We start from the raw sequence: 72,089 nt of genomic DNA on the forward strand, positions 1-72,089 counted from the left end.
TTGGAGACTTCAACACCACCTTATCACCTCTGGATAGATCAACAAGAATAAAACTCAGCAAGGAAACACTGACTTTGAAGGAAGAAATAGAAGAGAGAGAGGGCTAATACCTTTATACAGGGCTTTACATCACCAAAAGGAAGAATACACATTTTTTTTCAGAGCCCACGTAACATTTTCCTAAATAGACCACGTGCTGGGTCACAAAACATATCTCAATAGAATTAGGAATATAGAAATTGTATCAAATATCTTTTCAGACGGCGATGCACTGAAGATAGAAGTAAATCACACACAGATGCGGAGAACCAAATCAAACACCTGGAAATTAAACAACTCAATGTTGAACAACGAGTGGGTCAGGAAGGAAATCATGGAAGAAATCAAAAGATACCTGGAAACAAATGAGAATGAAGACACAAGCTACCAGAACCTATGGGACGCAGCTAAAGCCATATTAAGGGAAAATTTATAGCTCTGCAAGCATTTCTCAAGAAGGAAGAAAGGGCCTATGTAAATAATTTTAATTCACATCTCAAGATCTTAGAAAAGGACCAATTTAAGGAGCCCAAACCAGGCCGAAGGGAAGAAATAATAAAACTTAGAACAGAAATTAATGACATGAAAACCCAAAAAACAATCAGAAAGATCAATGAAACCAAGAGCTGGTTTTTTGGAAAAAGAAACAAGATTGAACTGTAAAAAAATAAAAAAAAAAAAAGAAACAAGATTGATAAGCCACTAGCAAGACTCACAAAAAGAGAGAGAGAGAGAATCCTAATAAACCAAATCAGAAATGAAAAGAGAGACATCACAACAGACTCCAAAGAAATTCAAAAGATCATCTGAGATTACTTTGAAAGTCTATACACCAGGAAACAAAAGTACTTAGCAGAAATGGATCAATTCCTGGATTCCTATAACCTACCGAGGTTGAGCCAAGAAGATCTGGTATACATGATAGACATATTACCATCAAGGAAATTGAAACGCAATTAAAAATCTTCCCAAAAACAAAAGCCCAGGTTCAGATGGATTCACTAGTGAATTCTTCCAAACATTTAAAGAGGTCCTATTGCCAGTCCTTTTCGAGCTTTTCCAGGAAATCGAAGAAAGAGAAACTCTCCCGAACAGTTTCTATGAGGCACATATCACCCTAAAACCAAAAGCAAACAGAGATGCCACCAAAAAAAGAAAATTACAGGCTGATATCCGTGATGAACATGGATGCAAAGATCCTCAATATTAAATATTATTTAATATTGATTGTATTTGCTAATTAAAATATTACCAAATAGAATCCAGAAATTCATTAAAAACATCATACACCACGACCAAGTGGGATTCATCCCGGAGATGCAAGGATGGTTTAACATTCGGAAATCAATAAACATAATCCATCATATCAAAAAAAGAAAAGATAAAAACTATATGATCATATCAATAGATGCAGAGAAAGCCTTTGAAAAGAATCCAGCACCAGTTTATGATGAAAACTCTCACAAAAATGGATATTGATGGAACTTTTCTCAAAATAGTCAAAGCCATCTACCACAAGCCTATGGCAAGCATTATCCTCAATATGGAAAAATTAAGAGCCCTCCCTCTAAGATCAAGGACAAGACAAGGATGACCACTCTCACCATTTCTGTTCAATATAGTACTGGAAGTACTTGCAATAGCGGTTAGGCAAGAAAAAATATATTAAGGGCATCCAGATAGGAAAGGAAGAAATCAAGCTCTCACTATATGCAGATGATATGATACTATATTCAGAGAACCCTAAAGACTCTACCAAGAAAGTCGTAGAAACAATGGACTTGTATAGTAAAGTTGCAGACTATAAGATCAATACCCCAAAGTCCATGGCTTTCCTATACACAAATAATGAGAGAGGAGAAAGTGACATAAAAAAGCAATCCCATTCACAAACATGCCTCAGAAATTCAAGTACCTCAGAATCAGCTTAACTAAGGAGGTAAAGGACCTGTATAAAGAAAACTACAAAATTACTACGCTACTTCACGAAATAAAAGAAGACACGAGGAAATGGAAATATATCCCCTGCTCATGGATTGGGAGAATTAACATTGTCAAAATGGCAATACTCCCCAATGCATTATAAAGATTCAATGAGATGCCTATAAGGATACTTTGAAGAATACTTCAAAGAAATGGATCAAACACCCATGAAATTTATATGGAACAACAAGTCCCCAAATAGCTAAAGCAATTCTTTGGAAAAAGAAGTGGGGAGTCATCACCTTCACCAACCTCAAACTCTACCACAAAGTTTTAATAATTAAAACGGCATGATACTGGAACAAAGACAAAGCCACAGAGCAACTGAACAGGGTTGAATACCCTTACACACACCCTCAAATATATGATCATCTAATCTTTGATAGTCACTGTCCTCCCGTTGTTCATCGATTATGTTTGAGCGGGCCCAGTAACATCTCCATTGGAGACTTTGTTGTTACTGTGTTTGGCATATCGAATACATCACGGGTAGCTTGCCAGGCTCTGCTGTGTGGGCAAGATTCTCTCGGTAGCTTGCCGGGCTCTCCGAGAGGGGCGGAGGAATCGAACTCAGGTTGGCCATGTTGGCTGCGTGCAAGGCAAACACCCTACCACTGTGCTAATCTTTGATAAGGGAGCAAGAAATATGAACTGGAGCAAGGAAAACTTCTTTAACAAATGGTGCTGGCTGGAGCCATAGCACAGCAGTAGGGCGTTTGCCTTGTGTGCGGCCGGCCCGGCAGAGAGCAGTGTTCGATTCCTCCGCCCCTCTCAGAGAGCCTGGCAAGCTACCGAGAGTATCTCGCCCACACAGCAAAGTCTGGCGAGCTACCCATGACGTATTCGTTATGCCAAACACAGTAACAACAAGTCTCACAGTAGAGACGGTACTGGGCCTGCTCAAGCAAATCGATGAACAGGAGGACAGTGCTACAGTACTACAGTGCTGGCAAAACTGGACAGCTACATGCAAAAAAATTGGCTCAGACCTCTACCTAACACCATGCACAAAAGTCAGATCAAAATGGATTTAAGACCTCAACATAAGACCAGAATCCATAAGGTACATTGAAGACTGTCCTCCCATTGTTCATCGATTTGCTCAAGCAGACCCAGTAACGTCTCCATTATGAGACTTCTTGTTACTGTGTTTGGCATATTGAATACTCTTGGTAGCTTGCCAGGCTGTCCGAGAGGGGAGGAGGAATCGAACCTGGCTCGGCCGGGCTGGCTGCACGCAAGGCAAACGCCCTACCGTTGTGCTATCATTTGGCAAAACCCTCCATGACACTGAAGCTAAATTTATCTTCAAAGATAACATGCCACTGACCAAGGAAGTGGAAACAGAGACAAACAAATGGGACTATCTTAAACTAAGAAGCTTCTGTACCTCAAAAGAAACAGTGACCAGAATAGAAAGACAATCTACAGAACGGGAAAGGATATTCACCCAATACCCATCTGATAAGGGGTTGATATCAAAGATATACAAGGCACTGGATGAACTCTACAAGAAGAAAACATCCAATCTCATCAGAAATTGGGCGATGAAATGAATAGAAACTTTCTCAAAGAAGAAATCCGAATGGCCAAAAGGCACATGAAAAAAATGTTCTTGATCACTAATCATCAGGGAGATGCAGATCAAAACAACAATGAGATACCATCTCATACTACAGAGACTGGCTCACATCCAAAAGAACAAAAGCAACCGGTGTTGGCCTGGATGTGGGGAGAAAGGGACTCTCCTTCACGGCTGGTGGGAATGCCGACTGGTTCAGCACTTTTGGAAAACTGTATGGATGTTTCTCAAAAAACTAGAAATTGAGCTTCCATTTGACCCAGCAATACCACTTCTGGGAATATGCACCGGAGATGCAAAAAAAGTATAGTAGAAATAACATCTGCACTTATATGTTCATTGCAACACTGTTTACAATAGCCAGGATCTGGAAAAAACCCAAGTGCCCGAGAATAGATGACTGGCTAAAGAAACTTTGGTACATCTACACAATGGAATAGTATGCAGATGCTAGAAAAGATGAAGTCGGATCTGCGCGGGACGGGCACGGAGGCACAGCTCTGGCCAACAGAGCTGAACGGCTCCAATTCCAAACAGGTACAGCCCGCCCCCAAGGGCGTGGGACCCTCTCTGGGCATGCGCAGCTAGATCCAGCTCCTAGAAAGCCGGTTTTCTCCCCTGATCTGCGCGGGACGGGCACGGAGGCCCAGCTCTGGGCAACAGAGCTGAACGGCTCCAATTCCAAACAGTTACAGCCTGCCCCCAAGGGCCTGGGACCCTCTCTGGGCATGCACAGCTAGATCCAGCTCCTAGAAAGCCGGTTTTCTCCCCTGATCTGCGCGGGACGGGCACGGAGGCCCAGCTCTGGGCAACAGAGCTGAACGGCTCCAATTCCAAACAGGTACAGCCCACCCCCAAGGGCCTGGGACCCTCTCTGGGCATGCACAGCTAGCTCCATCTCTTAGAGAGCCGGTTTTCTACCCTGACCTGCCCGGGACGGACACAGAGGCCCAGCTCTGGGCAATCAAGCTGAACGACTCCTATTCCAACCAGGTACAGACCGCCCCCAGGGGCCTGGGACCCTCTGTGTGCATGCACAGCTAGCTCCACCTCCTAGAATACCGGTTCTCTCCCCTGATCTGCACGGGACGGGCACAGAGTCCCAGCTTAACGGCTCTTATTCCAACCACGTACAGCCTGCCCCCAAGGGCCTGGGACCCTCTCTGCGCATGCACAGCTAGCTCCATCTCCTAGAAAGGCGGTTTTCTCCCCTGATCTGCGCGGGACCGGCACGGAGGCCCAGCTCTGGGCCACCAAGCTGAACGGCTCGTATTCCAACCAGGTACAGCCCACCCCCAAGGTCCTGGGACCCTCTCTGCTCATGCACAGCTAGCTCCATCTCCTAGAAAGACGGTTTTCTCCCCTGATCTGTGCTGGATGGGCACGGAGGCCCAGCTCTGGGCAACCAAGCTGAACGGCTCCTATTCCAACCAGGTACAGCCCGCCTCCAAAAGCCTGGGACCCTCTCTGTGCATGCAGAGCTAGCTCCATCTCCTAGAAAGCCGGTTTTCTCCCCTGATCTGCGCGGGACGGGCACGGAGGCCCAGCTCTGGGCAACAGAGCTGAACGGCTCCAATTCCAAACAGGTACAGCCCGCCTCCAAGGGCCTGGGACCCTCTCTGGGCATGCGCAGCTAGATACAGCTACTAGAAAGCCGGTTTTCTCCCCTGATCTGCGCGGGACGGGCACGGAGGCCCAGCTCTCTGGGCAACAGAGCTGAACGGCTCCAATTCCAAACAGGTACAGCCCACCCCCAAGGGCCTGGGACCCTCTCTGGGCATGCGCAGCTAGATACAGCTACTAGAAAGCCGGTTTTCTCCCCTGATCTGCGCGGGACGGGCACGGAGGCCCAGCTCTCTGGGCAACAGAGCTGAACGGCTCCAATTCCAAACAGGTACAGCCCGCCTCCAAGGGCCTGGGACCCTCTCTGGGCATGCGCAGCTAGATACAGCTACTAGAAAGCCGGTTTTCTCCCCTGATCTGCGCGGGACGGGCACGGAGGCCCAGCTCTCTGGGCAACAGAGCTGAACGACTCCAATTCCAAACAGGTACAGCCCACCCCCAAGGGCCTGGGACCCTCTCTGGGCATGTGCAGCTAGATACAGCTACTAGAAAGCCGGTTTTCTCCCCTGATCTGCGCGGGACGGGCACGGAGGCCCAGCTCTGGGCAACAGAGCTGAACGACTCCAATTCCAAACAGGTACAGCACACCCCCAAGGGCATGGGACCCTCTCTGGGCATGCGCAGCTAGATACAGCTACTAGAAAGCCGGTTTTCTCCCCTGATCTGCGCGGGACGGGCACGGAGGCCCAGCTCTGGGCAACAGAGCTGAACGGCTCCAATTCCAAACAGGTACAGCCCGCCTCCAAGGGCCTGGGACCCTCTCTGGGCATGCGCAGCTAGATACAGCTACTAGAAAGCCGGTTTTCTCCCCTGATCTGCGCGGGACGGGTACGGAGGCCCAGCTCTGGGCAAAAGAGCTGAACGGCTCCAATTCCAAACAGGTACAGCCCACCCCCAAGGACCTGGGACCCTCTCTGGGCATGAGCAGCTAGATACAGCTCCTAGAAAGCCGGTTTTCTCCCCTGATCTGCGCGGGACGGGCACGGAGGCCCAGCTCTGGGCAACAGAGCTGAGCGGCTCCAATTCCAAACAGGTACAGCCCGCCCCCAAGGGCCTGGGACCCTCTCTGGGCATGCGCAGCTAGAGCCAGCTCCTAGAAAGCTGGTTTTCTCCCCTGATCTGCGCGGGACGGGCACGGAGGCCCAGCTCTGGCCAACAAAGCTGAACGGCTCCAATTCCAAACAGGTACAGCCCACCCCCAAGGGCGTGGGACCCTCTCTGGGCATGCGCAACTATATCCAGCTCCTAGAAAGCCGGTTTTCTCCCCTGATCTGCGCGGGACGGGCACGGAGGCCCAGCTCTGGGCAACCAAGCTGAATGGCTCCAAATCCAAGCAGGAAACGTTCCCAACTCCTCGACCAGTGCCAGGAACTCTCTCACATCTGACAAGGGGCTGATATCAAGGATATACAAAGTACTGGTTGAACTCCACGGGAAGAAAACATCCAACCCCATCAAAAAATGGGGCAATGAAATGAACAAAAATTTTCTCAAAGAAGAAATCCGAATGGCAAAAAAGCACATGAGAAAATGCTCTACATCATTAATCATCAGGGAGATGCAGATCAAAACCACAATGAGATACCATCTCACACCTCAGAGACTGGCCCACATTCAAAAGAACAAAAGCAACCGATGCTGTTGCGGATGTGGTGAGAAAGGGACACTCCTTCACTGTTGGTGGGAATGCCGACTAGTTCAGCCCTTTTGGAAAACAGTACGGACATTTCTCAAAAAATTAGAAATTGAGCTCCCATTTGACCCAGCGATACCACTCCTGGGAATATACCCCAGAGAGGCAAAAATGTGTAGTCGAAGTGGCATCTGCACTTGTTTGTTCATTGCAGCACTCTTTACAATAGCCAGAAACTGGAAGAAACCTGAGTGCCCAAGAACAGATGACTTGTTAAAGAAACTTTGGTACATCTACACAATGGAGTACTATGTAGCTCTTAGAAAAGATGAAGTTATGAAATTTACATACAAGTGGTACAATATGGAAAGTATCATGCTAAGCGAAATGAGTCAGAAAGAGAGGGATAGACATAGAAAGATTGCATTCATCTGGGGGATATAAAGTAACAAAGTATGCGATTAATACCCAAGAATAGCTGAGATCAGCACCAGGAGGATTACTCCATAACTTAGAGGCCAGCCGGGTATCCTAGAGGAAAGGGCAGTTCAGATAGAGAAGGGAGCACCAAATAAAGGGTGTTTGGAGGATCCTCCCAGGAGGGGAGATGCATGTCGAAAGTAGACTATGGACTGAACATGTTTGCCACTCAATGCCTCTTTTGCAGACCACAACACCCAAAAGGAGAGAGAGAACACAGGGGATTGCCCTGCCACAGAGACAGGGGGGATGGGGGGATGGGGGTGGGAGGGATATTATCCATGGTGGTGGAAGATGGGCACTGGTGGAGGGATGGGTATCTGATCATTGTATGATTGAAACCAAAGCACAAAAAATTGTAAATCTACAACTTTAAAAAAAATAAAATAAAATAAAGGGGAAAAAATACCCAAGAATAGCTGAGATGAACACCAGGAGCATTACTCCATAACTTAGAGGCCAGCCGGGTATCCTAGAGGATAGGGCAGTTCAGATAGAGAAGGGAGCACCAAATAAAGGGTGTTTGGAGGATCCTCCCAAGAGGGGAGATGCATGTCGAAAGTAGACTATGGACTGAACATGTTTGCCACTCAATGCCTCTTTTGCAGACCACAACACCCAAAAGGAGAGAGAGAACACAGGGGATTGCCCTGCCACAGAGGCAGGGGGAGATGGGGGGATGGGGGTGGGGGGGATATTATCCATGGTGGTGGAAAATGGGCACTGGTGGAGGGATGGGTATCTGATCATTGTATAATCGAAACACAAGCACAAAAATTTGTAAATCTACAACTGTACCTCATGGTGTTTCACTAATAAAAAAAAAAAGATGAAGTCATGAAATTTGCATATAAGTGGATCAACATGGAGAGTACCATACTAAGTGAAATGAGTCAGAAAGAGAGGGACAGACATAGAAGGACTGTACTCATTTGAGGACTCGCTAGGGATGCGAGACTGAAAGTAGACTATAGACCGAACACGATGGTCACTCAAAACCTCTATTGCAAACTACAACACCCTAAAGGAAAGAGTAAGCAAAAGGGAATGCCCTGCCACAGAGGTTGGGAGGGCTACTAGGATCATTGGTGGTGGAGAATGGGCACTGGTGGAGGGATGGATACTCGATCATTGTATAACTGAAACCCAAGCACAAAAGTTTGTAAGTCTAAAACTGTACCTCGTGGTGTTTTACTAATAAAAAATAAAATAAAATAAAATAGAAAAATAAAATAACAGAATGGGAGACTAACAGCCAAGGATAGTAGAGATAAGAACCAGAAAGATTGCACCATGGCTTAGAAGCCGGGCTTACATGCTGAGGGAAAAGGCAGCTGAGATAGAGAAGGGACCACCAGGTAAATGGTGCTTGGAGGGCCCACTCGGGATGGGAGATATGCGCTGAAAGTAAACTATAGACCAAGTATGATGGCCATTTAATACCTGCACTGCAAACCACAACACGCTAAAGGAGAGAAAGAGTAAAAGGGAATTTGCCTGCCACAAAGGTGGGGAGATGGGGCGGGTTTGGGGTGGTGGGGTGGAAGTGGTGGGAGAGATACTGAGAACATTGGTGGTAGAGAATGGACACTGGTGGAGGAATGGGTACTCGATCATTGTATGACTGAAACGTAAGCACAAAAGTTTGTAAGTCTGTAACTGTACCTCATGGTGTTTCATTAAAAACTTTTTTAAAAGGGGGGGGGGGCTGAAGCCATAGTATAGTGGGTAGGGCATTTGCCTTGCATGCGGCTAACCCGGGTTTGATTCCCAGCATTCCATATGGTTCCCTGAGCACTGCCAGTAGTCATTCCTGAGTGCATGAGCCAGGAGTAACCCCTATGCACTGCCAGGTGTGACCCAAAAAGTAAAACAACAACAAGAACAACAAAAATTTTAAAAATTAAAGATGCATCTAACAGTAGTTAAAAATGTATATTAATCCACTCCTGTGGACATGGCTATCGAAGAGATTTGAGTAGAAGTCATGGATAATCTTCTCCATTGCCGTTCTGGAGGATGTGATGGATCCATCAGGACGTCGGAGGGCAGTCATCTTGGTCTTATAGTTGGCGAAGGACAGGCGGGCGTTACGAATACTTTTCCCGGCTTCTGCCGCATCTACCAGTACTTCTGCTCTTCTCTCTTTGAGGTCTTCCTTGATCGCATCTCTGCACTGCTTTGCAAGCTCGGACGTTAGCTTGCGGTTGCCTGAGGCATGCGCCAAACCACGCTGGCGAATTAGCTCAAGAGTTTTCGAAGATAGGCGACTTTTTGTGGCTATCTCTCTCTTGGCGTTCCTCGCACATTCATGGAGGTGCTGAACCAGTCGATCGTATTCCTCGTCAATGTTGTCAACAATGGCATCTTCCCATGTTGCCGCAATAGTACCAAAGAGTTCCCAGTTGGTGGTCGTTCTGGGAGTTCTCTTTTTGAACTTTGCAGCTCTTTCTCCCCGCTCTGTGAAGTAGAATTTTGCACGAAGGAGACGGTGGTCCGATCCTGTTCGAAATTTTGGGACAACAGCGACATCAGTCAGGCAAAACCGTCGATTGAATATGATGTGGTCTATTTCGTTGTGGAATCGTCCACCGGGAGACTCCCATGTCCATCGTTTAGATTCTGCCTTCTGGAACTGTGAGTTACCATGAATGGTCTTGGTCGACATGATGAACTCAGACAGTCTCTCACCCTGTTCGTTCCATTCTAGGCCATGGGTTCCGATGTGAAGTTCTTCAGCTGATCTTCTCGGTCCTATCTTGGCATTAAAATCACCCACAATGATCTTGTAGAAGGTGTGGTCTTCTTTATAGAATTTCTCTAGCTCCATGTAGAACTTCTCGATTTCTCTTTCATCATAATGAGATGTTGGTGCGTAGACAACGAAGATAGAAACTGCAGGCAGTGAGCCACATCTATTCAAATGTAAACATCCGATTCGGGTTGTTAGGCATTTGAATGAATCAATGCTCTTGGCCAAGTTTGTGTTGATAAGGACACCGACGCCTCCAACACCTCTTTTATCGCATGTTCCGAGGAACAATTCTTCTCCAGTGTCGAAAACGGCATGGTGAGATTCGTGTCTTCTTGTCTCGGTCAGACCAATGATGTCGTACTTGATCATTCGCGCTTGTACCATCAGGTCCTCGATGGATGCATCTGATGCTAGCGTACGTGCATTGAAAGTACAGACGATCATTTTTGTCTTCCTTCGTTGTGGCAGCCTAGGTCGGCCTTGAGATTTTGTCGGCCTCTCCTTTCTCATCCTTCTCAGTGCTGCCATGTCGGTGAAGCCTTCAGGGTCAGGTGAATGAGACCAGTTGTAGTTACTGGTTTTGGCATATCGAATACACAGCGGATAGCTTGCCAGGCTCTTCCGTGCGGGCGGAATACTCTCGGTAGCTTGCCAGTCTTTCCGAGAGGTATAGAGGCTTTTGGGGTGACCTCTAATCACCCTTGTAGGTGTTACCATATTTGAACCCTATCAAATATGGTACGACAATTCCAGAAGACGGGTATTTAGTGTCTTATGATGTGTCGCGCGGCCGCTTGCGGCCGCGCGGGTCCGGAAAGCGTCCTGGAGTGTGGCGACGGCTGGGTAGTGGAAGTAGTGTCGAGAGTGGAAGTCTGCCAGTGGGGTTTTTATCTGGGTAGGGTGGGTCTCCTGTGCACAATTCGATCCCTGGGTGGTTGATGGAAGCAGACAGGGCAGGGTAGGGTGGGGCTCCTGATTAGAATCCCTTTGTCACCTGTGGTGGTGGGAGCAAGCAGAGAAGCTCTGTCCCTGGGTCCGCCGAGCCTGGAGTCCAAGGTCTCAGAGAGTTCCGCTTACCTTGTTCTGTGGGTCTTCAGTTGTGCGTGGGTCTCGGCCGGAGCTGCCGCGCGGGTCCGGAAAGCGTCCTGGAGTGTGGCGACGGCTGGGTAGTGGAAGTAGTGTCGAGAGTGGAAGTCTGCCAGTGGGGTATTTATCTGGGTAGGGTGGGTCTCCTGTGCACAATTCGATCCCTGGGTGGTTGATGGAAGCAGACAGGGCAGGGTAGGGTGGGGCTCCTGATTAGAATCCCTTTGTCACCTGTGGTGGTGGGAGCAAGCAGAGAAGCTCTGTCCCTGGGTCCGCCGAGCCTGGAGTCCAAGGTCTCAGAGAGTTCCGCTTACCTTGTTCTGTGGGTCTTCAGTTGTGCGTGGGTCTCGGCCGGAGCTGCCGCGCGGGTCCGGAAAGCGTCCTGGAGTGTGGCGACGGCTGGGTAGTGGAAGTAGTGTCGAGAGTGGAAGTCTGCCAGTGGGGTATTTATCTGGGTAGGGTGGGTCTCCTGTGCACAATTCGATCCCTGGGTGGTTGATGGAAGCAGACAGGGCAGGGTAGGGTGGGGCTCCTGATTAGAATCCCTTTGTCACCTGTGGTGGTGGGAGCAAGCAGAGAAGCTCTGTCCCTGGGTCCGCCGAGCCTGGAGTCCAAGGTCTCAGAGAGTTCCGCTTACCTTGTTCTGTGGGTCTTCAGTTGTGCGTGGGTCTCGGCCGGAGCTGCCGCGCGGGTCCGGAAAGCGTCCTGGAGTGTGGCGACGGCTGGGTAGTGGAAGTAGTGTCGAGAGTGGAAGTCTGCCAGTGGGGTATTTATCTGGGTAGGGTGGGTCTCCTGTGCACAATTCGATCCCTTGTTCTGTGGGTCTTCAGTTGTGCGTGGGTCTCGGCCGGAGCTGCTGCGCGGGTCCGGAAAGCGTCCTGGAGTGTGGCGACGGCTGGGTAGTGGAAGTAGTGTCCACTTGCCGACATACCAAATTCCACAGGATGGGTATGTCGTCCCCAACGTTCTCCCTTCCGAAATCCGACACGCCATTTCGTCAGTAAAGAAGCAAACAGCACCCGGCCCAGACAAGGTCAGACCTGAACACCTGAAGAACCTGCCGTCAGTACTCATCAATACACTGGCTCGGCTCTTCACTCGCTACCTGCTGAATGCAAGGTTCCATCTCAATGGAAAACCAGCAGGACCGTACTACTGTTCAAGAAGGGAGACATCCATGACATTGGCAACTATCGCCCGATCTGCCTATTGTCTGTCATCTACAAGTTGTTCACTCGAGTCATCCTGAATAGGATTGGCAGAACACTAGATGAAGGACAACCATGTGAGCAAGCAGGGTTCCGCAAAGGATTCAGCACCATCGACCATATCCACACGATAACCAAACTCATTGAGGTTTCTCGGGAGTTCAAGATGCCGCTCTGCTTAACGTTCATTGATTTAAAGAAGGCCTTTGATTCTGTTGAGACGGAAGCGGTCATTGAAGCCCTAGCCAATCAGGGCATTCAAGCCCAATACATCAGGATCCTCCGTGAGCTGTATTGCGGATTCACTACCAGGATCTCACCATTCTACAAAGAAGTGATCGTTGATGTCAAGAGAGGGGTGCGGCAGGGTGATACCATTTCACCAAAACTCTTCAGTGCCACCCTCGAGAACATCATGCGACGACTGGAATGGGAAGGAATGGGAGTGAAGATAGATGGTCGGCAACTACACCACCTCCGCTTTGCTGATGACATTGTTTTAATAACACCAAACATCAGCCAAGCGGCACAAATGCTGGCCGACTTTGACCGTGAGTGTGGAAAGGTAGGACTACAGCTGAATCTTACGAAGACAATGTTTATGAGAAACAGCCTTGTTCCTGACGCCCCATTCGCTCTCAATGGAACGACCATCTCCGAATGCAACAGCTATGTGTACCTAGGTCGAGAGGTCAACATGACAAATGACCTGGCACCCGAGCTGCGCAGGAGGAAGAGAGCGGCTTGGAACGCCTTCAAGAACGTCGAAGAAATAGCTAAGAGGACGAAGAACCTCCGGCTCCGGGCACATCTCTTTGATTCCACTGTTCTTCCTGCATTAACATATGCCTCAGAGACCTGGGCCCTACGCAAACAAGATGAGAACGCCATTCAGGTCTCCCAAAGAAGAATAGAAAGAGCTATGCTTGGAATATCACGTTTCACTCAAATGAGAGAACGAATCCAGAGTTCTGACATCCGTCGACGATCAAGGATCAGGGACGCTGTCTCATTTGCCAAGGTGTCGAAAATCAGATGGGCTGGTCACGTAATGAGATTTAAAGACGACCGTTGGACTAGAGCTGTTACTGATTGGATTCCACGGGATGTCAAGAGACCGCGTGGCCGCCCACCTACCAGATGGTCAGACTTCTTTGTCAAGGTCATGAACGATCGGTTTGAGGCCCTCCATGTTCCCGGAGCGAAGAGATGCCATTGGGCTACACTAGCACGTGACAGGGACAAATGGAGACGTTACTGGCGCCCGCTCGAGCAAATCGACGACTAACGGGAAGTTAAGTGATTAAGTGATTAAGTGAATCCACTCCTGGGAATATATCCTGGAGAGGCAAAAAAGTACAGTCGAAGTGACATCTGCACTTCTATGTTCATTGCTACACTGTTCACAGTCGCCAAAATCTGGAAAAAACCCGAGTGCCCAAGAACAGATGACTGGTTAAAGAAACTTTGGTACATCTATACAATGGAGTACTATGCAGCTGTTAGAAAAGACAAAGTCATGAAATTTACATACAAATGGTACTACATGGAAAGTATCATGCTAAGTGAAATAAGTCAGAAAGAGAGGGACAGACATAGTAAGATTGCATTCATCTGGGGAATATAAAGTAACAAAATAGGAGACTAACACCCATGTATAGCCGAGATAAGTACCAGGAGTTTCACTCCATGGCTTGGAGGCCAGCTGCACATGCTATGGGAAAGGGCAGCTCAGACAGAGAAGGGAACACCAAGTAAAGGGTGTTTGGAGGATACTCCCAGGATGGGAGATGCATCCTTAAAGTAGATTATGGACCAAACATGATTGCCACTCAATACCTCTTTTGCAAACCTTAGCAACCAAAAGGAGAAAAAGAGAAGAAAAGGGAATGCCCTGCCACAGAGGCGGGATGGGATGGGGGTATGGAAGGAGTGGGAGGATTACTGGGATCATTGGTGGTGGAGTATGGTGGTGGAGAATGGGCACTGGTGGAGGGATGGGTACTCAATCATTGTATGACAGAAACCCAAATACAAAAGCTTGTAAGGTCAACAACTGTACCACATGGTGTTTCACTAATAAAAAATTTTTTAAATGTGTATTAATAACCACATAATAGATGAAGGCACAAGTAGTGACAATAACAACAATAAAGAGAGAATATATATATATATACAAAATTAAGGAGATTTTTTTGCATATTAAAAGTGAGTTTTAATTTATACTAGATGATTATAAATCTAAGCTGTTATTTGTAGGCTCAGTGGTATAAAGCATCTGCATTGAGAGTCTAATGTCCTGGATTCAGTTCCTTGTCACTTATATGTTGTGTACAGTATTGACAGCTCTGCTGTTTGTCTGCTAGCTCTTCTATTAAGCCCAGTTCCACAAATGATTTCAACTTATTATTAAAATAAGTTTTAAAACAATTGTGTTTATTTTGATTTGGGGATACAAGCAGCTTTTCAGTAGGGATGAAAAGTCTCCTGGCAGACTTGGGGCTCCATTTGGGGTACTAGGGATTAAATCTGATTCAGCCATGTGTAAGGCAAGTGCCATATCCTTTGTACTATCTTTCCAGCCCTAATTTTTTATTATCATAATTATTATTTGGGGGGAGGGCACACTCAGCAATAGTCAGGGCTTACTCCTGGATCTACGCTAAGGAATTACATGTCGGGTGCTTGGGGGAACATATGGAAAGTCAGATTAAACCCAGGTTAGTTGTGTGCAAGGAAAGCACCATACATGCTATTACTCATTCTCCAGCACCCCTCACAAATGATTTCTAAACACACAGCAGCCAGCTCTTGTGTGTGAGCACTGCAAACTAAAATGTTTTCAAGCTTCAGTGAAGCACTGCACATAAAAACAGATGTGTGAGCATCCTGGCTTAAAAGCACAACTAATGTCAAGTACATGTATAAGTACCACAGTGATTCTTGGTGAGCATTAGCTGAACATAAGCAAGTGCCTCAACTGGAAAAAAAAAGAGTGAAACTCCCAATGAGTACCACAAATAAAATAATGTGAGGGGTGGAGAAATTCTACAAAAGTTCTCAAGTGCACATGAAGCACTATTCAGGAATGAGTTAAATATTAAGCCACAGTAAGTCTCTTCTCTAACAAAATTAGAATAAAATGTAAAGAAATCAACAATTGGGGCTGGAGTGATAGTAGTAGTGGGCAGGGTGCTTGCCTTGCACATGGTCAATCCGGATTCAATCCTAGCACTGTTCTGCTAGAAGTGAACCTGAGCGCAGAGCCAGGAGTAATCTTTGAGCAGATGCACATCCCCCCCCCGCCCAAAAATCAACAACAAGAAGAAAACCAATAAATTCACAAATTGTAGAAATTAAATAATAAACTCTTGGGGGTTTGGGCTAACGTGGTAGTATAGGAAGAATCTGAAATTACCTCCTCTCCTGGACACAACAAATATAAAGTATGGTTTTGAATGATTTATTCAAAAGAAGGCTGGCACACTAGATGAATATAGCATCCACAACAAAGGGTTAAAGGGCAGCACCGAGGTGGGTTAAGTGAGACAAAAATACCCTCTCATCAGGGAAGAAATTCCAACATGAGAGTAATAGCTAATGGTCACAAGAACTCTTAAAGGTATGAAATTTTTCCCTGGGGGATAGAATTGAGCCCTACATGGAATATGTCGACCCTTTAATTCTGTGTAGCAGAAACAAGTCCCTGTTGTGCCAGCATTGAGGACCAGTAGGGAATATACAAAGGATAATCAAAAAGTTTTACTGCCCTTAACAGGCCTGTGCACAAGCACACTAGACAGAGGACCTAGTGCAGTAACACTGGTTTGAAAAGCTTCCTAACCTAGGCAAAGGAAGCTCATTCTTTTTAGCCCAAGAAGTGTGAAATTTGGGGGACAATTTTAAGGTTGAAAAACTGGGGAAAGCTGTTTTTGAATCTTCTCTTTGGCTTATAGAGCTAGTGGTGAACCCTACTGAGAGCTCACCCAAGCACTGAAACATAATTCTGTATCATAGTCTTGTAGAATAGCAGAGAACTGTGGCCAAGGTGGCCTGAGAGCCCCATGTTTCCACTAAAACAAAAACAGAGAACAAGGTAATATGGACACATGTCCAAAACGAAAGACCAATGTCAAATCCCATAAAGACACCTTAAAGAAATGTAGATCTTGGGCACTTTGGTGGTAGTGAAGGTATAGTCACTTTGTACATCAAAACCATTAGTGTTAATATGACTGTAATCATGTTACCTAAACTTCAATAAAAATGAAAATTAAAAAAGAAATAGAGGGCAGGAGTGATACCACAGTGGGTAGGGCACTTGCCTTGCACATGATCAACCCAAGTAGGATCTCAGACATCCCCTGAGTCCTGCCAGGAGAGATCCCTCGGTGCAAAACCAGGAGTAAGTCCTGAGCATTGCTGGGTGTGACCCCAAAACAAACAGAAAAAAGAAACGAGGAAAAAAAAGAAATGGACATAAGGCTAACTGGTTAACTTAATTTTCTTCTTGTGTGGGGCAAACTAAGCTGTGCTCAGGGTTTACTCATGTCTATGTGCTAAGGGATCATTCTCAGAGGTGTGCTTGAGATCATATGCGTAAGAGGGATTGAACCACGTGAGCAGCAGGCCAGCAAGAAATGATTTATTCAAAAGAACTTTAATCCCTGTACTATCTCTCCAGCCCAAACTTAATATTCTTTAAACTGACTGAACTCAGAAGAAAAATCAATAAATGTAAGGAAGATTCAAACAGCAATCACAGAGCTAAAGAACAAAATGATAAAAATGAAAACTACAACAGAGTCCAAATGAAAACTGAATAAACCAGAGGAGAGGATGAGTGAGCTGGAACACAAAGCAATAGAATTCAGCCAAATTTCTTGGCACAGGTATAGCAACTGGAGCAGCTAAACCAATTCTGTAAGAGAAGACCTAGTTAGAGGATGGTGCTGCAGAGCGTTTTGTGTATTATAAAAGTGCAATTTCATGGGTATCTGAAGTGGCTGCTGTGTGCAAAAGTATTACAGGTCTATCTCAGTTGTAAATGGCTTCAGTTATTGCCTTCCCTTGATGTGCTTTTACTACTTAGGTACTTTGCAGCTCATTCTTCCCAGTTTTGGGGATGGGGGTGGAGGAACAACAGAACATCTTAACCAATCTTAAAATCCAAAAGGAAAATGCCAAAGCGGTGAACAACATAAACACTGAAGATTTGTGTTTTACTAAGGCACCTTATTGTAGGTGTTGGCGTTCTAAGATATTTCCTGTTTATGATAAAGGTAAAGGCCCTCCCATTGATCGTCGATTTGCTCGAGCGGGCCCAGTAACGTCTCCATTGGAGACTTTGTTGTTACTGTGTCTGGCATATCGAATACTCTCGGTAGCTTGCCGGGCTCTCCGAGAGGGGCAAACAGGCTCTCCTGTTTATGATGGATCACACAATAAACACAGTGAACTGACAGGAGACAACATGGGTCCACTAATGCTGAAGAGGAAAGAAATGATGAACTAGGACAGAATTCTATGCTATAAAATCTTAGGACAAGATTTCTTCATTCTTTGGGTATGGAAGATCTTTCAAATAGTGAAATTTGAAAGTGAAAAATTCTTAATTATTACTACTGCTTAATAATTATTTCTGCCACTTTATTGTCTTCCTATACTACATTAATAGTTTATATATTCAAATGGTCATTTATATAGAAAATAAGTTGTGCATTTCTTTCATTCTGACATAAAATTTATCTTTCTGCAATAAAACCATCACTTCTGATTTTAATTTTAAAAAGAAGTTCATCCAGGGTTGGAGAAATAGTAAAGCAGGTAGGGTACTTGCCTTGCACATGGCCATCCTGGGTTCAATTCCCAGCATACTCCTATGCCAAGCATTGGTAGGAGTAACTCCTGAGTGCAGAGCCAGGAGTAACCCAAGCACTGCTGGGTGTGACCAAAAAAACAAAACAAAGAGAAAGAAAAAAATTCATCCAGCTACAGCAATGAATTAGAAAAAGAATTTTTATAGGCTGTCTTATTGCTTATTATTTTACTCCCTCCCCCCATCTCTTTACTCTGATATCTGTGGCTGTAATAAATGGGACTTGTATATATGCTTGGTTGTGGTAGTCACATACAATAGTTGTGTTTCTGGAGGTTTGTACTTCTTTATTTGTGGTGCTAACACATACACTGTGGGCAGTGGTGTGTACTCCTGGCCATGGTGGTGCTTGTACAATTTTGAAATTGCAATATGTACTGATGGTTTTAGTTGGTGTTAGCACACATTTAGTGTAGCCAGAAGTCACTTTAGGTATCAGGCATTAGAAGCAGCAGAACTACCAGGATCACACTGCTGCAAGTGACTTCTGTGGGGAGAAGAGAGAGATGGCAGCCTTGAGAAGAGAATCTGCCACTTCTCTTTGGTCTCCTTGGTCACCTGGAAGTGGCTGGGAAAATCTAGGATTGATGAAAGTGTGTGATGAGCATGGTATAGACCTCACGTTTCACCAGCCCCACAAGGCAGTCATTAAACTGCACTTGAAAGGCAGAGAGATAGTATAGCAGGTAAGGCACTTGCCTTGCATGAGACTGACCTGGGTTTGACCCCTGGCACCCCATATGATCCCTTGAGCACTGAGAGGAGTGATTCCTGAGTACAGAGTCAGGAGTAACCCCTGAGCATTTCTGGGTGTGGCCCAAAAGCAAACAAACAAAAAAATTAAAATATAAATAAATTTCACTTGAAGCCTATTTGTTCTGCAAGGAGTGGGGAAGTGATCCCTATCACCCAATTTCTTGAGGAACTGTGGACTCAGGAACTGCTCTTTGCAGGCAAGAAAAGGCAGTCCCAAATCTTACCTGGGTTTTCTAAATCCGTTGCCTTCCCTACACAAAAGAATTTCAGGGGGAGACAAACAGTTAAGTAAAACAGTTTTATTTTGAGATTATGAGGAAGGAAAAAGAGAATAACATGTTCAAGAGACAACATGGGTTTCTCAAGAGGTGGGGTCTCAGGTGGAGATGCAGATGAGCCCCCAGAAAGAGGAGGCAAGTTGCATTCCTTTGTAGAGTTAGTTTAATGGGCTTATTTTCCCCCCAAGCAGCCCTCCACATGGAGTTTTCTACCTAGATAAGAGTCCCTTACTATGGTATTGTTAAGGAGAAGAGCTTGAAACTTTTGGTGATCTACCTTCATGTCTTTATCATAATACTTCTGCTGCAGCTTCTTTCTTTCTTTTTTTTTAAATTTTTTTATTAATTCACCATGAGGTACAGAAACAAAACTTTCATGTTTGAGCTTCTATCATACAGCCATCGAAAACTCATCCCTTCACCAGTGCACGTTTTCCACTACCAAAATCTCCAGTATTCTCCCGCCCACCCCCATTCCACACCTCCCACTGCCTGTGTCTCATACAATTTGAAAAATACTTTTTTTTACTTTAGTTACCTTCAATATTTCGAGACCAGTCCTACCATTCCTCATACCTGCTGAAAATGCAATGCTAGACAATGTGTTTTGTACTGCTTGTTATGGGTATAATATAATGTTGCACAGCCACGAGAGGAATTCTAAGATTTTAATAATTAGGGTCTGAAGAAATTACTGTAGCAAGTAGCTTGAGTGCGAGATTCGTTTGTGTGTCTCTGGATCATGACCATGTGGGAGCTTTAGTAGATGGTGGGAGGATGTGGTGTCATCCTGGAGTCCCATTGGGGGTGGGGGGAAGGAGAAGGGCCCACTCCTCCACTGTCCCATGAGACTTGGGATTGGAGCTTCTTTCTAAAGGGGAGTCCAGCCTTCTCTGGGCCTGTGCTGGGACCAGCCAGTCTTATCAGACCTCAGCTCTTGTGTCCACAGAATGAGTCTACCCATAAAGCTTTATCTGTTTTAGGGCTAGTGACCAAGTGACTTCTTCAAATCCCATGTGGTTTTATTACTTCCCAAGAACTCATAGTCTCCATCCCTGATCTACTTGCCTGATTCAGCATGTGGTGATACCAAGGACTTAAATTTGTGATCATAAACTTATAAGGCAGTTGTCCTAAATCACTGTACTATTCCTCCTCCAGAGGAAACTCTATTTTTTTTTTGGTTTGTTTTGTGTTTGGTCCACAAGGCAAATGCCCTACCCACTGTGCTATCCCTCCAGACCCAGACAGATAATGCTCTTTTGTGATACAGAAAAATTAAATCAAAATGAAGTAAAGGCTTGAACTAAAATCTGAAGTCATGAAACACATAGAAGAAAACACAGATGATAAGCTTTTTTACTTTAGCCATAGTGATGTCTCTGTGGATCTGACAAATGCTACAAAATTTAAAAAATGAACAAATATAAGAATACCAAATAAAAAAGCTTTGATACACTGTACAAAGTCATCTTCATGGATTAAAAAGATGAACCTGGGACAGAATGATAGTGCAATGAGTAGGGTGCTTGCCTGCCTTGCACAGCCAACCAAATTCAATTCCTGGCATTCCATGAGGTCCCCTGAGCACTGCCAGGAATGATTCCTAAGTGAAGAGACAGGAGTAATCTTGAGCATCTCTGGGGTGTTGTCTCAAAACAAAAACAACAAAAAAGAAGTCTTAAACCTACACCTAAGAACCTCTTAAAAACAGAAAGGGTGAAATCTCTAGGGGGGAGTTATGCAAACAGATACTTGGGAGTGGGGGAAGAGCCTGAAAATGAGTTTTTCTGAAACAATAAAACTGAAACTGCATACTTCTGAATTTTAGAGTCCGGAGTAAACCACCCATCAAGGACAGAGAATAATCAATAATGCAAATCACATAGTGAGGTTTATTGTTGCAGCTAGCCAGGGTCCAAGTATCCACCTGGTGTAACAGGTTTCAACAGGACCTGGAGCACTAGGTTCAGCAAGTTCTTATACCTTTTATAGACCCATGACATCCAGCCCACTCCCTAACAGTTACATTCTGGAGATCTAATCTTATTCCAGGGATGTAATCTTTGACAAAAGCATCTGGTTTTTCTGCTTTTCTTGTTCCTGGAAGAGGCCTAAGTTACTCAGAGCCTGTCATGGCAGTTCTGCGGCTAAGTGGGTCCTAACATGAAGTAGTCCGATGTCATGAAGACCATATCTTTTTAAAATGCAAATACCGAGCTTATTAGAGATACAGAAAAAGAGCTACCATCTAGAAGAGACTGGACACCCTTGGAAAAGGAGAGAAGCTTCAAGAGAATCAAAAAGTCCTGATGAGAATATATAAGGATGAGAAAAATCCAAGACTTTTTCTCTGTGACAACACCCAGATTAACTTATATTTTCTCTCCCTCACATTTCTCTTAAGTAAATTTCTTTAAATAAAACAATTTTACTTAACTAAAAATAAATCTTCAAAATTAAAGGAAAAGGGGGCTGGAGCAATAGCACAGCGGGTAGGGCGTTTGCCTTGCACGCGGCCGACCTGGGTTTGATTCCCAGCATCCCATATGGTCCCCTGAGCACCGACAGGAGTAATTTCTGAGTGCAGAGCCAGGAGTAACCCCTGAGCATCGCTGGGTGTGACCCCCCCAAAAATTAAATTAATATATACATGGGAGAAGATAGCTGCAAACCACAAACCATATGAAAGGGTTGCAGAAAAAACTCATAAACCTCAGCAATAGAAAGGAAACAATCCAGTTTAAAAATGGTTAGAGCATCTATATAGAAACTTGTGTAAAGAAGACATATGGTTAACAGTTACATGAGAAGATATTCATCATGAAAATAAACTCAAAACCTCAATGAGCCACTTTTTTGCTCCAATACCATATTGTTATAATTAACAATGCTTTGAAATATACTTTGAAGACAGGAAGTGTGATGGTTCCATTTTTCTAAGAACTGCCTTGACTACTTGGTGTATTTGGTAGTTCCATAGAAATATTCACGAATACGATCATCCTGTTGTTCGTCGATTGCCTCGAGCAGGCACCAGTAAAGTCTCCTTCTCCCTAGCCCTGAGATTTTTAAAAGAGCCATTTCAATGCTCTTTCAGGGCTAGGAGAATGAGACCCATCATTGTTACTGGTATTTGGCATATTGAGTATGACACAGGAAGTTTGCCAAACTCTGCCGTGCAGGCAGGATACTTTTGGTAGACTGCCAGGTTCTCCAAAGGAAAAATCTGATAATAAGATGTCCATAGAAATATGAAAATTGTTTATTCTATTTTCTTTAAAACTGGCACTGATTTCTTTTTCCAGGGCTTAGGGATTAAAATGAGGGTCTCACACATGAGATATGCATTATACTCTTTCTTGCAGATAATTTGGTAAAGTGTGGAGCAGGGAAGCTAATCTTCAGAAAACAATGCTTGCATCTTTCTGCTTGACACACCTCAGCCACCCAGGGAAAGGCCTGGCATGGGTCAGGAGTAGTAAAGTCAAAGATAAGCACCTACATGGTACAGAGGCTCATATTCCCTCAGCCCCAAAAGGCAGCCATAAACCTACACCTGAAACCCATTTGTTCTCTGGAGTCATGGACTCAGGTTACAGCAAGAATGAAATTTTATTATTTGGCATTAAAATAAAGGAATAAATTATGATTAAAAAAACTGTTCTTTGCAGTAAAGGAAAGTCAGTTCTAACTTTAGCACAGGCATTCCAGGCTCATTGCTTATCTCACAGAAAGGAATTTCAGGAGGAGGTGAAATGGTGAAGCAAATAGTTTTTTTTATTGAAAGAAATTTACTTCGAGAAGAGTGAGAGGAAAGAAAGAGAGAAATATGTACTCAGACAGAAGGGCTTATCCAGAGTGCAAAAAAAAAAAAAAAGAATGTTTTTTTGGGGAGAGGTTTTATATATAATCCCTTCAAATCGTCCTGGCCTGAAATTCTCTGCATACTGGAGAGTTAATCAGGTATCCTTAAGGGAACTGTCTCAGACTCTTTATCTCCCTTTCAAATTCTTATTAGGACCTTTAGATTCTCCTTTACTCTGGCTGGTGCCTTAGTTTCTGCCTCTGGGTGGTTGCTTAGGTTTCTGCATCTGCAAAGATCTCAGGATTTGCATTTCAAAAGGATGTGTTTTTCATGCCTGAAGACTGGGCGATTTCTTCCATTATTTATCAGAAGCTCTTTACCAGACCTCCGCAACCCCCCATCCCATCTCTTTACCAGCAACCACTGAGCTATGTCTCCCGGTTTTCATAGATATATTTATAGGAATTGTTTTAAATTTATACTTTGCTTTAGGCTATTTGATTCCATTTATTTATTTATTTTATTGAAGTTGTAGTCGTGGCCGAGTGGTTAAGGCGATGGACTAGAAATCCATTGGGGTCTCCCCGCGCAGGTTCAAATCCTGCCGACTACGAAAAAGTACTTTCACAGTAACAACAAAGTCTCCAATGGAGACGTTACTGGGCCTGCTCGAGCCTTAATTTTATTGAATAACCATGGGATACTTACAAGCTTTCATGTTTGGGTTACAATTACACAATGATCCAACACCCATCCCTCCACCTGTGCACATTCCCCACAACCAAGATACCCGGTATACCGCCCCCTTCCCACCCTCCCTCTGCCCCCATGGCAGATATGATTCCCCATAATCTCTCTCTACTTTTGGGCATTATGGTTTGCAATACAAACCCTGAGAAGTTATCATGTTTGGTCCTTTATCTACTTTCTGCACACATCTCCCATCCTGACGGGTTCCTCCAGCCATCTTTTCTTAGTGATCCCTTCTCTATTCCAGCTGCCTTCTCCCCTTTGCTCATGAGGCAGGCTTCCAGCTATGGAGCAATCTATCTGTCCCATGTATCTACTGTCCTTAGGTGTCAGCCTCATGTTATGTTGTTTTATACTCCACAAATGAGCTACACTCAGTGGTGCTTAGTGTGAGCTGCTCCCTGCTCTGTACTTGGGGGTCATTCCTGTCAGTACTCAGGGGACCATGTGGTGCCCAGGAATAAACCTAGGTCTCATATATCGCTATGCATGCACTCAGCAACATGAGCTAACTCTGCAGGCCCAAGATGACCATTTTAATAATGTTAATTCTTCAATCCATGTACAGAGAATGATTTAATCTTTTTTTGTGTCTTCAATTTCTTTCATTTCTGGGACCTGAGAGTTAGTACTGTACTTAAGGTGCTTACCTTGCATGCAGCAGACCCAGGTTTGGTCCCTGTGATGTAGGCAGGCAGATAGGGTAGGCCCCTTCCAAAGGCAATGGCAGTAAATCTCCTGGGGAGCAATAGCTCTGACCTCATGGAGAACTAACTGGCACCAGTCCACCAGTCTGTGACTGACCCTGCTGAGGCTGGATGTCTGCTCCTTCAGAAACAAAAGTCAGGAAAGGAATTTCAAAGAAGACCATCACCACTCCCAACCCCCTTGGTAATCTTCCTAGCAATGAACTACCTAGGTAGAAGCCCCACAGGGGGGCAGGTTGGAAGAAACCCTATAAAGGCCACCTTGAACAAAGGAAGCAGGCACAAATGCTGCCTGAGCACATGTGTCACCCGCATCTCCCCTCTTGAGATATGTACTTTCATGTCTAACGCTTTCATGTCTAACGCTTGGATGTGTGTAGGGCTCTCTCTGCCCTTAGAGAAGCCTGGGTTCTCTTTTGAGTAGGTTACTCTCTACTCTCTCTCACTTTCCCTCCTTCCCTTCAAAACCTCCAAATAAAAACTGCGTAGTTTCACTGCTCATCTACTCCTGAAATTCCCTTCTGTGAGGTGAGACAAGAACCCAGTAACCCTGGGTCCCGGGTAGCAGAGGTGGATGGGGGAAAAGTGACCATCTTTCTCCTCCCTGCTTCACATAAGTCACCCGTGGGGCCCACCGACATCACCTGGAACCACATATTAACCCCTAGCCCCACCAGAAGTGATCCCTGAGTATAGTTGGGTGTGGCCCACAGAACCAGTTTCTTCAATTTCTGTTTAATAATAGAACCTGAGAAAATGGTGGACAGAATCGACACACTGATGGCAGAAGTGGTAAAAGAATGTTGTATGTATGAAATTCTACCATTGAAATCATGGTAAAATTGTAAATCACTGTGGCTAAACTAAATATTTAAAATGTTTTAAAGTGTAAATCAAAACATATCACCTACTTTTACTAGCAAGGACAATACAAAAAAGAAAAACAAGCACTTTCAATTAACCAACCCTACTCATAAGGAGCAGTTTACAAAAAATGCACAGTTGAAAAGAGCATTTCTCATATAAAAGGACGGGAATTTAAGTATAAAACCAGAAACACTGAGGGAGGACCAAGAGTCATTGAGGATTGTAGCTGACTCTTAATCAAGAACCCTCCATATTCTGCGACCCCCCCCGCAACCCCACCCCGGGGTTTCAGAATGTCTATGTAATTCTTGTGCTTTCAATTGGCTCTGTTAGGACCTGCTTAGCTGGAGAACTGCCATGACAGGCTTTGGGGACTCTGAGTGAAATAGGCCTCTTCCAGGAACAATAAAAGCAGAAAAACCAGATGCTTTTATCAAAGATTACATCCTTGAATGAGATCAGGTCTCTGGAATGTAACTGTCAGGAAGTGGGCTGGATGTTGCTGGGTCAAAACAACAACAAAAAAAATATGTGTACTGTATAGGTAATAGAAATTTGCTGAGTAATGCTTACTTGCCAAAATGAAAGTATAAGAACTTGTTGAACCTAGTGCTCTGGCTCCTTGTTGAAACCCGTTGAGCCAGGCGGATAATTGGACCCCAGCTAGCTAGAATAATAAACCTCGCTATAAGATTTGCATTATTGGCTCTTTTCTCTGTCTTTGAGGGGTGGTCAATTCCAGACCCTAACAGTTCCGTATTGAAGAGGAGTATCTAGAGGGGCGTTCATTGTCAGCCTTATTCCTTGTATTTTGGTCAAATGGAATCCACAAATCTTCAGATGAAGGAAATATAATTGAAGTATTTTACTTAAAGAAGCATACCCAAGATGACTCACGGGCACAAGGATCTGACTAATGATTAAATCATGAACACTGAGCTGATGTCCTCATCAGCTGGGACTTTTGTGGGTCTTGGGAGTGGGAGAATATCTTTGGAAGAGGAAAGATTATAAGTAATTTCTGTCCATAAGAAAGCATTTGTGGTTCTTGGATTCAGATATACTTTACATGATGTACAATGAACCAGTCTTTAAAGAATTTAAAATGTAAAATTTAAAGCACAGCAGTAGCACTATCTGTAGCACTGTCCTCCTGTTGCTCATGGATTTGCTTGAGCAGGCACCAGTAACGTCTCCATTGTGAGACTTATTGTTATTGTTTTGGGCATATTGAATATACCACAGGGAGCTTGCCAGGCTCTGCCGTGCGGACGGGATACTCTCGGTAGCTTGCCGGGCTCTCTGAGAGAGACAGAGGAATTGAACTCGGGTCGGCCCTGTGCAAGGCAAACACTCTACCCACTGTGATATTGCTCCAGCCCTAAAGCACTGCAGTAGTTTGGGAATATTCACTAGGTTGTGTGATCATCACCACCAATTCCAGAATAATTTTGATACAGCAGGAATGGAAGGGTAGAGTGCCTGGTGAATTTAGTTGATCACTTTTATTTATTTATTTTGTTCGTTTATTTATTTATTTGCTTTTTGGGTCACACCTGGCAATGCACAGGGGTTACTCCTGGCGCTGCACTCAGGAGTTACTCCTGACGGTGCTCAGAGGACCATATGGGATGCTGGGAATTGAACCCGGGTCGGCCATGTACAAGGTAAATACCCTACCCGCTGTCCTATCGTTCCAGCCCCTAGTTGGTCACTTTAAATCTTACTCATGGAAATAAAATCCAATCAGAATAGATAATGAGATGGCTAGAGGTGGGAGATAACAGCATATAAAAAGAATCCTTCTGATAGTATATGTTTCTATCTCTGACTCTGTCACATCTTTTGTCTCTTAGTCTCTTATCTTTCTGTCTTCCTAGCTGTTTCTCTCATTGTTTCCCCCTAACAATCTCTCCCTCCCTTTCTCCCTCCCTCCTTCCTGTCATTGAAATGCACCCAGATGAACTAAAGGATCAAGTAGGGCTCATGAACCCAGACAGATGGCAGAGGGCCAGACAGGGACAGAATATAGGCGCCCAGGAAAACTCAGATTCAGGCAGGGCTAGGATGCCAGGGCTTGAATGGTTGGAGATTAAGGAAAGCTGAAAAGTCAGGAAACCAGTGGGTTACCGTCATAGTGAAAAAGAACAAGTGATGTCATTCGCAGGGAAAAGGAGAGGCTTGGATACCTGTGGGAGGTATGCCAACCTATCTACTTAAGTAGTACAATAAAGTTTTAATTTTCTGAGGTTTTATTATTACTTTTTTGGGGGGTGCACCTCCAACAGTGCTCAGATCCTGCTTATGGCTCTGTGCTCAGGGATTGTCCTTGCGACTATCCCATGTTGACCTGGGGTCCTCTGGTAAGTTCAGGGATGATCACTATGTCCCCAGCTGGCTGATAGATGAAGGAATGGGGGCCACAGGATGGTATCTAGAGGTTGGTAACCAATGGCCATTTACTCAAATTTCTCAGTGTTAATAATTATAGAGAAATCATGAAGGGTTGGGAGATAGCAATTACACATAGGTATGGTTGAACCTTAACATAACAATGAACAGATAGATACAAAGCCCTTCCTTCAGGGCAAGTTCTTCACCCACGGACAGAACTCTAGCACTCTAGAGTCCTACTAGGAGATCCGCCCAATTCTATCTAAGGGCATGTTGTTTTCTGCTTTCATTTGCTGGTAATCTATTTAAACAATCATATTAAATTTACTTTTTTTTTTTTTTGCTTTTTGGGTCACACCAGGCTATGCACAGGGGTTACTCCTGGCTCTGCACTCAGGAATTACCCCTGGCAGTGCTCAGGGAACCATATGTGATGCTGGGAATCGAACCCAGGTTGGCCGTGTGCAAGGCAAATGACTTACCCTCTGTGCTATTGCTCCAGCCCCTTAAATTTGCTTCTTAATAATATTTCTAGCCATTTTGTATGAACAGGGCTGGAGCAATAGCACAGTGGTAGGGTGTTTGCCTTGCATGCAGCCAGCCCGGCCGAGCCAGTTCGATTCCTCTGCCCCTCTTGGACAGCCCGGCAAGCTACCGAGAGTATTGTGCCCATACGGCAAAGCCTGGCAAGCTACCTGTGATGTATTCAATATGCCAGACACAGTAACAACAAGTCTCAAAATGGAGACGTTACTGGGCCCGCTCGAGCAAATTGATGAACAAAGGGAGGACAGTGTTTGTTTTGTATGAACACAGTAAGAGATATAGGCTTTTATCTATACCCTAGATTAAGCTTAAAGAGTGGCTCTTCTTGAGGACATCTCACTGTATTCCACAGACTATAGTCCTCAGACCAGGTTAGTTTTCCTCAGCCCCAACAAAGTCCTTATTCAGCTACTTCTTTTTGGGTCATGTTAGACTTTGTTCTATAACTATGCTCTTAACTTACGCTTTTTATAGTGCTTAGGCTGTCCCTTTCCGAAGCTAGGGTAGTTTACTGCTTGCTCTGGGTTCATACAAGACCTTTTGGGGTGTTAGGAACTAAGGGCAACTGAGGCTTAAGTCAAGTAAATATGATGGATACGACAGTGTAAATATTAACTCCCATGTTACAAAAGTATAACTGTTTTCCTGTGTCTATGCAAAAAGTACATTGCTCTAAAATAAACTATGAAAAGGACATAAAGGAAAGAGAAAAGCAATATTTCACTTACATATACAAAATCCAGAGCCATCAGAAGAACTGACTTACAGGTTAGAGTCTGATTTGAACATATTTGTGACTAACAGGGGAAGAACAGCACAAAGGAGAAGTTAAAGATAAACAAAGAGAACTGGGAGTGCCCTGATGGAGTTGGGTGTGCCTCAGGAGTGCTGTGGTTGGGTGTAACTCAATTAACCTAGCTCCCTACGGGAGAAGCAATGACAACCCAATATTAAACCCGAAAAGCTTAGAACTATAACTCAACAAGGGATCACTCCTGGTGGACCATATAAGGGTGGGGGATCAAATCTGCTTGGCTACAGTGCAAGGCAAATAAATACCCTACCTGCTATGCTCTGGCCCTAATCTTCCAAGTTTAGCATGCAAGTCTTTTATACAGTTCTCAAGAACCCATCAGCGCAGAAAAATCCACTTTTGTGTTAACATTTTCTCTTACCTCTGTCTTTCTCTCCCCAAGAAAAACTAAGGATACCCATTAAGAGCTAACTGCAAAATCTCTTTCTTCCCACATGCTGGCAAATACACATTCTGTCTCTATGGATATGGATTTGTATATTTTGGATTTTTAGAGAAACTGAATCATAATTGTAATTCTTTTTGGGCTTGGGGTCACACCTCCTGGCTCTGAGCTCACAGATTACTCCTGGCAGTGCTTGGGGACCATCTGGAAAACTGGGATAGAACCTAGGTCAATCCTATCCAAGGCTGAAGCCCTATCCACTCTATGATTGCTCCAGCTTTTTTGATTGGCTTCTTTCCACTATATATATATATATATATATATATATATATGTATATATTGCTTTTTGGGTCACACCCAGCGATGCACAGGGGTTACTCCTGGCTCTGCACTTAGGAATTATCCCTGGCGGTGCTCAGGAGACCATATGGGATGCTGGGAATCGAACCCGGGTCAGCCGCATGCAAGGCAAACGTCCTACCCGCTGTGCTATCACTCCAGCCCCATACTTCCCCATATATTTTCTAAGGGTTATCATATTGTAGTAGGATAACCCTTAGAAAAGGGGGTTAGCATTTTAGTTCATTTTAATTGTGTATAAATAACCCATTGTTAGATCATCTGGTATTTTATATATTTATTCAAGAGCTGGTAGACATTTAGTTCGCCTTTTCTTTCTTTTGGTTGTTAGGCCATAACTGGCTATGCTTAGAGTTTACTCCTGGGTCTACACTGAGGAATCATTCCTGGTGGTGCTCAGGAGACCATATATGAAGCTAGGGATTGAACCCAGGTCAGACGCATGGAGGGCAAGAACCCAACCTGTTGTACTATGATTCTAGCCCTGCCTATTAAAAAAAAAGATAATGTTACTATAATAGTCATTAAAAGTGGGTGTCAGAGACATAATAGAGGAGTAAGGTACTTGCCTTACATGAGGCCAAATTGGGTTCAATGTAGTGAACCCACGGCACAACGCATGATGTGCCGTGTAGTCTCCTAAGCACATCAAAGCGCTAATAACTGCTGGGTGTTGTTTCCCCCAAGAAATAATAAAAAAAATTATTTGTGTGAAAATGTTTTCACTCCTATTGGATAGATACCTTAGGGTGTTGTTGTGTTGTGTCAGAAGGTACAAATGATTTTACCTTGATAAAGAACTGCTAGATTCTTTTTAAAAGCAGATGAACAATTTCACTTTTCTGTATGTCTTTTTTTTTAACTTTTGTTTTTGTTTTGGGGCCACACTGGTGATACTCTGGGGTTACTTCTGACTTGATGCTCAGGAATTAATCCTGGTGGTGCTCAGAGGACCATATGGGATTTCAGGGATTGATCCAGGGTCAGTTATGTGCAAGGCAAGTGCCCTACCTGCTGTATTATAACTCTGCCCTGGTGTCTTTTTAACCACCCCCCCTCCTTTTTTTTGCTAGTGCTGTGTAATTTCCATATTTTGTAAAAATTCCATACTTCACTGTAGGATAACACTGTTTTGTCCTTCCTGCATAGCCTCAGGTAGTTTAGGTTTATTGGGTTGTTCACATCACAGTACTCCCATTCCTCTGTGTTTATTTGTAACTTCTTTCTTTGTGTTTCATTGACTTGTAAATATTGTTTTTCTCTTCTCCCTAAGTCCTTGGCATAGTTTATTCAGAGCAAAGTCCTTTTTGTATGGATACAAGAAGACAGTATATGCTATGCTTTTGTAATGTAAATCTCAGTGTTATTTTTCTTCTGGGCATCTGTTCTCTTGACCTAAGCCTCAGCTGCCCTTACTTCCTAGCACCCCCAAAAGCAGCTTCCGGACAAGGGGCTGGATGGAACCAGGGCAAGCGGTAAGCTAAGCTATATGCTACCCTGGCATCGAGATGGGTCTGGCCAAAGTGCCATAATGCTTAACTATAAGAGCTTTGTCATGGACAAATGTCATGGTCCAAAAAGTAATAACTAGATTTGGACCCTGCTAGGGTTAGGAATGATTAAACTGGCCTGAGCACTATAGTCTGAGTCTGTGGCAAGATGTTCCCAGGAGAGCTGCCCTACAAGCCTCAAAGTTATCTCTTACTGTGTCCGTACAAAATTAACTAGTATTAAGATGTTAATAGAGTTATTCACAATCACGATCATCCTGTTGTTCGTCAATTGCCTCGAGCAGGCACCAGTAACATCTCCTTCGTCCTAGCCCTGAGATTTTAAAAAGTGCCATATTCAAGGCTCTTTCAGGGTTAGGAAAATGAGACCCATCATTGTTACTGGTATTTGGCATATTCAGTAGGCCACGGGGAGTTTGCCAGACTCTGCCATGTGGGTAGGTTACATCCGGTAGCCTGCAGGTTGTTCAAAATAAGAATGAGATAATAAGATGGCTGGGAGCTAGGTTTTATAGTCTCTGGGTCTTGGCAGTTGATGGGATTACCCTGCGCTGGGGGGGGGGGGGAGGTGGTGAGGTGGTGGGTGTGACCCCTGCCTACTAAAAGATGGAGGCCTCCCTGCCCTGAGCAGAGCCCCGGAAGCCGAAGACCTCCAGAACCAGACACAACCATGCTGAGACCACTCTCCACACACATAAAGGTACTGGCTGAGATTTCTAAGTCTCCTGGGATCGGGACTGAGCATCCTCCACCCAGATCCTCCATCTTCCAGATACAGTTATTGGAATAAGGAAAGGAGAAAAACACCTTAAGAGGTATTTTGCCATGCACAGCTAGCTCCATCTCCTAGAAAGCCGGTTTTCTCCCCTGATCTGCGCGGAACGGGCACGGAGGCCCAGCTCTGGGCCAGCAAGCTGAACGGATCCTATTCCAACGAGGTACATCCCGCCCCCAAGGGCCTGGGACCCTCTCTCTGCATGCACAGCTAGCTCCATCTCCTAAAAAGCCGGTTTTCTCCCCTGATCTGCATGGAACGGGCACGGAGGCCCAGCTCGGGGCAACCAAGCTGAACGGCTCCTATTTCAACCAGGAAAAGCCCGCGCCCAAGGGCCTGGGACCCTCTCTGCGCATGCACAGCTAGCTCCATCTCCTAGAAAGCCGGTTTTCTCCCCTGATCTGCGCGGGACGGGCACGGAGGCCAGACTCTGGGCAACCAAACTGAACGGCTCGGATTCCAACCAGGTACAGCCCGCCCCCAAGAGCCTGGGACCCTCTCTGCGCATGCACAGCTAGCTCCATCTCCTAGAAAGACGGTTTTCTCCCCTGATCGGCGCGGGTCGGGCACGGAGGCCCAGCTCTGGGCAACCAAGCTGAACGACTCCTATTCCAACCAGGTACAGACCGCCCCAAAGGGCCTGGGACCCTCTGTGCGCATGCACAGCTAGCTCCACCTCCTAAAATGCCGGTTCTCTCCCCTGATCTGCACGGGACGGGCACAGAGTCCCAGCTTAACGGCTCTTATTCCAACCACGTACAGCCTGCCCCCAAGGTCCTGGGACCCTCTCTGCTCATGCACAGCTAGCTCCATCTCCTAGAAAGACGGTTTTCTCCCCTGATCTGTGCTGGATGGGCACGGAGGCCCAGCTCTGGGCAACCAAGCTGAACGGCTCCTATTCCAACCAGATACAGCCCGCCTCCAAAAGCCTGGGACCCTCTCTGTGCATGCAGAACAATGGGACAAAATCCCATAACAATAATCTCTCTCAATGTCAATGGGCTAAACGCACCAATTAAAAGACATAGAGTGGCAGGATGGATTAGAAAATAGAACCCAACATTTTGCTGCCTGCAAGAAACACATCTCAATAGTCAAAGCAAACACAGACTCAGAGTCAAAGGCTGGAAAACAATCCTACAGGCAAACAGCTCCCATAAAAAAGCTGGGGTAGCCATCCTAATATCAGACCACATCGATTTCAGAGTGAGGAAGGTCATAAGAGACAGTGAAGGCCATTTCTTATTGAACAAAAAATCTGTACAACAGGAAGAACTTACAATAATAAATGTATATGCACCTAATGAGAGACCAGCAAAGTACTTAAAACAACTACTCATAGATTTGGAAAAAGACATCAATAGCAACACAATACTAGTGGGAGACTTCAACACTGCTTTGTCACCTCTTGATAGATCAACCAGACTCAAGCTTAGGAAGGACATACTTCATCTGAGGGAAACAATGGAAGAAAGGGACTTAGTAGATATATACAGGACACTTCATCCACAAAAAGCTGAATACACATTCTTCTCAAGCGTACATGGAACATTCTCAAAGATAGACCACATGCTGAGCCACAAAACATGCCTCCATAAAATTAAGAAGATAGAGATTGTATCAACAATCTTCTCAGACCATAATACGGTGAAATTAGAAGTAAATCACACACAAAAACAGAAAACTAAATCAAACACCTGGAAATTAAACAGTGCTCTATTGAAAAACGAGTGGCTTAGACAGGAAATCAAAGAGGAAATCAAAAGATTCCTAGAAACGAATGAAAATGAGAACACGAGTTACCAAAACTTATGGGATACAGGAAAAGCTGTGTTAAGAGGAAAGTTTATAGCTCTACAAGTATTCCTCAGGAGGGAGGAGCGAGCACACATAAGTAACCTAACCTCACAGCTTAAGAGCTTGGAGAAGGACCAAAAAAAGGAGCACAACCCGAAAAGGAGAAAGGAAATAATAAAACTCAGAGCAGAGATTAACGAGATGGAAACCCAAAAAACAATCCGAAAGATCAATGAAACCAAGAGCTGGTTCTTCGAGAAAATTAACAAGATTGATAAGCCTCTAGCAAAATTCACAAAGAAAGGGAGAGAGAAAACCCTAATAAACCGAATCAGAAATGAAAAGGGGGTCATTACAACAGAAAATACAGAAATTCAAAGGATCCTCAGGGAGTACTTTGAGAAACTTTATGCCACGGAACATCAAAACCTCGAGGAAATGGATAAATTCCTAGACTCCTACAGACTCCCAAGGCTGAACCAAGAAGACCTGGAATACCTGAACAGACCTATCACCATCAAGGAAATTGAAATGGTAATAAAAAGTCTCCCCAAGCACAAAAGTACTGGCCCGGATGGATTCACTAGTGAATTCTTCCAAATCTTTAAAGAGGACTTACTCCCAATGCTCTTTAAGCTTTTCCACGAAATTGAAATATCAAAAACACTTCCGAACAGTTTCTACGAAGCAAATATCACACTGATACCAAAAGCAGACAGAGATACCACAAAGAAAGAGAATTACAGACCGATATCCCTGATGAACACAGATACAAAGATCCTCAACAAACTACTAGCAAATAGAATCCAACTACTCATCAAAAAGATCATACACCATGACCAAGTAGGATTCATCCCAGGGATGCAAGGATGGTTCAACATTCGGAAATCAATCAACATAATCCATCATATCAACAAAAGAAAAGATAAAAAGCATATGATTATATCAATAGATGCAGAGAAAGCATTTGACAAGATCCAGCACCCCTTTATGATGAAAACCCTAGCCAAAATGGGTATAGAAGGGACCTTCCTCAACATAATTAAAGCCATCTACAACAAGCCTACAGCAAGCATCATCCTCAATGGGGAAAAACTGAGAGACTTCCCTCTAAGATCAGGGACGAGAAAAGGATGCCCACTCTCTCCACTGCTGTTCAATATAGTACTGGAAGTACTTGCAATAGCGATTAGGCAAGAAAAAGATATTAAGGGCATTCAGATAGGAAAGGAAGAAATCAATCTCTCACTATTCGCAGATGATATGATACTATAATTAGAGAACCAAATAACCTCCACCAAAAAACTCCTAGAATCAATAGACTCGTATAGTAAAGTTGCAGGCTATAAAATCAATACCCAAAAGTCCATGGCTTTCCTATATGCAAACAGTGAGAGAGAAGAAAGCAACATGAAAAAAACAATCCCGTTCACAATTGTGCCCCAGAAAATCAAGTACTTAGGAATCAGCTTAACTAAGGAAGTAAAGGACCTGTACAAAGAAAACTACAAAACGCTACTTCAGGAAATAAAAGAGGACATGAGGAAATGGAAAGATATCCCCTGCTCATGGGTCGGGAGACTTAACATTGTCAAAATGGCAATACTACCGAAAGCATTGTATAAATTCAATGCAATCCCTATAAGGATACCCATGACATTCTTCAAAGAAATGGAGCAAACACTCCTGAAATTTATATGGAACAATAAGCCCCCACGAATAGCTAAAGCTATTCTTGGGAAAAAGAAAATGGGAGGAATCAACCTCCCGAACTTCAAACTGTACTACAAAGCAGTAATAATTAAAACAGCATGGTACTGGAACAAAGGCAGAACTGCAGACCAATGGAACAGGGTTGAATACACTGACATCTCCCCTCAATCATATGATCATCTAATCTTTGATAAAGGTGCAAGTAATGTGAAGTGGAGTAAGGAAAGCCTCTTTAACAAATTGTGCTGGCATCACTGGACGGCTACATGCAAAAAAATGGGCTCAGAACTCTGCCTAACACCATGTACAAAAGTAAGATCAAAATGGATTAAAGACCTCAACATCAGACCAGAAACCATAAGGTACATTGAAGACAAAGTTGGCAAAACCCTCCATGACATTGAAGCTAATGGTATCTTCAAAGATGCCACGCCACTCACTGAGCAAGTGAAAACAGAAGTAGATAAATGGGACTATCTTAAATTAAGAAGCTTCTGCAACTCCAAAGAAACAGTGACCAAAATACAAAGACCGTCTACAGAATGGGAAAGGATATTCGCCGAATACACATCTGACAAGGGGTTGATATCCAGGATATACAAAATAGTGGTTAAACTCCACAAGAAGAAAACATCCAACCCCATCCAAAAATGGGGCAATGAAATGAACAGAAACTTTCTCAAAGAAGAAATCTGAATGGCTAAAAGACACATGAGGAAATGCTCTACATCATTAATCATCAGGGAGATGCAGATCAAAACAACAGTGAGATATCATCTCACACGACAGACACTGGCCCACATCCACAAGAACAAAAGCAACCGGTGCTGGCACAGATGTGGTGAGAAAGGGACTCTCCTTCACTGCTGGTGGGAATGCTGACTGGTTCAGCCCTTTTGGAAAACAGTATGGACGATTCCCCAAGAATTAGAAATTGAGCTCCCATTTGACCCAGCATTACCACTCCTGGGAATATATCCCAGAGAGGCAAAAAAGTATAGTCGAAATGACATCTGCACTTGTTTGTTCATTGCAGCACTCTTTACAATAGCCAGAATCTGGAAAAAACCTGAGTGCCCGAGAACAGATGACTGGTTAAAGAAACTTTGGTAAATCTACACAATGGAGTACTATGTAGCTATTAGAAAAGATGAAGTCATGAAATTTACATACAAGTGGTACTACATGGAAAGTATCATGCTAAGCGAAATGAGTCAGAAAGAGAGGGATAGACATAGAAAGATTGCGTTCATCTGGGGGACATAAAGTAACAAGATATGAGATTAATACCCAAGAATAGCTGAGATCAGCACCAGGAGGATTACTCCATAGCTTAGTGGCCAGTCGGGCATTCTAGAGGAAAGGGCAGCTCAGATAGAGAAGGGAACACCAAATAAAGGGTGTTTGGAGGATCCTCCCAGGAGGGGAGATGCATGTCGAAAGTGGACTATGGACTGAACATGTTTGCCACTCAATGCCTCTTTTGCAGACCACAACACCCAAAAGGAGAGAGAGAACACAGGGGATTGCCCTGCCACAGAGGCAGGGGGGATGGGGGGATGGGGGTGGGGGGGATATTATCCATGGTGGTGGAAAATGGGCACTGGTGGAGGGATGGGTATTTGATCATTGTATAATCAAACCCAAGCACAAAAAATTGTAAATCTACAACTGTACCTCATGGTGTTTCACTAATAAAAAAATTTTTTTTTAAAAAAAGAGGTATTTTGCCTAGGCAGTCAGGAAGGGCTTTGGAATACCTCTTAGGTGGTGTTCCCTTTGAACTAGGTAGGCCCTCAGGAAGGGTTTTCTTATGTTGATTTGGCTACCAGACAGTGCAGTGTCAGCCCAGAATGCTGGGGAGTTGGAGAGTAGAGAGAGCTGGGGAGAGAGGGAGAAAGAGCAGGGCTGCAAGATGGATTGCTGAGAGGCTAGCAAGGGGCACAGAGAGAGAGGAATGTAGAATACAGTAGCAAGCACGAGGAGAGAGAGAGAGAGAGAGAGAGAGAGAGAGAGAGAGAGAGAGAGAGAGAGAGAGAGATTCCAGGCTGCGAGATGGAGCATGGAGAGATGAGCAGGAGAGATGGAGAGACAGAAGGAGACAGGAATGAGGGGAGTGTGAGACTAGAATGGGAGGCTCAGAGAGACTGGGGAAGGCGATTGGGGAGAATGGAATAAATGGCAACTGATCAATCGACCAGCTTGGCCCTCATTTCATCCACTGTCTGCCCCATGGCCTGGGCCGCCCTGGCTGTGGGAGCGGCCCGGTCCCACTGGAACTCGAGCAGCCAGGTGAAGAACCGTCAGGGCCTCCCCCTGGCTGCCCCCTGAGATTTTATACACTTCATTATGTTATAGATTTCTAAAATTTTTGCAGTGTTGTGGCTGGAACCCTGGTCTCATGCATGCGAGACTAGTGCTATACTGTGGAGTCATATCCAATCTCTCCTAGTATTCCATTATTGTCACAGTACATATTTTGTATGATTTAAATTCTTTTTAAATTTATTATGACATGTTAATGGTCTCAGAGTTGATCCTGGAGAATGTCCTATGTGTTCCTGAGAGTAATAGGCATTTTTCAGAGACTTGGCAACATATTTTTACATAAAAGTATGAGGTCTATTTGCTATAAAGGAATATTAAAGGCTTCTATTTCCTTGCTGATCATCTGTTTCATTTATTTCCCTGGTTGTTAGAATTGAATCATCTATATCTCACTTCAATTATGTCAGCTTGTACTTTATGTGTTTTGTACTTCTGTTATATATATATATATATATATATATATATATATATTTGTGTTTAAAATTGTTATATTTTTCTTATGGACTGATAACTTTATGATTGTATGATACCCTTATGCCCTAAAGACACGTTTGTTCTTATCTCTACCCATCCTGCCCATCATATCAGTACAGAAATTCTGGGATTTCTTTGAATACCTTTTCGCTTTCAAACTATTTTTGAAACATTTGTATTTTTACAGAATTCTTTGAATATTCTTCAGGTAAGAGCACATGTTGGGACATGAAACAAGGGTCCACTGGGGCCAGAGCAATAGCACAGTGGTGGGACACTTTCCTTGCACACAGCCCACCCAGGTTTGATCCCCGACACTCCATATGGTCCCTGGAGCCTGCCAGAGGTGATCCCTGAGAAAAGAGGCCAGAGTCAGACCTGAGCAAAGCAGAATGTGACCCCTGAAAACCTGAAACAAAAGAAAAAGCCCCAAATGTCCACAAAGTCATAAAAAGAGAAACTGAATCAAGTATCTTTGCAGATTACAATGCAAAGAAGGTAGAATGAAAGTCTGACAAACTCAAACATCTGGACACTAAACAAAAAAATCTGAACAATCACTGGGTCATAGATAAAATCAAAGAAATCAAGGTTTTCAGTAGAAACCTTGTTTGCTTCTCCTGTGAAGACACTAATGATCACACTCTATGGAACACAGAACATGTAGTCTAAGGGGAACATTCATAAGAATCCAAGCTTATTTCAGCAAAAAAGAAAAGTGCAAATGAATGACTTTATCTCCCATGTCAAGATTCACTAAGGAGAACAAAACATGGAATGTTAAGTAAACAGAGCAAAGGAAATACAAAAATAACACTGGAAATAAATGATGTAGAAATCAAGAGTACAGTACAAATATCAGTGAAACAAAGTTGACAAACCCTTGGCTAGTCTCCTGAGGGCGAAAAATAAGGGGCAAAACTTCATCACAATAAGGTGAGAAATAAAAGGGGAGAAGTTAGAGCAGATATCTTAGGGATGCAAAGGATTGCTATGAATAGCTTTATGCCACTAAGCTGGAGAGTCTAAAAGAAATGGATGAATTTTTGATACTTATACCTTCCCAATTCTGAAAAAGGAGTAAACAGGAAACTAGATTTTATCAGTTACCAATAAGAAAATGAAAATGGCAATCAAAATGTCCTACATAAAAAGACCCTGCATCCAGATGGATTTGTCATTCCACCACCTTCAAAGGGGACCCATTACCCATATTTCTTATGTGCTTTCAGAAAAATGAAGAAAGAGGAATCACAATTAACAGCTTTTACAAGATCCCATAACCCTAATTAGAAAAGCAGAGATGTTAGCCAAACAGGAAATTACAGCACTTGCTCCAGCTGAAGTGGCCTCGGCCACTCCTAGTGGATTTGTGCATCCTGCCACACAGGCTCCAGCTGCTGCCCAAGACCCTGAGACCGGCCCTGTCTCCTCCAGCTGCCCACCCAGCCCATGAAGATAGTGGACCATAGGCAAATGGTGCAGAAAGCCCCACTGGCTGAGCAGGTGGAGTATGAAGAAGACATGACCAAGGCCATGAATAAATAACGTCTCAGAGATGAATGAGATTCTGACCAATGAAGAAAGGAAACCTCCTCTCTGGGACCTACAAGAATATGGTTGGGGAGCCAGAGAGACAGTATAGCGGTCAAAGCACTTGCCTTGCACACGGCCAATCTAAATCTGATCCCCAGCACCCCGTACGGTGCCCCGAGCCCACCAGGAGTGATGCCTGAGTGCAGAGCAAGGAGTAAGCCTTGAGTGGCCCCAAACCCAAACCCACCCACCCCCACTTTAAATGAACATGGTCACAGCATACCTTTCTTCCTGTAGGGTGATCAGTAGGGCTGAGAAGTCAGCTGTAGATAGTAATGGGCAGATCCAGAGGGACCGAATTTTTTCCATAAAACAGGCATGTGAGAGAACTTGCTGCGCCTGCTATATAACCACCTGATAATGAATTAGAGTGAAGAGAACCACCTGATCAAGAATTAGAGTGAGGGGGGCCAGAGCGATAGAACAGCGGGTAGGGTGTTTGCCTTGCACACGGCCAATCCCAAGAACCCATATCATTCCCTGAGCACCATCAGGAGCAATTCCTCAGTGCAGAGCCCGGAGTAAATTCTAGCATCACTGGTTGTGACCCAAAACAAAAACGAACAAACAACAACAACAACAACAACAACCAAACTCGAATTGGAGCCAGACCCAATTGGGGACCCACGTGTCCTACCTGCAGAAGGAGGGGACATTTACTGCTAGGTGCCTGGATGAAGTAACTATCAACTAGGAAGAGTCCTGGGGTGATCTGAGAAGTCCTACAGCGAGGCACATGCGATTAGCAGGAGCACATGCAGCCCACCCACCTATCCCATTCCTTAAACCCGACTCTAGACTAGTGGTGATTTTTTTTCTAGGGCTTACAGAATGCCTTGGGCTAGAGCCATAGCAAAGAGGGTAGAGCATTTGCTTTGCATGCGGCTGACCTGGGTTGATTACTCCGTCCCTCTTGAAGAGCCCGGCAAGCTACTGAGAGTATCTCGCCTACACGGCAGAGCCTGGGGAGCTTCCTGTGGCATATTCGCTATGCCAAAAACAGTAACAACAAGTCTCACAATGGTTACTTTACTGGTGCCTGCTCAAGATAATCGATGAACAATGGGAGGACAATGCTACAGTGCAGTGCTACAGAATGCCTTGGAGCAAGGCTGTTTCTTGGCCAAAACTGCTTTTGACCAGGTCACTACAGCTCTGGACACTGAAGTTGAATTCCCATAAGGACCCCACTCTGACCATGCAGCTCTTCTACCACAACCTACAGTTGTGGATGGTAATCAGGAAGATGACGAGCCAACCACAGAGTTGGAAAAGGCAACAGTGAAGGCCCCGCATGGCCTGGCCTCAGACTGATGCTACCACTGAAGTCTTAATATTTCCTCCAGGAAAAGTGAGGCCTTACAATCTCTGTGAGAAACCTGTCCTTTCTCTGATTTGCTCAACATTTGTTTGTTTGATTGTTTGGGAGCCACACTTATTTGTACTCAGGGCTTACTCCTGGCTCTGGGTTCAGGGATCACTCCTGGCAGGGCTTGGGGACCATATGGGGTGCTAGAGATATATTCAGGACTTACTCCTGTCTTGGCTTTCAGGGATCACAACTGGGAAGCTCAGCAGATCATATTGGGTGTCTGAGATTGAAGACAGCTTGGTCTCAGCAATGCAAGATCCCATTCCAATGTAACATTGCTCCAGATACAGGTGTGGCTTCTTTCTTTCTTTCTTTCTTTCTTTCTTTCTTTCTTTCTTTCTTTCTTTCTTTCTTTCTTTCTTTTTTTCCCCTTTTCAGTAGGACAGGAGTCAGACTACACCCCACAGTGCTTGGGCCTACCTCTAGGCTCTAGTCTGTGGGGGAGGAAGTTATGGTTGGGCTTTGCTGTGCTGTGGATTCAACTGGAGTTGGCCTTCTACAACATAAGCACTTTAACTCTTGGACCTACCTCTGATGCAATAATAGGGTTTAAAAGGAAAAGTAAACTTGGCCAGAGTGGTAAAGTGGGTTGGGCATTTGCCTTATGTGCAACCTACCTGGGTTCCTTTCCTGGTATCCAATATGGCCCCCAATCACTGTCAGGAATAATCCCTGTGTGCAGAGCCAGGAGTATCCCCTGAGTATTGCTGGATATGACAAGCCCAATCCCCCTCCACCCCGCCGCCAAAAAAAAAAAAAAATGAAGTGAAAACTTAAATGGAATGGCCCTCATTTAATTAAGTTTGGTGATTTCAGTAAGACTTTCTACGTACATGTTTTTGGCTTAAATTTAGGTACATTTTTAATCCCATGGTCTCAGCATGGTGGTGGCTGGTCCTGGAGGTCTTCAGAGACTATAAAAACCAGCTCCTGGAAGAGAACAGTGCAGTCTCCTGCCCCCGCGCCTGGCTGTCCTCACCGGGGCCCCTTGGAGGGGAGCGGGTTGAGCATTCCTCCCCGTCCCGACCAGGGCTCCGGCAGCCAAAGACCTCCAGGACCAGCCACCACCATGCTGAGACCACTCTCCACACACATGAAGGTACTGGCAGAGGGACAAAGTCACGCGGGTTCCGGGGCCGAGATCTCCAAGCCTACTCGGATTTGGGCCAAGCATCCTCCACCCAGATCCTCCAAATTCCAGTAGGCGGGGGTCACACCCACCAACTGGCCCCCCTGGCGCTGTGTAATCCCATCAACGGCCAAGACTCAGAGACTATAAAAACCAGCTCCCGGACATCTTATTATGACATCTTATTATCTCATTCCTACTTTGGACAAACTGGCAGGCTACTGAATGTAGCCTGCCCACACAGCAGAGTCTGGCAAACTCCCCGTGGCATACCCAATATGCCAAATACCAGTAACAATGATGGGTCTCATTCTCCTAAAGAGCCTTGAATATAATCTCAGGGCTAGGATGAAGGAGACGTTACTGGGGCCTGCTCGAGGCAATCGACGAATAACAGGATGATTTGTGATTTTGTGATTTAATCCCATCTTTTTGAGCTGTGCATTTCCCATCCCTCCCAGTCCCCCTCTTCCTCCCCCCAGAATGTCCTCTTACCAGAACAGAGCAGTTTAAATTCCAATCTGAGAGATTTACAGTATAAGATACATTGATCCTCATGGTTTACACCTCACCAGTTTTCTGAAGCTCTGATTATACAGTTTACAGCAGTTACAGTTTACAGTCAGCTTACAACTTTTTGTATAATTCATATGTACTGTTGAATTAGTGATGATGTTTTTTCCTTTGCTAGTTATGTTAGCTTTACTATTCTCTATTTAGAATTTCCTGTTCAACCTTATGCAGCTTGTTTTTGCTGTTCTCTTGTCTCCATGGCAAAAGTCTTGCCTGAGAAAAATCAAAGCTACTTTGGATTTTGGTTAGTAGGTGCTTGTTGGTGGCTGTGAGAAGTTTGTCCTTCTTTCTTTTATCTTCGATCCATCACTCAGATCATGAATCACAGTAATTCAAATGTGAAACACCACAAAAATTGGGGGCGGGGGATGCAAAAAAAAGAAATTCAGATCTGTATGTCAATTCTAATGTTAATACATTTACATTCAGAGACTATTCTGATGTTATATTGCTTGGACTCCTTTCCTAAGGTCTTTGTGGCATTTGACTGTCTTTTCTGCTGTACTATCTTACACTGGCGGCTCTCAGTGGGGTGGAGAAACTGGGGTGTGCAATTGGAGGAAGTTTCTGATACAAGGTGTAAAAATTCAGGTGCTAGACACTTGCTGGGAGAACAATCCCAGAGGAATAACTATATTCATAATAAACATTCTGTTCTGTTTTGAGAAACTTGTAATGGTATCAGTTTTTCCTCCCTGGAAACACTCCTTCCCCAAGTAGTCATTACAGAAAGGCAAACGAAAACCACAATCAGACAATAAAGACTGAAGTTTGATTTAAACAGAATGTTTTTCTATATATCATTTTCTTTTTAACAAAAGCATATAAGTTGGAGCTTTTCTTTTCTTATGCTGTCAGTGCACACTTAGGAATCGAAGGAAAGGCATGCTATTTGCTGTAGTTTGTGTCCAGTTCATCTTTAGTCCTTGGCTCTCATCTAGGACAGATGTATCTGAAAACAGAGACAAAGACCAAAATAATAATAATATAGCACAGCGGTAGGTTGTTTGCCTTGCATGTGGCCAACATGGCCACCTGAGTTCGATTGCTCTGCCCCTCTCGGAGAGCCCAGCAAGCTACTGAGAGTATCTCGCCCGCACAGCAAAGCCTGGCAAGCTCCCCGTGACGTATTCGATATGCCAAACACAGTAGCAAGAAGTCTCACAATGGAGACGTTACTGGGCCCGCTCAAGCAAACCAATGAACAACGGGAGGATAGTGCTAATAATATTTCAGGTTGGGGCGAGAGACTTTCACATGGCCAAACAGGATGAAATCTCTCATACTTTATATGGTCTTCAGAGCATCTCTAGTCTCTAAGCACAGATCCAGTAGTAAGCCCTGAGCACTTCCAGGTGTGTCCCCAACCCCAAAGTATATTTCAGATCAATATATTCTTTTTTCTTTTTGGAATGGAAACACAAAAGTAGATTTATTACCCAAGCACGAAAGTTTGTAAGTCTACAACTGTCCCTCATGGTGTTTCACTAAAAAAAAAAAAAAATTAGATCAATATATTCTTGATGATCCTTGATGTAATGATTCTCATCAAAATCCTAACAAATAGAAATTGACCATACTTCAACATGAAGTGACATTCGTTTTAGGGGTACAAGGATGGCACCATACACATAAAAAGTGCCTCAGAAAACTAGAACAGTACAACAGTTAGTGTGTTCTTTGTCATCAGTTTTAATTATGTCTTTATGACTTGCCTTCAACATCAAGAGGGTCAGAAGATATAAGCAAATGTTACCACATCAAATATAAGATTTTGCACAGTTCAAAGATTGTCAAAATGAAGAGGAATTCTACGGAATGAGATAAGGTATTTTCAAATCATATTATAGATGGCCAACAGAGACATGAAAAGGCCTTCCGTTTTTTTAGGGAAAGGCAAATTAAAAAATTTCCCGCAAGGGGGGCGTTCTGGGCCGTCCTTCACGCCTGACCGAGGTCACCAGCTGCCCCCCACGAGCGGCTCTCCGGCACGGCCACGGCCCCAGAGGCACAAGGAATTAGCACAGAGAGCCACCCGCTTGGAGCAGAAAAGCAAATGGACTATGTGTTAAACCGCGCCACCATGCCTGCCCAGAGGGGAAAGGGTGTTGTCCCGCTCGCCCGCTCCTCTCTGGAAAGAAAGATGGCGGCCGCACGGGAGCCTTGTGGACAGCAGGTTTGAGCCGGGGGCGGGGGGCGGCAGGGGCCTCATGGGAAGGGGGGTGTTCTGGGCCGTCCTTCACGCCCGACCGAGGTCACCAGCTGCCCCCCACGAGCGGCTCTCTGGCACGGCCACGACTCCAGAGCACAGAAACCAATCTCTTAACTATCTAACTTTTAATAGAAATATTTCCAGGGTTAATAAGTAAAACAGCAGAAATCCAAAACCGCGCGGCCGCTATTGCAGCCACACGACATCATTTTATTCTTAAACCAAGCAGTAGAAAGAAAATCATTTCACAACGCTGTTTCAGCATATCTGATTGGGGAGGTGGGGGTCGTAAACTCTAAACAATAATTGTGCATCTTCTATCGAAACAATGTATCTAGTCAAAGTAAATAGAGTATTAACTAGAACTCATCTGCCTCACAGGAATTGGGAGGGGTGGGAGGTGGGGTTCTATTGGGGTTCACAGTTAAAAATAAGTATTGGTAAAGGGAAATGTCTTTGATACTTACATGACTGAGACCTAAACCCGAAAGCTCTGTAACTTTTCCCACAGTGATTCAATAAAGAAATAAATTATAAAAAAAAAATTTCCCTCAAACCTACTAAAATGTCTAGTATCTAAAAGTGGAGAAAGTGTGAGACTGAGTATGTAGAGAAAAGCAATCCTCACATTCATGCTGGGATGTAAATTATGGAAGAGTATGGGATTTGAGGTAATGAATAAATAAGAGGAGGACTTGAACAGAAGAGATGGTACAGTGGGTTAGGTACTTGTCTTGCATATTGATGACCCAGATTCCCTGCCAGGCACTGCATATGGTTCCCTGAGCCCTGCCAGGAATGATCTGTGTGTAGAGAGCAAGAATAAGCGCTGAGAACCACCAAGTGTAGCCTGATCACTCCCACCATCCCCTAAAAAGAGGTGGAGTGTGAGCAATACAGGAGCAATGGTCAGGGACTTAATACACATGAAGGTTTTGTATAGGCAAGTTATGTATATACATCAAAATCACTGGAGCTAATGCTACTGTAAGCATGGGACCTAAACAAGAATTAGGCTTTTAAGAAGTGTCTGTTGAGGCCAGGGCAATAGTACATTGCGAAGGGCACTAGAGTTGCACGGGGCTGACCTGGGTTCTATCCCTGAAGTCCACTATGGTTCCCTGAGTCCTCCAGGAGTAATCTCTGAATGCAGAGCCAAGAGTAAGTCCTCAACCCTACTGGTATGACACTCCCCTCCCCCAAATACAAACAAACACACAAAAAATATGTCTGTTAAAAAGGCAGGCAGGTGGGTGAGGAAAACGGGGACATTGGTGGAAGGGTACTAACACTGGTGGTAGCACTGGAGTTGGAATATTGTATGCCTATAGCTCTATTATGAGTAGTTTTGTAGATAATGGTACCTAAATTAAAAATGATTTTAAAAAAAGATTAAAAAGAGAAGTATTGTATGAGCCAGTAATTTCATTTCTGAGTATTTTTCCAAGGAACAGTTAAAACACTTATTTGAAAATATGTACAAAGCCCTATAGTCATTGAATCACTATTTATAATATCCAAGGTGTGGCATCAAAATAAGTGCTCAATGACAGACAACTGGACAAAGAATTTGTGGTATATGCACACTGTGAAATACTACTGAAGCTAAAAAAGATGAAAATTTTATTGTAATAACATGGATGGACCATCTGTAACAGAAAAATAAAGCAAATTAACAAATACAATATTTAGACTCTGACAACAGTGTGGTGAGAAGTCAAGGGTAGGTGGGGTAGAGGAACAGATAGAGTGGGTTGATTCGTTGATGGTGGATGGTGGTAAGGTATTGAGTGTTGGAGTAGTGTAATTTAAACAGTTGCTGGGTATAAAACTGTATATACCTAACATATAAACAGTGTAATAAAGAAATATCATGTGGGAGTCAGAGCTATAGTATAGTGGGTAAGGCACTTGTATTATATGCAGCTGACTTGGGTTCAATCCCCAGCATCCCATATCAATCCCCTGAGCACTCTCAGGAGTAATTCCTGAGTGCAAAGCCAGAAGTAAACCCTGGGTATCACCGGGTATGGCCCAAAACCAAAAAAAAAAAAAAAAAAAAAAAAGAAAAGAAATATATGATCAGAGAGATAGTATACATTAAGGCACTTGCCATGGATAATGTTGACCCCTATTTGAATCCCTGGTACCATATATGTTCCCTAAGCACAGATCCATAAATAGTCTCTGTGGACCCAGTTGTGAGTCCGCAAACCACACCCCTAAATTATCTCATTATAAATAATCAATGATGCAAAATGTATAAATTCATAAAACTTTTAAGTTTGTCACTTGTCACTTGTCATCCCGCTGTTCATTGATTTGCTTGAGTGGGAGCCAGTAACATCTCCATTCGTCCCTGTCACGTGATGGTGTAGCCCAATGGTGTATTGGGGGCTCTTTCAGGATCAGGGGAATGAGACTGGTTATTGTTATTGTTTTTGGTATATCAAATACGCCACGGATAGCTTGTCAGGTTCTCAGAGAGGGACAGAGGCTTTTGGGGTCATCTGTAATCGCTTTTACAGGTGTTCCCAGATTTGATCAACTTGCATGTTGTAATGATCTGCACGCTGACAAACACGCACCTGCCTGCGTCTCTAGGCAGCACCTGGGATATCTGTGGCCACAGGTTGATCTCCTTAAGGTTGAAGGAGTGCGCCTGGAGGTTGTTGAGCAGCTGGCAGAGCAGGACCCAATCTTGGAGGGTCTGCGCTGAGTCCCAGGTCACCCGGTGGTTGGCAGACAGCACCTTGCAGTGGATGAGCCATTGTGCGCACTACCACCACGGCTCCATGCCCGACGGTGCTGCGACTCGGCCTGGCCAGGGCGGGAGGCGACGTCCCAGTCGCCGCTGCAGTTATTCTGGGCCCCGCCAACGCCATTCTGCCTGAATCTTGTAAAACAGCCGGCGATGTCCAACAGGAATCATGTGTAGAGTTCCATGCCTGGTGTGCTGAGCCTCATGCTGTCTAAGACGAGATGGTGAGCCGGTTTCAGGAGAGTGGGAGGGGTTCGGGCGGTGTCCGCACCATCTTACTTCCTTCATGGGTGAGGCTTGTCCCAACGTGTGGAGAGTGGCCTTGAGCATGGCTGTGGCTTTCGGCTGCTGGGGCTCTGCTTGGGGTGGGGAGGCATGAGGGTGGGGGGCAGAAGATTCTTTTTAAACTTTTTAAATTTAAAACTTTTAACTTTGGGGGGCTGGAGCGATAACACAGCGGGTAGGGTGTTTGCACGCGGCCAACCTGGGTTCAAATCCCAGCACCCCATACAGTCCCCTGAGCACCGCCAAAAGTAATTTCTGAGTGCAGAGCCAGGAATGACCCCTGTGCATCGCCAGGTATGACCCAGAAAGCAAAAAAAAAAAAAACAACTTTTAACTTTTTAAGTTTAAATAAATACTGAATTTCATGGGAACACCTGTAAGGGCAATTACAGGCCACCCTAAAAGCCTCCATTCCTCTCAGAGAACCCGACAAGCTACAGAGAGTATATAGCACGCACAGCAGAGCTTGGCAAGCTACCCGTGGCGTATCTGATATTCCAAAAACAGTAAAAATAATGGGCCTCATTTCCCTGACCCTGAAAGAGCCCCCAGTATGGCAGTGTTAAGAAGAATGAGCAAGGAGAGGCTGATAAAATCTCAGGGCCAAACGAGGCTGCCAAAATGAAGAACTAAAATGATTGTCTGTACTTTCAACACACATACGCTAGCATCAGAAGCATCCATCAAAAACCTGATGGTGCAAGTGCAGGATATCAAGTACAACATCATTGGTCTGACCGAGATAAGAAGGTATTGATCACATCATGCCATTTTTTTCATTCTTCATAATTTTATTTATTGAATCACCATGAGAGAAGTTACAAAGCTTTCGGGTCTAAGTCTCGGTCATACAATGAAACACCCATACCTTCACCAGTGCCCATTCTCCACCCCCAATAACCCCAGTACACCCCCATCCCACACCCTCCCCCTACTTGTGGGGCATATGATTTACACATTACTCTCTCTCTACTTTGATCACATTCAATATTTTGACAACACACACACCATTATTATTTGAGATTTTACCACAACACTCAGATCTGCTGAAAAGGCAACCGTAGACAATTTGTTTTCTATTGCTTGTTATAAATAACATATGATGTCGTGTGGCTGCAGTAGTGGCTGCGTGATTTTGAAATTCCAAAATTTTAACAATTAAATCTGGAGGGATTTCTGCCAAAGCCTGCTGGGTTCTGAGATTTGCTCCCGAGTCTCTGGGATCATGGCTGTTAAGAAGCTTGATCAGGAGCCAGAAAGGCCGTTCGTGGGCGATGACTTGGGGTCTCGTTGGGGTGGGGAGGACAGGACTGGCTCCACCCCCATCCTGTGAGGCCCTGCATGTCTCATCACCGCGGGCCCAAACCTGACTGTCCAATGGCCTCTAGAGGATGATGGCCACCGAGCTGCCAGGAGGAAGCAGGTGGAGGGACAACACCCTTTCCCCCCTGGGGGGGACCCGGCGACAGTAACCTACTGTGGGGTCTGAACGCATTTCTGCCAAAAGCCACTGGGTTTCGAGATTTGGTTCTGAGTCTCTGGGATCATGGCCGTTAAGCAGCTTGATCAGGAGCCGGAGAGGCCGTTCGTGGGTGATCACTTGGGGTCTCATTGGGGTGGAGTGGACAGGACCGGCTCCACCCCCATTCCATGAGGACCAACAAGTTTCGTCACTGTGGACCCAAGCCTGACTGTCCAATGGCCTCTGGAGAATGACGGACACCGAGCCAAGGGGGAATAGGTGGAGTGACAACATCCTTTCCCCCCTGGGGTGGCCCTGGCGACAGTAACCTACTGTGGGGTCCAGATGCATTTCTGCCAAAAGCCACCGGGTTTCGAGATTTGTTTCTGAGTCTCTGGGATCATGGCCATTAAACAGCTTGATCAGGAACCAGAGAGGCCGTTTGTGGGTGATCACTTGGGGTCTTGTTGGGGTGGGGAGGACGGGACCGGCTCCATCCCCATCCCGTGAGGCCCTGTGTGTCTCTGCAGGCTCAAGCCTGACTGGCAAGTGGCCTCTGGAAGATGGTAGCCACCAGGCCGCCAGTGGGAACAGGTCAAGACACGAAACCTATTCCCACTTGGGTTGGCCCAGCACCGGTAACCTACTGCAGGGACCAGACGCATTTCTGCCAAAAGCCTTTGGGTTCCAAGATTAGTTTCTGAGTCTCTGGGATCATGGCCATTAAGCAGTTCAATCAGGAACCAGAGAGGCCACGCCTCCAATTATATAGCTGAGCTGGAGGTGGTTTGTTGGTGTGTTTCCCACATACCTAACTTTTGGCAGTTTATTTTCTTGGTAAACTTTGCCCCAAGTTTTTGGGGTCTGGCCAAAGGCACAGCGGCAATTTTGGGGTATCTGGAAGTCTGAAGGCGCCATGAGGCTGCCGATGCACTCACCTCACAGGTACAGATTGACCTGCTGGCAGCACCATACCCCCACATCATGCCATATTTTTTTTATTAGTGGAACACCATGAGGTACACTTGTAGATTTACAAATTTTTGTGCTTGGGTTTTGATTATACAATGATCAGGTACCCATCCCTCCACCAGTGCCCATTTTCCACCACCATGGATCCCAGTATCCCTCCCACACCCATTTCCCCATCCCACCCTGCCTCTGTGGCAGGGCATTCCCTTTTGTTCTCTCTCTCCTTTTGGGTGTTGTGGTCTACAAAAGAGGTATTGAGTGGCAATCATGTTCAGTCCATAGTCTACTTTCAACATGTATCTCCCCTCCTGGGAGGATCCTCCAAACACCCTTTATTTGTTGCTCCCTTCTCTATCTGAGCTGCCCTTTCCCCTAGGGTGTCCAGCTGGCCTGTAAGCTATGGAGTAATCCTCCTGGTACTGATCTCGGCTATTCTTGGGTATTAATCTCCTATTTTGTTACTTTATGCCCCCAGATGAATGCAATCTTTCTATATCTATCCCTCTCTTTCTGACTCATTTCACTTAGCATGATACTTTCCATGTGGTACCACTTGTATGTAAAATTCATGACTTCATCTTTTCTAACAGCTACATAGTACTCCATTGTGTAGATATACCAAAGTTTCTTTAACCAGTCATCTGTTCTCGGGCACTCAGGTTTTTTCCAGATTCTGGCTATTGTAAAGAGTGCTGCAATGAACAAACAAGGATCATGCCATTTTTGAGACTGGAGAGGAACTGTTCCTCGGAACATGTGACAATAGAGGCATCAGTGGTGTCGGTGTCCTTGTCAACACAAACTTGGCCATGAGCATTGATTCATTCGAATGTCTAAGAATTCGAATTGGTCAGTTATGCTTGAATAGATGTGGCTCATTGCCGGTAGTTTCTATCTTTGTCATCTACGCACCAACATCCAACTACGATGAAGAAGATATAGAGAAGTTCTACATGGAGCTGGAGAAGTTCTATAAAGAAGACCACACCTTCTACAAGATCATTGTCGGTGATTTTAATGCCAAGACAGAACCGAGAATGTTGCCCAAAGAACTCCACATCTGGACCAATGGCCTAGAATGGAACGAACAGGGTGAAAGACTGTCTGAGTTCATCACATCGACCAAGACTATCCATGGTAACTCACAATTCCAGAAGGCTGAATTGAAACGTTGGACATGGAAGTCTCCCTGTGGACAGTTCCACAACAAAATTGTCTACATCACATTCAATCAACAGTTTTGCCTGACCACTGTCGCTGTTGTCCCAAAGTTTCAAACTGGATCGGACCACCATCTCCTTCATACAAAATTCTACTTCGCAGAGCAGGGAGAAAGGGCCGCAGAGTTTAAGAAGAGAACTCCCAGAACGACCACCAACTGGGAGCTCTTTGACTCTATTGAGGCAACATGGGAAGATGCCGTCATTGACAACATCAACGAGGAATAGGATCGACTGGTTCAGCACCTCCATGACTGCACAAGGAATGCAGAGAGTGGGAAAGCCACAAAAAGACGCCTGTCTTCAAAAACTCTCGAGCTCATTTGCCAACGTGGTTTGGCGCAAGCCTCAGGCAATCACAAGTGTGTAAACTCAAAAAGAACAGGACTGCAGCGGTCTATCTGTCCTGCCATCAGCGTTCGGTAGTCTCAGGCCGCTTCCCCCACCCCTGGGAGGCCGATGGCAATGGACAGGCAAGGGAAGGAACGAGGGGCCAGGCTGGTTGGTTTTAGTTGCAGTTTATTCCATTCTCATCTCTATTCTCCTCTGATTCTCCTCCTGCTTCTTCCTCCCCATGCTACTTCATTCTCCTTCTCTATCCCCCTTCATCTTCCTTCTCTGGAGTCTCAATTCTGATCCCTCAGCCCACTCTTACAGTATAGTAAATCCCAAAACATGAGAGGTTGGGGTAACAATTACACATAGGTGCGATCACAATCAATAGGGGTAGATTTCTTTCCCTTGGGGAAATCCACTCCTAGGACAGATTCTCATTATCAGATCAATCCACCCTAGAGAGGAATCCCCTGGATGTGTTTCTCCTCTCCTTGTCTAACAAACATATAAGCATATATAATATAAATAATTTTGTATGGATACAGGAAGAAATACCGAAAACTTATAGAATTGTCCTCCTAGGGCCATCTCGATCTCAGACTACAGTGCTCAGGCCAGATAGTCTTTCCTATCCCTAGTGGAGTCCTCATCTCATCGTTACTTTTGGATCATGACAACATTTGTCTATGATCAAACTCTTGACTTACAGTTAAGAATCGTGGCACTTTGGCCTGGCCCATTTTGATGCAGGGTAGCTCACCGCTTGACCTGGGTCCATTCAGTCCCTCGTTGGGACCCTGCTTTTGGGGTGTTAGGAACCAAGGGCAACTGAGGCTTAAGTCGAGAAAGCAGATGCCCGGGAGTGAATAATATTCAAAACCAGTTAAATCCTAAGTTACAAAAGCATAATATTAACTGTCTTTCTGTATCTATACAAAAAGGACATTGCATAAAGTAAACTATTCAAAAGACATAAGGAGAGGAGAAAGGCAATATTTCACTCATACATATAAAATCATAGATTTCTGAGGAATCTAACCTTACAAGTTAACAGAGTCTGATTGGGGGAAAGCTGATTAACTGGTTGGGGAGGAGAGCATAGGGAAGAATTTACAGATAAACGAAGGAATGGGAGTGACTCTGGAGCACTGTGATGGGTGTAACCTGATAAACCTAAGCTCCTTGTGGAGAAAGGGATAAAGAACAAAGCAATGTTATCCTACAACAAGCTAACGAGCTCGCAATGCTGTGCAGAGAAGTGATAAAGGAAGACCTCAAAGAGAGAAGAGCAGCATTGTTGGCCAATGTAGCAGAAGCTTGGAAAAGTATTCGCAATGCTCAACTGTCCTTTGCAAACTATAAGACCAAGGTGACTGCCCTCCAACGTCCTGTTGGATCTATCTCATCTTCCAGAAGCGCAATGGAGAAGATTATCCACGACTTCTACTTGGATCTCTTAGATAGCCACGTCTACCTGCCTACATACCAAATCCCGCAGGATGGACATGTCGTTCCCAACGTTCTCCCTTCCGAAATCTGACATGCCATTTTTCAGTAAAGAAGTGTACAACACCCGGTCCAGAGAAAGGTCAGACCCGAAAACCTGAAGAATCTGCCACCAGTACTCGTCAATACACTGGTTTGGCTCTTCACTCGCTACCTGTCTGAATGCAAGGTTCCGTCCCAATCGAAAACCAGCAGGACCATTCTGTTCTATAAGAAGGAAGATATCACGACATTGGCAACTATCACCAATCTGTCTCTTGTCTGTCATCTACAAGTTGTTCACTAGAGTCATCCTGAATAGAATAGGCAGAACACTAGACAAAGGACAACCATGCAAGCATGCTGGGTTCCAAAAAGTATTCAGCACGATCGACCATATCCATATAGTGACCAAGTTCATTGAGGTTTCACAAGAGTTCAAGATGCTTCTCTGTCTAACATTCATTGATTTAAAGAGGCCTTTGATTCTGTTGAGATTCAAACCCTAGCCAAATGGGTCGTTCAAACTCAGTACATCAAGATCCTCCATGAGCTGTATTACAGATTCAACACCAGGATCTCACCATTCTACAAGGAAGTGATCATGGATTTAAATAGAGGTTTTCAGCAGGGTGATACCATTTCACTGAAACTCTTCAGTGCCACCCTCGAGAACGTCATGCAATGACTGGAATGGGAAGGACTGGGAGTGAAGATACATAGTCGGCAACTACATTACCTCTGCTTCACTGATGACATCGTTCTAATACAAGTGGCACAAATGCTAGTCGACTTCGACCGTGAGTGTGGAATGGTCGGACTGCAGCTGAATCTCAACAAAACAATGTTCATGAAGAATGAACTAGACCCTGGCATTCCATTTGCTCTCAATGGAACAAACAGATCCGTATGCAGCTGCTATGTGTACCTGGGGTGAGAACTCAACATGAGGAACGACTTGGCGCCAGAGCTGTGCAGGAAGAAGAGAATGGCGTGGAATGACTTCAAGAGCGTCGAAGAAGTTGTTAAGAGGATGCAGAACCTCTGGCTCTGGGCAGATCTTTTAGACTCCACCGTTCTTCTTGCACTAACATATGCCTCAGAGACCTGGGCCCTACGAAAACAGGATGAGAACAGTATTCGGGTATCCCAAAGAGGAATCAAAAGAGCTATGCTTGGAATATCATATTTCACTCAAATGAGATAAAAAAAATCTGGAGTTCTGACCTCTGTCGATGATCAAGAATCAGGGACACTGTCTCGTTTGCCAAGGCATTGAAAATCAGATGGGCTGGACACATAATGTGATTTTGAAACAACCGCTGGACTAGAGCGGTTACCGACTGAATTCCATGGGACGTCAAAAGGACGCATAGCCACCCACCTATGAGATGGTCAGACTTCTTTGTCAAAACCCTGAACAAACGGTTTGAGGATCTTGGTGTTCCTGGAGTGAGCAGATGCCATTGGGCTACACTAGCACAAGACAGGGACGAATGGAAATGTTACTGGCGGCGCCCACTCAAGCAAATTGAAGATTAACGAGATGACAAGTGATACAAGTGATACATATATAATATATATAACACAATTACCCACAAATGGATATATTCCAATATAAGTAAGGCCATATATGACAAACCACGCTTAATTTCATACCATAGTGCAAAACTATTGTTTTAGTGTAAAACACTAGTGTTAAAAAATAAAAAGCTTCTACTCTAAAATCAGTCACCCATCTGAAATAAATTACTATTTTTTAACATAAGTCCTTCCCACGGCTAATAGACAAGAAAAATTAAATGAACAGTGAATAACAATTTACATATGGCATACTAGAAAAAGCACAGGAATAAATGAAGGAAAAAGAGGGTTTTGTTGGCAATAATTTAACTTGGGAAGGATATCTACCAGCACAGGCTAGAAAACAACTTCAAACAGAGTATAGGGATTCTGGCTTTGTGGCCAGCATAGGTAGAATCATGCAACAACTTATACATATTCTAGCGATTTTCCAGGAAACATACATATTCATGAAGAACCAGCAAGTGTATGCAAGTGAGGAATATACAAAGATCATACATTTCACGTACAGAATATGGCAGAGAATTATCACTGGTGTGTGTATTTTAATATAGGCCATACCAGGCAGTGCTCAAGACCATAATGTCTCTCAAGTCCTGCCAGGAGTGATCCCTGAATGTAGAGTAAGAGAGTTCATGTGGTAGGGCACATGCCATCATATGCAAGGTCCTGATTCACTTCCTGTACTGCATGGCTTCCCAAGCACCACTGGGAATGACCTTGTGGCTTTCAAACACTACTTGGTATGGCACCTATAAAACCAAACAAGTAAGGGGTCAGAGAGATAGTATAGAAGTAGCACTGTAGCACTGTCCTCTCGTTGTTCATCGATTTGCTCAAGCGGGCACCAGTAACATCTCCATTGTGAAAATTTTTGTTACTATTTGTGCCATATCGAATATGCCACGGGGAGCTTGCCAGGCTCTGCCATGCGGGTGGGTTATTCTCGGTAGCTCTCCGTGAGGGACAGAGGAATCAAACCCGGGTCAGCCGTGTGCAAGGCAAATACCCTACCTGCTGTGCTATCGCTCCAGCCCATAGTACAAAAGTACAAGAGTTAAAATACTTGCCTTGTGTGCAGACAACCCAAAACCACATAACTACATGACCCCCAAGCACCACCAGGACTGACTCCTGAGTTCAGAGCCAGGAGTACCCTCTAAACACTATCAGGTGGGATCCAAAAACCCAAAAGTAAAATAAACTAATAAAATATATTAGATCCAAAAATCCATAATCAAAAAGTGAGGTGAGGGTGTGGAGCTTTAAAAAGTCCTTATCCTTGGCACTGGAGAAATAGTTCAGTGAGCAAGTGCCTTGCAAATGACCAACCTGGGTTCAAACCCACTCCCTCCCGCTGCTCCCCCCCCCCCCCCACACACACACACACTTCAAATGGTCTCGAGTTTGTCAGGAGTGATATCTGAATGCAGAGACAAGCATAAGCCCTGAACAACACTGGGTATGGCCAAAACCAACAAAGCAAAGGAAAAATCCTATCCACTGCTGGTGCAAATGTAAATTGATTCAACCTCCATGAAAAGGAGTATGGGGGTTGAAGCTATAGTACAGCGGGGAGGGCATTTGCCCTGCACGTGACCGACCTGGGTTCAATCCCCGGCATCCCATATGGTCCCCCAAGCACCACCAGGAGTAATTCCTGAGTGCAGAGCCAAGAGTAACCCCTGAGCATCGTTGGTTGTGCCCCACAAGACAAAACGAAACACAGTATGGAGATTTCTCAAAATATGAAGAAAAAATTTAAAAAACAAACAAACCCATCTTAGTCCTATCCTAAGTTCCTCCCCAACTGGAGGGTTTCTTTTCCTTTCTCTTTTACTTTCTAATAAACCTGTTTAAAAGAAAAGAAAAAAAAGGAAAATAAAGAAAAGAAAAGAAAAGAAAAGAAAAGGAAAGGAAAAGAGAAATCTACCTTATGAACCAGCAGTTCCAGTCTAACATAGGTATTTGAAGGACACAAAACAACAAATTTGTATATGCCCACTGCAGTTACCAGTTACCCAAGATAAGAAAACAATCTTAAGTACTCATCAACAGAGAATAAAGGTAAAGGTAAAGGTAAAGGTAAAGGCCCTCCCGTTGATCATCGATTTGCTCGAGCGGGCCCAGTAACGTCTCCATAGGAGACTTTGTTGTTACTGTGTCTGACATATCGAATACTCTCGGTAGCTTGAATAGGTGATATTTTTTTTTCCCCTTTATTTTATTTTATTTTTTTTAAAGTTGTAGATTTACAATTTTTTGTGCTTTGGTTTCAATTATACAATGATCAGATACCCATCCCTCCACCAGTGCCCATTTTCCACAACCATGGATAATATCCCTCCCACCCCCATCCCCCCATCCCCCCTGTCTCTGTGGCAGGGCAATCCCCTGTGTTCTCTCTCTCCTTTTGGGTGTTGTGGTCTGCAAAAGAGGCATTGAGTGGCAAACATGTTCAGTCCATAGTCTACTTTCAACATGCATCTCCCCTCCTGGGAGGATCCTCCAAACATCCTTTATTTGGTGCTCCCTTCTCTATCTGAACAGCCCTTTCCTCTAGGATACCCGGCTGGCCTCTAAGTTATGGAGTAATCCTCCTGGTGCTGATCTCAGCTATTCTTGGGTATTAATCTCATACTTTGTTACTTTATATCCCCCAGATGAATGCAATCTTTCTATGTCTATCCCTCTCTTTCTGACTCATTTCGCTTAGCATGATACTTTCCATATTGTACCACTTGTATGTAAATTTCATGACTTCATCTTTTCTAACAGCTACATAGTACTCCATTGTGTAGATGTACCAAAGTTTCTTTAACCAGTCATCTGTTCTTGGGCATTCAGGTTTCTTCCAGTTTCTGGCTATTGTAAAGAGTGCTGCAATGAACAAACAAGTGCAGATGTCACTTCGACTATACATTTTTGCCTCTCTGGGATATATTCCCAGGAGTGGTATTGCTGGGTCAAATGGGAGCTCAATTTCTAATTTTTTGAGAATCGTCCATACTGTTTTCCAGAAGGGCTGAACCAGTGGACATTCCCACCAACAGTGAAGGAGTGTCCCTTTCTCGCCACATCCACGCCAGCATCGGTTGCTTTTGTTCTTTTGAATGTGGGCCAGTCTCTGAGGTGTGAGATGGTATCTCATTGTGGTTTTGATCTGCATCTCCCTGATGATTAATGATGTAGAGCATTTTCTCATGTGCTTTTTTGCCATTCGGATTTCTTCTTTGAGAAAGTTCCTGTTCATTTCATTGCCCCATTTTTGGATGGGGTTGGATGTTTTCTTCTTGTGGAGTTTAACCAGTATTTTGTATATCCTGGATATCAACCCTTGTCAGATGTGTATTCGGTGAATATCCTTTCCCATTCTGTAGACTGTCTTTGTATTTTGGTCACTGTTTCTTTGGAGGTGCAGAAGCTTCTTAGTTTAAGATAGTCCCATTTATCTATCTCTGTTTTCACTTGCTCGGCCAGTGGCGTGGCATCTTTGAAGATACCATTAGCTTCAATGTCATGGAGGGTTTTGCCAACTTTATCTTCAATGTAGAATAGGTGATATTTTATCAATGAACTACTACTCAAAGATAAGGAAAAACTAAATGTTTCCTTTTGTAGCAATAGCTCAAACTGCAGGATGTGATGCTCAGTGAAAAAAAGTCAAAAGGAGACAGTAAATTCTGTTCTCTCTCATTTGTTGGCTATAAAACAAGTTTGCAGAAAAAGCCGAGTAAAAACAAATCCTTAGACTCTCACCACAGAACTGGGTCTAGAGGGAGGCTGAGGATGGAAAAGGGCAGGGAATCTAGTGGATTGTAGTGGAAGGATATTACTCCCTTGGTGGTAGAAGAGAAAGTCTCAGTTTCCCCTTGCAAGCTGGAGAGTAGCTCCATTTTAGCTGTTACCATGCCGCATTCTAAACATTCCTGCAATTTCTGGGGGTTCTCCTTAATACTCTAAGCCATAGTTTTCTCAGGGCCATAAATTATGCTCTGGTCATAATTTGTGGGGTAAAGATATCAGGCCTAGCCTATGACAATGGTCAACTATGTAACCTAAAAAGTGTTAAATAAGCAGACAGTCCCCACCAGCCTAAGTGGGAATGCAAGATATTAATCTTAGCAACACAAATGGACTCTAAATTAACAAGACATCTCTGGGAAACAAATGGCAATCTTTTGATCCTTTGTAATAGCTGTCACTTGTTACAAAACATAAGGACTCAATTTTCCTTAGAAATCCCCACCAAAAGTGACCATATTTAACTTAATCCTATACTTACTAAGTAATTCCACAGCCAGACAGCTTCTTTCTCTTTCACTTTTCAATAAGCTTTTTTATATTTTAACTATGAATCTGTTAAACTCAGGTCGGCCATGTGCAAGACAAAAACCCTACCTGCTGTGCTATCGCTCCTTCCAACTATGAATCTGAGCATGTTTATTACTTAATATTTCTATTCTTAAACATATTGAAAATCCTGAGGCTGGAGAGATAGTACATGGAGTAGGGTGCTTGCCTTGCACACAGCAGACCTGTGTTCAGACCCTGGCATCCCATATAGTTCCCCAAGTCCTGCAGGAGGAATTCCTGAGTGCAGAGCCAGAAGTAACCCCTGAGCATTGAAGGGTGTGACCCACCCCCCAAACCAAAAGTAAATTAATTAAAATAAAATATTTAAAATCCTGGGCATTTTCAGGCTAACGAATATCTACACTGCTGCTCCTGAGCCAGTATTGTGAGGTAATGTGTTTAAAGATGTGTAAAACTGTACCCTAAAAACATACAGTCATGTAACCCATTACCTCAATTTAAATAGTTAAGTTTAAAATGGCGAAAAAAAAATTATTGGGTGCTGAAACCTGAAAGCTTTGTAACTGTGCCTGACGGAGATTCCATTAAAAATAAATAAATAAATAAAAATAGTGGGGCTGGAGTGCGAGTACAGCTGGTAGGACATTCGTTTTGCATGTGCTCCATCACCTCCAAAAGTGATTTTTTTGGGGGGTCACACCCGGCAATGCACAGGGGTTACTCCTGGCTCTGTACTCAGGAGTTACTCCTGGCGGTGCTCAGGGGACCATATGGGATACTAGGAATCGAACCTGGGTCGGCCACATGCAAGGCAAACGCCCTACCCGCTGTGCTATCTCTCCAACCCCCAGAAGTGATTTCTGAGTACAGAATCAGAAGTAATCCCTGGACACAGTAAGGTGTGGCTCAATCCACTTCCCCTCCCCCACTTTTTTTTGGAGGGGTGGGGGTATATATCCAGCTGTACTCAGGGTTTACTCCTGGCTCTGTGCTTAGGAATCACTCCTGGCATTGCTCAAGGGACAATATGGGGTTCTGGGGATTGAGAACCAGGGTTGGTTATGTGGAAGGCAAGTGCCCTACCTGCTGTACTACTGTCTGCGCCCCATCTCCCACATATTTTAAGCAAGCTTTAAAAATTTTTATTTTCCCCTTACACTTTATATAGCACTGGTTTTCAAAGTTGTTTATGATGATATGCTACATTCATTTAGTATTCCTTCACCAATCCCACCACCATTAAGCAAAAATCTTTAAATGACAGAACCAACAGGTGCTATTACTTTGAAATGAGATTTCTCAGACTAACATACACTAGAGCCCCCAGACATTACATTAAATATGTGTCTATAAAACACAAGCAAAAAAATCATGATAACAGAGAAATAAATATACTGAAAGATATTCTATTTGGGGATGAATTTGATGAATACTGAACAGCAAAAACTCTCATTTTGAGGCCAATGGGTGACAGATATAAAATGCAACTGCTTTACACATATTTTACTCTTAGGCACAAGACAGTATAGAAGGAACTAGGAGATAGAAACCATAAATATCTCAGGCAACTGCAGTGCGGAAATAAACCCCTCTGCTTGGCTCTCCAGAATGTGCAAGTTTCTGTTCCTATAAGACAAGACCCAGATGTTGCACAGAATACTTATCAACAGGATACAGACAGAAGGCAAAAATAGAAATCCATGTCAGCAATATTTCTAACAATGCCTCTTTGTCATTCTTGAACATTAGGTCGAACTCCTAGGACTAAGTTTATAAGTCCAGATAAAAATAAAACTTGGTCTTTGACTATGGGATTTTTGTCCAAGACTAAAAGATTCACTTGCCTCTTTCTTGCAAGTGTCCTATTTTTCTAATAAACTTTACTTATAATTTCTTTGGGGGGAGTCACACCCACTGGTGCTCAGGAGTTTCTCCTGGCTCTACACTCAGGAATAACTCCTGGAAAACTCAGGGGACCATATGGGATGGGATACTAGGGATCAAGTTTGGGTCAGCTGCATGCAAAGCAAGTGTGTTACCTGCTGTACTTTCTCTTGCAGTCCCCTTTTTCTTTCTTTCCTTCCCTCCCTCTCTGCTTCCTTCCCTCCCTCCTTTCCTCACTTCCTGCCTTCCTTCTTTCTTTCCTTTCTTTGCAGTGCTGAGAATAGAATCCAGGTTTCATGCTTTCAAGGAAGCATACAGTTTACCACTGAGCTACATCCATAGTCCTCAAGTCTATCAGGTAATTTTTGGGGGGGGGACTCTTTTAAATTTTTTGTTTAAACACTGTTGTTTACAAAGTTGTTCATAATAGAGTTGTTATGGGCTTTCAATGTTCCTACAACATCCAACCATGAGAGTGACCTTCCCTGCCCACTTTCCCAATGAGTTAGTCCCCCAGCCTATCCCTTAGCAGGCACAAAATATTTTATTTTATAATGTTTATTATAAATGACTAATGGAATTATCAAAAAACTTCAGTAAAAGAAAATTTGTGAAAATTGCTCACCACAGGGTTGCTAAGTCCTTGTCTGATGTTTGTTTGTTGCTAGTTGGACCTTCTGTGTTATTGTTTTTGTTTACTGAATTTTGTTTCCTTCTATGTTACTTTGCAATTTAATTTGGTGTGCTTCTACTGGAATGTCAGTATTGTGGAATTTTGACGTGTCATGCATGGCTGCAGGGTTCAGAACTTCAAGATCTCTAGAAACTGGGCCATAAATTGACAAGGCTGCAGCTGTGGGAAGTGGACATGGCTGCCAGGAGTTCCAGAAATATGGGAGTTAGGGGTAGGATGCCTGCTCACAGTCAAAGAAGACTTCAGAGTTCTCAACCTGGAAAACAGCGTGTATCTGAAATTTTCTTGGTTTGGGATTTCTGCAGAGATTGAGCAGCAGTAGCTAAGGATTGCATATGTGACTGCTGAGGCTCCCTGGCCCCTTTTCTTAGAGAATTATTTTATAGACCCACACACCCACTAGTCCGCCCCAAAACATATTTTATAAATAATACGCTTGCTTTAACATCACACATACAAAACTTTTAATAAACAAAACTGAACTTATGGCTAAATGGCAAATAGTTCTCAAATAAACTTTTCAGAATGTGGCATAACAGCTAAACTGGTTATATTCTTTTATAAATTAAATTTAAAAATGTTTTAATTGTGGCACCATGATTTACAGTTATTCATGATTGAGTTTCAGTCATACAATGTTCGAGTACCCATCCCTCCAGCAGTGACCATTCTCCAAAACCAGTGTTCCCAGTATCCCTCCTGCCACCCCCACCCCTTTCCACCCCCTGTGTCTCTGTGGCAGGCACATTCCCTCTTACTCTCTCTCTCTCTCCTTTTGGCTGTTATGGTTTCCAATACTGTTACTGATACAGTTTCATGCATATCACTTTATCACCTTCCAGTACCCCTTCTATCTCCAGAGTGAGCACTTTACCATTTTTGTAGTGTCCCTTCCCCATCTTATTCCTCCCTCAGTGGCAGACTTCCTACTACAACCAACTCTCATGTTCTTCATTTCTATTGCCTTTGGGTATTTATTGTACTCTTACTATGTTTCTTTATACACCATATTATAAGAAGGATCATTCCATGTCTGTTCCTCTCCCTTTGATGACACTCAGCATATAGTCTCCAGATCCAATCATGTAGCAACAAACTGCATGATTCCATCTTTTCTTATGGCCGAGTGGTATTCCACTATGTATATGCACCATTGTTTCTTTGTCCAGTCACCTGTTCTTATGCACTTGGGTTGTTTCAAGATTTTGGCTGTTGTGAATAGTGCTGCAATTTTTCAGGGTGTGGTTTAATTGCTAAACTAGTATTCTTTTCTCTTTTAAATAAAAATTGTGTGTGTGTGTGTGTGTGTGTGTGTGTGTGTGTGTGTGTGTATCTAGGGGCTACAGCTGCCTATGCTCAGGGATCACCTTCTGGCATTGCTGATACCAAGTGGTGAAAATCTAGCTGGAGTTGGCCAGGATAAGGCAAAATACCCTAACCAGGTCCCTGGTAAATTTTTCTAATAAAAAATGCTCTAGGAGGTCAGAGCAGGTGGAGTATTTCTTTACATGTGGCCAATCTGGGTTCAACTCCTGGTACCCCATATGGTCTCCAGATTCCACCAGGAGTGATCTCCAAGTGTCGAGCCAGGACTAAGCCCTGAGCACCACAGGGTGTTGCCAAAAAAGAAAAAAAAAAAACAGCTCTAATAGAGCTTTATGAGTTCTAAAATCTTTATAAGATTTTATAAAATTTTTCTCTGATTCTGGAAGTCACGCCCACAACTCACCCCCCAGGGTTACAGCACACAGCAGCAAAGAAGAAAACCGGCTGGAGGACCCCACAGCTCCTGGAGAATTCTCCTGGCCCCAAACAGAGCCGATATCACCGGGAGGTCCCAGATGGGGTAGGTGCTGTCTCCCCGCCTTCTCCAGATAGAATCCTGGTGACCATGAGCTTCTACAAGCATGGCTCTGGCATGCGGGTACCAGGACATGTTTTCTGAACTGTGCAACATTTCCTTATATGCAAAGTGATCAATGGAAAGTAAATCATCCAGCATTTCTCCCTGAAAACCAGGTTTGAATGTTGGTGGGAAAATCTGAGCAAAAGATAATGCCCAAACAAAATGCATCTGGACTGTGTATTTAACTATGGTGCTATGCTACCCTGGGAGGGGAAGAGTGTCTGTCCCTGTGCCTTTCCCCCTCTATGGCAGCGACATGGTGTCCTGCATTTTTTAGAGCCTAATGAACAGCCAGGTATGTGACTGCATTGACAAGGAACGTGGGGCTTCATGGGATGGGGCGTGGAATCGGCCTTGCTCCTCGCCATGACAATGCTCCGGGTTGCCACCCTCAAATGCCTCCTCTGGCTTCTGACTGACCATGAACCCAGAGGCACACATACTAATCTCGGAACCCAGGGTCTTCTGGCAGTAATCCCTCTAAGTTTATTACTAAAATATTAGAATTTCAAATTCACGTGGCCGCTATTGTGGCCACACAGCATCATATGCTCTTCATAATCAACATTAGAAAACAAATTTTCTAATGATGTCTTTGTGACAGGTCTGAATGTTGGGGAAAATTCCAAATAACAGTGGTGGGTCTTTTGTTGTAATATTGAATGTGATCAACGGAGAGAGAGAGAGAGAGAGAGAGAGAGAGAGAGAGAGAGAGAGAGAGAGAGAGAGAGAGAGAGTAAAGTGGAAATCTGCCATGCAGGTGGGAGGTGGGTGGGAGGGGGGTATACTGGTGTTCTTGGTGGTGGAAAATGTGCACTGGTGAAGAGACAGGTGTTTGATCATTTTGTGACTGACCGAGACTTGAACTGAAAGGCTTTGTTACTGTTCTCACGGTGATTCAACAAATAAATAAAAAATATATTTTAAAAAAGGTTTTATAAAATTTTTATTTTTAAATTTTAGGCACTGTGATCACGTTATATGATTAATGACATGGTTTCATGCATACTGTTTTCTAACACCACACACCCCATCAGAATGATATCCCAAAACCTACCTCATCCCTTGTGATAAACTCAGTTCAACAGACCAGTTCTCAGGAGTTCTACTATTTTTAAGTTAACACTTGAAGATATTGGAATGAGAAACAATTCCAATCCAGTAAATCTGTGCTTGCTGAGGGACCAGTTGGTTTCAGTCTGGGGACCACTGCAGCTTCCCCAAAAAAACTTGAGGCAGGATAGATATTTGGGAAAAAGCTAGAGAAGGGATGGGAGGGACCAAGCTTGTGAACAGTGGCCTGACTATCACAGAGTTGGCCTCCTTCTCCTGCAAGCCCTGAAGTTATGGGATTTCTAGGTGCAGGAAGCCAAAGCTGGCTTGATCTGGGGAGTTGTTGGATTAGTAGTAAGCACTAATCTTGTTACTCAGCATCCCACTCAAAACATTGTTTTTCATAAACTTTGAAAGTTGAAGATGCCACCCAACAAATGTGGCTAAATTTCAGGCCCTGGGTGTGGGTTTCCCTGAAAGTGGTACCAGTTTACATAACAATTAAGTGTGCATCTTGGCCCCAGAGTATAGGGAGAAAAAGGACAGAGAAGGATAGAAATTGAGGGGGGAAGAAGAGATAGACAAGAAGCAACAGGGAGCAGGGGTCAAGCAGATCCTAGTACATCAGTGCTGTAAAGAAGTGGTATACCTAAATATCTAAACCACAGAATCAACAAAGTTGAAAATAAGAAATCCAAACTGCAACAACCAAACTTAAAAATGTGCAATACTGGTGTTGATACAGAGACACAGCAGTGAATCCTGGAAGACAGAAGCTTTCCAGAGATCTCTCTTGATCCCGTACCAAGCCACTTGCACTTGGGAACCTTAGATAGAGCGGGTGTGCCCTCTCCGTCCACTACAGATGAAACCCTGGTGGCCACAAGCTTCCAGAAGCAAAACCCAGGTACTAAGTTCAGAGACTAAGACTCCAGACCACATGGTGGGAACGAAGATGGGCCATCCCTTCCCGCCTCTTTGGTGTCCTGGCTGTCATGCCCACAACCTGCCTCTGGGTGCCATTTAAGCTCATCAACAGCCTTGATCTAGAGACTCACAAATGAATCTCAGAGTGGATTAGCTCCCTACAGAGATGTCTCCAGACTCCAATTACTTACAATTTTAGAATTCCGGGAGTGTGTGGCACTTTTATGGCCATTCAACCTCTCATGATATTCATAATAAGCAATTTCATTTCATTTTCATTTCATCATCCTGTTAATCGTCGATTGCCTCGAGCAGGCCCCAGTAACGTCTCTTTCATCCTAGCCCTGAGATTATATTCACGGCACTTTAGGAGAATGAGACCCATCATTGTTACTGGTATTTGGCATATTTGGTAGGCCACGGGCTGGAGCGATAGCACAGCGGGTAGGGCGTTTGCCTTGCACGTGGCTAACCCAGGTTCGAATCTCAGCATCCCATATGGTCCCCTGAGCACCGCCAGGAGTAATTCCTGAGTGCAGAGCCAGAAGTAACCCCTGAGCATTGCCGGGTGTGACCCAAAAAGCAAAAAAAAAAAAAAAAAAGCAATAGAAAATAAATTATCTAGCATCTGCCCATGGCAAGCAGGCTTGAATGGTGATGGGAAAATTCGAAATAATGGTGGTGGGAAGGTGTAATGCTGGTGGGACTGGTGTTGAAATATTGAATGTAATCAATTAATGTGAACATCCTTATGAAAATAAAATTAAAAAATGTGCAATAGGGTACAGAGCGATAACACAGTGAGTTGCCTATGGACAACCTGGGTTTGATCCTTGGCATCCTATATGGTCCCCTTAGCATTGCACCACTAGAAAACCCCTGAGCATTGCTAGGTATGGCCCCAAAACCAGGAAAAAATGTGGGCATGGTGGCAACCAGCAGGTCAACCTGTACATATGGAATTAGTGCATCAGCAGCCTAATGGTGCCTTCAGGTTTCCCGATACCCCCAAATTGCTGCTGTGCCTCTGGTCAGACCCAAACAACTTGGGACCAAGTTTCTGAGAAATTAAATGGCCAAAAGTTAGGTATGTGGGAGTCACGCCCACAAACCACCTCTGGCTCAGCTATACAAACTCATCTATCACCTTGCTAAAAGACTCATAAATAAATCTTGAAAGAGATCAAAATCAGACCATTTAAGCACATTAACGGTGATGATTCAGAGACTCACAAATGAATCTCAGAAGAGAACAGCATGCCGCAGAGATGTCTCTCCACCCGCACCAGGTTTCAACGGGTCACTTTGGAGGGGAGCAGATATGTTCTTCCACCTGCCCCAAATGAACCCTAGTAGCCGCAAACCTCTAGAACCCAATCGCTGGCACACTCAACGGCTGACCTTCACAGGCTCATCCTGAGACCCTCATGCATGAGAATGAATCTGCTGAAAAACCCAGGCATCCGGGCCAGTGACTGAAAAACTCCAGGCTTCACAAAGTTGGGGATGGGCGACCTCCCCACATCTCTCAGCCTTCTGGTTTCCTGGCAGTCATGCCCAAGAACTGCCTCTGGGCACCATTTAAGTGCATTAACAACCATGATTCAGATACTCCACAAATAAATCTCGGAAGAGAGAGACACGCCACAGAGATGCCTCTGGACCCCCAACATTTAAAAAAATTTACAATTCCAGAAGCACATGGCCACTTTCATTGCCACATGACATCTCATACTATTCACAACAAGCAATATATAATAAATTATTTAGCATCTACCTATGGGACAAGGTTGGGTGGTGGGGGGAAATTTCAAAATAATGGTGGTGGGATTGGTGTTGAAATGTTGAATATAAACAACTTTATGAAAAAATATGTAAAAATTTAGAAAAAGTAATGTAGGGTTTATGCCTCCTTCAGTCAGCTTAGTCAGTGGCTGAATAAATAGCAGTACTCCTACACTTGCCCTCACGGCAAAGCCTGGCAAGCTATCCGTGATGTATTTGATATGCCAAACACAGTAAAAATAAGTCTCACAATAGAGACGTTAGTGGACCCGCTCAAGCAAATTGATGAACAAAGGGGGGACAGTGCTACAGTGCTATACTAAAAGTGATAGCATAGCACTTGCCTTGCAATTTGCCAACTTGGGTTTGATCCAAGGAATCCCACATGGTTCCCCAAGGACCACCAGGAGTGATTTCTGAGTGCAAAGACGGGACTAAACCCTGAGTAATGCCAGGTATAGCCCAACAACAACAACACCATGTTAAGGTGGCAGGCTGGGAATGAGGGTTGGGTAGCAGGGAAGCTGGGAACCCTGGTGGAGGGAAGAGGGCACTGGTAGTGGGACGGTGCTGGAACATCGTATGTCTAAAACACAACTGTGTAAACTTTGTAAATCATGGGACTTTAATAAATAAAATTTTAATTAAAAAAACGAAAACAAACAAAAACCAACTAAGTGTGCTGCTTTACAAACTTCAAGTTAGTTTTCCGTACCCCACCCCTGTGAAGTAGGCAGCCTATACCCACTCAGAGAGAGGCCAAGAGAGATTGCCAATGGAAATTCACAAACTGTATGTGGTGCAGTCCCAGTTGAAGCCCAAGCTTACACAGGTAAAAAAAAGCTCAACCTCCATACCCAAGTTGTGCACTAATGAGTAAGCCATCCCAATCGTGCTCGGAGAGCTTGCAGGGTCCAGGAAGTCCTCCTAGTACTCCCTGTGGACCTCAGAAATCATGAAGTCCTCCTCTCATTGATGGGAGTCAGGTGGTATATAGTCTAATGAACAGATCAGCTAGAAGGAATAAAAATTAAAAGGCAGAAACAAAATTCTAAAGTTCCCAGTACTGGTTTTAAATAACAAGAGAAACTGTAATAGAAGTGAAATTCTGTAACTGGCCAAACTAGATGAGAGAGTCGTTTGGGGTAAATTAATTAACCCTCTTTGCTTCAGTTCTTTCATTTTGTAAAATAGATTTAAAAAGTGCTTATTGGGCTACAGAAATAATACAGAGGGTATTAATCCCCAGCATCCATTATGGTTCCCCCAGCTCCACCAGGAATGATTTTTTGAGCACAGAGCCCTGAGCATGGCCAGATGTGGCCCCAAAACCAAAACCAAAAACCAAACAAAAATAGCTTCTGAGTACCAACTGATAAAGCTCCAAACCCCCCAAAAAACTCATGGTGGGCAAGTTAAGCTCCCTGTAGGGGCCATTTTGAGTGATAGTTTATAAACCTTCAGTATGAGCATTTTGTACCAGGAAGTTGACAATTAAACGATTTTAATTCTCTTGCTGGCTATTTAGGACATTTCTCATGTCAAATATTATACTATTACTGAAATCAGCTCATAGATAAATGTTAGAAACAAGTAATCTTGTCTAATAACAAAAAACTTATTATTACAATAAAATAAAATTTATGGTTTTTCACCCCCAAAACCCCAAAACTTGTCTGCCCACAGAAATGTACTTGCTTAAGCTAGTTAAACATATGATTTTAAAAAGCTCTAACACTGCAAACACCTGGTGTCCTGTGGGCTAATCTTAATTGAAATGAGTCAGCATCTGCTGTAACATTAAGTAGAAATGAGGTTGCAAATAACTATTTAAAATCTAATACTTGAAAGTTAGTCTTTCAAAATTAATTTAGGCATTATAAGTTCAGAAATTTATTTTGTTAGAACACATCCTGCAGTGCGAGGGGCTTATCCTGGCTCTGTGCTCAGGAATTATTCCTGGCAGGGCTTGGGGGACCATGTAGGATGCTTGGCTGCATGCAAGGCAAGTGCCCGACCTCCAGCCCTTAAATTCTAGATTTAAAAGCTGTGCTGTTTCTTTTTTTGCTTTCTTTTTCTTGGCTTTTGGGCCACACCCAGTGCACTCAGGTTACTGCTGGTGGGCTTCTATGTTACATTCCCATTCAATTTGGTGTGCTTCTATTGGGATGTTAATATTGTAGATTTTGGAGATGTCTCCCGAAAATCCAGAATATTTAACTGTGCTTATATGGTGGAGGCAGTGGAATGTGGGTGTGGCTATGAGGGTTTCCAGAAGTATGGGGGGGAGGAGGGTTGCTCACCACCACTCTAAGAAGGCCCAGAATTCTCAGTCAAAAAACCCCTGTGTGAAAGAAAGATGGCGGCCGCACGGGAGCCTTGTGGAAAGCAGGTTTGAGCCGGGGCTGGCGGGAGCGGCAGGGACCTCATGGGAAGGGGGGCTTTGTGGGCCGTCCCCCACGCCCCACCGAGGTCGCCAGCTGCCCCCCACGAGCGGCTCTCCGGCACGGCCACGGCCCCGGAGGCACAAGGACTTAGCACAGAGAACCAGCCGCTTGGAGCAGAAAAGCAAATGGACTATGTGTTAAACCGCGCCACCAAGCCTGCCCGGAGGGGAAAGGGCGTTGACCGGCCCGCCCGCTCCTCTCTGGAAAGAAAGATGGCGGCCGCACGGGAGCCTTGTGGACAGCAGGTTTGAGCCGGGGCTGGCGGGAGCGGCAGGGACCTCATGGGAAGGGGGGCTTTGTGGGCCGTCCCCCACGCCCCACCGAGGTCGCCAGCTGCCCCCCACGAGCGGCTCTCCGGCACGGCCATGACTCCAGGGCACAGAAACCAATCTCTTAACTAGCTAACTTTTAATAGAAATTCTTCCAGGGTCAATAAGTAAAATAGCAGAAATTCAAAACCGCGTGGCCGCGATAGCGGCCGCGCGACATCATTTTATTCTTAAACCAAGTTGTAGAAAGCAAATCATTTCACAACGCTGTTTCAGCATGTCTGATTGTGGGGGGTGGGTCGTAAACTCTAAACAATAATTGTGCATCTTCTATCGAAATAATCTATCTAGTCAAAGTAGATAGAGTATTAACTAGAACTCATCTGCCTCACAAGAATTGGGAGGGGTGGGAGGTGGGGGTCTATTGGGGTTTGGGGTTAAAAATGAGTATTGGTAAAGGGAAATGTGTTTGGTATCTACATGACTGAGACCTAAACCCAAAAGCTCTGTAACTTTTCCCACAGTGATTCAATAAATAAATAAATTATAAAAAAAAAAAAAACCCTGTGTACCTAAAATTTTCGACAAGTTGGTGTCTCTGCAGAGCTCAGTTGTGAGGCTATAGTGTAGTGAGGCAGTAGAGTCCGGCCACAGTCATGGCAGCAACTGTCGAGATGTGAGTACAGTTGCTGGGGCTTTGCCAGGGTGGGACTTGGCCTGTCACCCTCTCGAAGTTGCTCTGGAGGTCTCAACCAGGGACAGGTGTATCCAAGAAATTTTTGTGACTGGTTGATCTCTTTCAGGATTTTATTGAGAGTCTCTGAAACTAGGCCAATAGATGGCAACTCGTATTTCTAACATGAGACAGTTTTTATTTTCTGTAAGATATGTTTATAAAGGGTCTGGAGAGATAGTACAGTGGGCCATGTGCTTGCTTTGTACATTGCTGACCTGGGTTTGATCCCCAGCAACCTATACTGTTGGATAACATTGCTTTGCCCTTGCTCCTCCCACAGGGAGCTTAGGTTCTTTGAGTTGCACCCATTACAGTACTCCCGAGGCACACCCAATTCCATCAGGCACTCCTATATTGCTTTTCTCTTTCCTTTATATCTTTTGCATGGTTTAGCAATATCTTTTATGTACAGACACAGGAAGACAGTTGATGCTATGATTTTGTAACATGGGAGTTAGCTGACTCCAAATAATATTTACTCCAGGGCATCCATCATATTTACTTGACTTAAGCCTCAGTTGCCTTTATGTCTTAACACCCCCAAAAGGAGAGTC

At 44.2% G+C, this 72,089-nt stretch overlaps 1 non-coding gene across 1 annotated transcript; it reads left to right on the forward strand.

The window, feature by feature from the left end:
- The first annotated feature begins 23,640 nt into the window (after window positions 1–23,640).
- TRNAS-AGA (transfer RNA serine (anticodon AGA)) lies at window positions 23,641–23,722 on the forward strand. Its single transcript has one exon. It is a non-coding gene; the product is annotated as a tRNA-Ser (tRNA).
- The last annotated feature ends 48,367 nt before the right edge of the window (window positions 23,723–72,089 follow it).

This window comes from Sorex fumeus, unplaced genomic scaffold (genome assembly GCF_029834395.1).
Source record: "Sorex fumeus unplaced genomic scaffold, SorFum_2.1 ptg000073l, whole genome shotgun sequence".
Classification (NCBI taxonomy): Eukaryota; Metazoa; Chordata; class Mammalia; order Eulipotyphla; family Soricidae; genus Sorex; species Sorex fumeus.